Source organism: Pinus tabuliformis, chromosome 2_2 (assembly GCF_031772625.1).
Source record: "Pinus tabuliformis cultivar Carrire ecotype Pingquan chromosome 2_2, CPIR1, whole genome shotgun sequence".
NCBI classification, from domain to species: domain Eukaryota; kingdom Viridiplantae; phylum Streptophyta; class Pinopsida; order Pinales; family Pinaceae; genus Pinus; species Pinus tabuliformis.
The window spans coordinates 680,081,244-680,153,332 of NC_142300.1; the positions used below are offsets into that span (position 1 = coordinate 680,081,244).

The 72,089-nt window shown below is 36.3% G+C and overlaps 2 protein-coding genes and 3 pseudogenes across 6 annotated transcripts; 4 read left to right on the top strand and 1 right to left on the bottom strand.

Annotated features, from left to right (window-relative positions):
• The first annotated feature begins 14,690 nt into the window (after positions 1-14,690).
• Positions 14,691-21,665, top strand: LOC149194485 (NAC domain-containing protein 35-like). Of its 5 annotated transcripts, XM_089407639.1 has the most exons (5): positions 14,691-15,508; positions 15,595-15,696; positions 18,006-18,199; positions 18,289-18,474; positions 21,531-21,665. In XM_089407639.1, the coding sequence occupies exons 3-5, from the start codon at positions 18,136-18,138 to the stop codon at positions 21,536-21,538; spliced, it is 258 nt and encodes an 85-aa protein (XP_089263765.1). In that variant the 5' UTR covers positions 14,691-15,508; positions 15,595-15,696; positions 18,006-18,135; the 3' UTR covers positions 21,539-21,665. The 5 variants fall into 5 exon arrangements, with proteins under 5 accessions (XP_089263765.1, XP_089263761.1, XP_089263763.1 ...); XM_089407635.1 differs by lacking the exon at positions 21,531-21,665 and having other exon boundaries at positions 18,289-18,587; XM_089407637.1 differs by lacking the exon at positions 21,531-21,665 and having other exon boundaries at positions 18,113-18,199; positions 18,289-18,587.
• A 168-nt stretch (positions 21,666-21,833) lies between these two features.
• On the bottom strand, positions 21,834-22,996 carry LOC149194486 (transcription factor MTB1-like; annotated as a pseudogene).
• A 10,372-nt stretch (positions 22,997-33,368) lies between these two features.
• LOC149194487 (beta-xylosidase/alpha-L-arabinofuranosidase 1 pseudogene) lies at positions 33,369-34,139 on the top strand (annotated as a pseudogene).
• Positions 34,140-42,586: 8,447 nt separating this feature from the next.
• On the top strand, positions 42,587-43,790 carry LOC149194488 (uncharacterized). The gene has a single exon (XM_089405099.1). The coding sequence runs from the start codon at positions 42,616-42,618 to the stop codon at positions 43,672-43,674; it is 1,059 nt and encodes a 352-aa protein (XP_089261225.1). The 5' UTR covers positions 42,587-42,615; the 3' UTR covers positions 43,675-43,790.
• Positions 43,791-44,160: 370 nt separating this feature from the next.
• On the top strand, positions 44,161-45,241 carry LOC149194489 (uncharacterized; annotated as a pseudogene).
• The last annotated feature ends 26,848 nt before the right edge of the window (positions 45,242-72,089 follow it).

The following is a 72,089-nucleotide window of genomic DNA, read 5'->3' on the forward strand; positions in this document are numbered from 1 at the left end:
TGGATGCCTAAGTTGTGAGGCTCATTATTATGTGCATGATTAGAATGATGTGATATATTCTCATGAATTTTGAAGTATACCTGGGACATGTTATTCATTATTACATGCATGGTGAATGAGAAATTATGTGTTTGTATTCAGTTTGTGGATTTCTAGACTCATGGGTATACCAAGCTTAACTAGTCCGTATGTTGGTTATTTTATCAAAACCAAGAAATTGGGTATTAGGCCCTTGGGTTGTAAGATGGTTTGAGGTCCTGAGATGTTGGGCATGGAGTGGTCACCCTAACCTAGGATAATTCGGTCATATATTCTTATGTCGTTCGGACTAATAGGCAGTGACAATGCTTAACCTCCTTTCAATGTTGGAGGGTTGACCAAGCAAGAACTAGTGGAACAATGCCCCAGCAAAATCATTCCATGCGAAAATACATCAGTCATTGGGCATTGACTACAATGGTTAAGTTTAAGGAATAGGTTGGGGGGGGGGGTCATGATACAGTTGGATAAACACTAGTTAATATTGAACAAAGGATCTAAAGAATGGGATACGAGTGGATATTGGAATGTCAAATCTCTACCCATTGCTCACTGCTTCTCACTATGATCATTGCACTATATAATGCATGAGATAACCAGTGGAGGTCAGTCCACATAAGTCATGGTTCTGTCATGGATCCTTACCACCTCTTGCCATCCACCACCTCCTCTTTGTTTGACGTTGAGCATCATGGGTAGTGATAGCTTGTAGTGGGGGGGTGGGCGGGGGAGGGTCATGATACAGTTGGATAAACACTAGTTAATTTTGAACAAAGGATCTAAAGAGTGGGATACGAGTGGATATTGGAATGTCGAATCTCTACCCATTGCTCACTACTTCTCACTATGATCATTGCACTATATAATGCATGAGAGAATCAGTGGAGGTCAGTCCACATAAGTCGTGGTTCTGTCATGGATCCTTACCGCCTCTTGCCATCCACCACCTCCTCCTTGTTTGATGTTGAGCATCGTGGGTAGTGATAACCTGTAGTGACATGACATGGTCTAATGATAGGGGCACTAAGATGACCTATCAGAGTTTTGTGGAGGCCACATGATTAACATGTTAACATGGAATATTTTAATAGGTCTAAACCTTAAAGGATTGCAATTTATGATTCAGGGATCAAATCAAGGAAACATCGATATTGGAAGAAATATTTCAACAAGTTGAGCATAACAAAGATATTAGAAGCTAACTATGCATACTAGAAAAAGTGAGGGTTTTTTCTAACCCATTCTCATAATAGACCTTGGGGGTTCAGTTAGAGAAATGAGTAACACCTCCCATAGCTCGAGGTAGTACAAGGTGGTGGGAGGGAGCATTAGAAAATCCATTTCTTCTCATTCTATCCCATGAGTGTGGTCGAAATTTGGCTACCAACCAAAGGAACTGTAAGACTTTTGGTGAGTGCCCCCACAGCCAAATTTTGTGCCAAATAGAGATTTTCAAGAGAGATTTCTTCCCAACCATCAATGAGTAGACATCCTTGATCATAAACATTCCTTTCGTTTGGTATCTCTAACGAAGCTTATCAAGTTGCTTATTATGGGAATTTTTTTTTCTTCTACAATTATTTATTAAGATTGGTCTAATGGTCTAAAGATGGTATGGTTGGTTAATTTTCCCTTGATTTATAGTTTCTCTATTCTGAGGGATTGGTGGACAATTTCTAAAAATCTAAGACAATATGACAATTTTGAGCAAGAGTGAAGTTAGAAATCCCCATGAATTCTTGTTGGGATTTGAGATTTGGAAGTTGTTTGCATGCATCACCCCAAAATAGACCCTCCTATCCATCTTTGATTCCCTAGAATAAATGCTCCTGTATGAGGTTCATATTTTTTTTCTATATTCCAAATTGAATATCTTCGGGAGGAACCTGGAGTGTGTAATTTATTCAATTAAAAAGACTATGGATTTTACTTTTGGTTCCATATCTTTTTCCATAGTTCTTGTCCACCTTGAATCCATCTCCACCATATTTCTTGTCTAGGAGACCCAAACCACCCACTATTTTTAGAATGAAAAGTTTCTCCCATGCGAATAATGACTATTTTCTTTCCCAAGTGGATCCACCCCATAGAAAATTTCTATAGATATTTTTTATATAAGGATGGAATTAGGGGTTTTTGTTATGGAGAGAAGGTATAAAGGAAGATATTTCAAAAATGATTTCAGTAGCACTAACCATACAGCTAGGCTTAACGATTGGAAAACCTAGCTATCTAGATTTTTGAGATATGTTGCAGGGTGCTCTGCTACGAGCTGATGGGGAACCGAGATATTTCTCTAGTAGAGAACTAATTTGGAATCCCATTAGGAAACCAAGTGATGGCACATTCATGTTAGTATTAAAGAAAAATATTTGTGTTTTTTCAAGATTAATGGATGTACTTGATGCTTCCATTAAATTATTGATGATTTATTTCAAAATATTGGCTTCTTTAGCAAGAGGTACACCAAACAACATGATGTCATCGAAAAATTATTGATGTGTTATTGGAAGATCTTCCCTATATGAGTGCAACCCTTTGGGATCTCCTTGGTTCATAGTTGCTTTAAGAGATTCCCTAAGCCCCTCTACTACTTGAATGAGTAGAAACGGGGATAGAGGATCTCCCTATAGAATCCCCCTCGAGGGATTGATAATGGATATAGACAAGCCATTTAGAGTATCAAAAAAGGGGGGTGGAGATTAAGGATCTAATAAATGCAATCCATTGTTCATAGAATCCAAAAGCCCAAAGTACTTGAAGTAGGTAATACTAAATCAATCTATCATACGCCTTTGATAGATCAAGCTTAATCATCATCCCTTCCTTCTTGGTTTTTTTCAGAGAGTGTATTGTTTCATGGGCTACTATGATATTGTCTAGGATCTATCAGCCTTCCACAAATATTGTTTGTTTGAGAGATATAATGGAGCTCAAAAGGGGTTTAAGAGGGTTATCTATGACTGTATTTATGATTTTGTAGATGACTTTGCTAGGGGTGATAAGATGGAGGCCATTAGATGAATTGAATTTATCAAATTTTGGGATCAGAGTGAGGAAGGTAGAATTAAGTCCTAGCCATATTCAATGGGAGCATCGAGATTCTTCAACAAGTGAATGAATTTATGGGCTTAAAAAGGCCAACATTCTTGAAAGAAGTATGTTGTAAATCCATCTAGCTAGAGAGCCTTATTCTTTGGCATAGATATTATGGCTTCCTCACTTCTGTAAATGAGAATTCCCTTGTCAGGACATAATTTTGGGATAGTTGTATAAGGGTAAATATATTTGAAGTTATCTTTTGAATTGCATCTCGATGATTAGGGTATGGATTTGAAAGAAGAGAGTGATAATATGCTACCAATTCCCACTCCAAATTTGCATGGATGACAAGTTAGCCCCCATTCGTAGTTGTTAAAGAGAAGATTCGATTGTTGTGTTATGCTTGATCATTACCTTATGGAAGGTTTGGTGTTCTTTTCCCCTTATCGTAGCCATATTATTATGGAATTTTTCTTCCATAGTATTTCTTCTTTCTTACGACATCCCTTTATTTTGTTAAGTAGTTGTACTTCTTCCCTATCCAAATATTTTGTACATCCCTCCGTGATTATTTTCTATTGATTTTTTTTCATTTGGGATTCTAGAGCTTGCTCCTCTATGAATATATTACTAAAATTAGAGTTATTCCATTCTTTGATATTGGCTTTAAATTCATTTAAATTATTTCAACTGGAAATTGTGCATCATATTCCTCCCATTTCTATCAATTTCCAACCACCATTATTCAACCTTAGTTGAGAAGGATGGCTCTTACAACTAGAAGCTTTTGAATTAGAATGGGATGTTATGAGGGGTGGCTTTAAGGTCTAGTTTGAAGCATATGAACCAATGATCTAAACAAGTACTTGGTAAAATTGATGCTTTGATCTAAGCCCGAGTGTGACAAAGGACCCTTCCAAGACCTTTTAATTTCGTGATGTGTTAGATTGCATTTTTAAAAGAACATTAATGAATACATATGCAAGTTGTAAAGAAGAGGAACATGACAATCATCAGCAACAACATAAAATAACAAGACGTTGATAACAGAGTTCGTCCAGGAGGGACTACGTCTTCGGGCCCCGATGTCAAGATGGTGTAGGCCGCTACATTAAGTGTTGTCAATAGTGATGATGTACATAAGAGGTGATGTCGCTATCATACAAGGAAAATGCCCTCACGTAGGAGTGGCTCCAAGAGATGTTCCGCTATAGGAACTTTCAATCAAAAAGGACTCCTATCAGTATGACATAAACCCATGCATGATGATGATGAACATCCCCCAACATGGCATAAAAGGGATTTCAGTGCAATCATACATGGCGACACATGAGTATCCCATCAACATAACAACAAAGGATCTCACATAAAACATGACGAATCATGACAACAAGTACATCACATAGATGATTTCGTGTCACATCAAGCAGGAATCATGAAAACAAGTAAGAAACAAGATCCCACATCAAACATCAAACAGGGATCTGTGCAGTACATGCATAGCAAAAGAAGTACAAGAACACACTGCATATACCTCACATCCAGGGGCCATCTGAAGAAAAGGATGTCAAGCTGCTGAAGTTGTTCGGACCATCGATCTCACGGTATCGAATCGCATGGAAATGACTGCTCACACATGAATGCTGGCACCTGCACTCCACTTAGAAAAGTGGCCTAGAAATGAAATGAGAAAATGGAAAATCTGAACACATCATTAGATTTGTGGCGTCAAATAGTGCAAAATAGACTGTCAAATTTCTAAATTCTGACAAAGTGAAAATATGGGGCTTAAGGAATCTTTTAGATTCCCCTTAGATTCCTTAAAGTTTCCCTCCTCTAGTTCCTCTTCAAATCTGTTGCTCAGATCAAGAAACTGACTGCGCTATCAGGTTTGTGTTGCCAAGAAGTGTAACATCGATATAAAATTTGTCCAATTTGGACACTGCAAAAATTTCACCCTCTTGGAAATTTCACTCAGTCATGGTTCCCCTGCATTAAAAATTAAATAAAAATTTCCCTCAATTTTTGTGCCCACCCCTGGGTCCTCCATGCTGCCTGGGCGCACTGGTGAAATGAAGGTTTATACAAGTTTGGAGAGCAAATAACCTAAAGGCGCTGTTTGGCACATTGGTTAATTTCTAAATTTAATGGAGGAGGTTAGGTGGTAAAAGCCCGCTTCCTCCATGTTTAACTTTTCTCGTTTTATAAAACTGTAACATATTATTTTGGAGGGGGTCAGGTTCGCATTGGATGACCCGCCCCATAACTTCCGTAACCATATATTACTTGGCGCATTAAATGTTTTTTTTTAACCGTTTGGTTCTTGGTACGATGATACCGATTGGTATGACATGGTGGCCATGGGTACATGCGATGGTGTCATATGGCATAACCATATCTTTAAAAATTCAATCATCATTTCTTTTCTTAAACAATTCGTTGAACTTTAATGCACTAACCCTTTTCCATACTTAATATGATTTTGTTTTTTCAATGGGCTCTTTTGATTTATTTATTTTTGTTTTTTATATAGTTATATTAATAACTATATATTAAATGATTTTCATTATATGGTTATTAATAACCATTTTCCATATTAAAAAATGATTTTTGTCTCTTTTATGATATTTTAATTAATTTTTTGTCTTTTTTGTGCAGGTTAAGAACAAATGCTAGCGTGCCCTGTGTTGATGTTTTAGTGGCCATTAAGTCACCACATAAATTTAGTGTCTCTCACCTGTTGACTGGGATGCCATGTGGCACACTGTGGGCCCTGTTTTTTCCCTTGTCATGTCAAACTTTGAAGAGTTATATCTTTCGCATACGAGCTCGGTTTGACAAACCATTCGCACCACCATGATCACGATGACGAGATCTTCAACATGAACCTAGTTCAAACACAACCCAAACACTTTGAGTTTTAACCCTTTCTGAGTCCTCTGGGACTTCTTCCTATGTTTGGAGCTACCTGGATCAATCCTCCCCACTGAGGAGCTTTTGGTCCTCCAAAAGCATGAAAAATAATCTACAACTTCTCTGTACCTTTCCTGCATCACAAGCGTCCTCAAAAGGTCTCGCTTCCATCTCCTTCACCTTTTTTCTTCGGAGCCTTAAGTGATGAGCCAACACCTGCAACCTCTGCAACCTATAGTACATTATTTTGCAAATTACATGCTTGAATTACATGACCAACTAATGACCCAAGCATCCCATACTTGCCACGAGTTTATAACACATACTCGACGGTCAAGTTTGCACTAAAATGGAAACAACACCCCAACTACGAAAACAAGGCCAACATATCATTGTTGCTTCAACAAGTGATGGAAAACACATCATCACTGCAACACATGATTTACAAGTATAAGGCCAAACACTATTTGCTTTGACAAGTGATGGAAACACAACATCACTTCCACAGTTTATCATGCTACTCAAAATAAGACCAGACATCATTGTTGTTGAACAAGTGATGGAAAACACATCATCACTTTTACATTTTAAAATGCAACAAATGATTTACAAAAGTACGACCATGAAATGCTAACATATCTAGAATCCATTTTTCACTTATCAATGTGAATGGGTCACCTCCTTGTGGCGGTTTTGCTTGCCGAATAACTGCTTCACCTGGTTCATGCATCGACACTTTGTCTTTAAGGCGTTGCTCTGGATGGAGCCTCCAACAAGTGGCTCTTTGATGGCCATTTCTGTTCCAATGACTGCAATACATCTTCTTCCTCCAGATTTGCTTAACCTGTTTCTTTACATGCTGTCAAGAGGGTCTTTCACGCCTCATCCTTTTGTGTTCTGCCATTCTTTTCCAACACTTAGAAAATGTATGATTATGTAATCCACAAAAGGTACATGTTTTTCGATTCCATGTTTTACGTTCATCATTAGCGACATGATTATAATTGAAATGAACATTCGAACATCGAGAGTGGTTATACCTTTCCTTGTTGTCTTTGGTGTAAGTATGGCAATGAGAGCTTGCCTCAACTCTTTCCCTGCAATGGGCACTGCCATGGGATGATGGGGATGTGTTCCCATCATTCTCTTTCCTCGACGATTTCGACGGTGTCTTGGAAGAATCTGACACCTTCGAGCATTCCCCTTTGGTGTATCTCGAGCCTGCAAATTAAGGTCTCTGCATAACCTCCAATGGTTGAGTTATGCCTTGGTTATTAATACCAAGTTCTTCTTCCTTCTTGTGCTTCGTCTTGGTAAGGAGCCTCATGTTTGTACCTGTAATTGGGATCTCCAAATCTCCAACAGAAATCATACTATGTGAAGACGAAAATGAAAGGAAATAAACATCTTTTACCGCCTCTATCAATTTGGAAAGAACTAATGAGGAATTCTCATCATCTATTGTCAGTTCACTAGTTGTCTTGGCACATTCCCGAACTTCCTTTTTGACATACCCAAGTCCTGCCTTACAGGGTAATTCTTCTACTTTGATGGGGTTGACAGGCCTTGGCCATTAATGCCCAAGCCTTTTCCTTCATACCCCATTCTCTTCAACAGTTTGGAGTCAATTCCTGTGGTATGATTTTGAACAACGAAATCATCATCAGGACACATACATGAATTTAGAGAACTACATTTTACCTTACATGGGTCACGTTGTAGCTTTTCCAAGGCCTCATCCTTTGCTTGCAGCTGTCGTAGCAAACTTTGTTTTTCCTCTTTCTCTTCATGTAGATGCATCTTCAATTCAATGTTCTCTATTTGAAGATTATGTTTGTTTTGCTTCAGTTCTTCCATGGCCTCTTCCGTGGCTTGCAACTAAAGCCGCAATCGCTCCTCTTCCTCTGTCTCTTTCTATAAAATTTCATACATTATTTCTACCCTTCTGGAAATTTTGAGCATGGTCTCGTACATTGCTTTTTCATCCTCTGTCGCTACACGTTCCATCGTTCATGCTTCAATTCACCTCCATGTAAAGATCGCTCTAATACCACTTGATCCAGGTCTGGGTGTGACAAAGGACCCTTATAAGACCTTTTACTTTCGTGATGTGTTAGATTGCATTTTTAAAAGAACATTAATGAATACATTTGCATGCTGTAAAGAAGAGGAACATGACAATCATCAACAACATAAAATAACAAGATGTTGATAACGGAGTTCGTCCAAGAGGGATTACGTGTTTGGGCCCTGCTGTCAAGATGGTGTAGGTTGCTGCATTAAGTGTTGTCAATAGTGATGATGTACATAAGAGGTGATGTCGCTATCATACAAAGAAAATGCCCTCATGCAGGAGTGACTCCAAGAGATGTTCCGCTACAGGAACTCTCAGTCAAAAAGGACTCCTATCAGTATGACATAAACCCATGCATGATGATGATGAACATCTCGCCAACATGGCATAAAAGGGATTTCAGTGCAATCATACATTGCGACACATGAGTATCCCATCAACATAACGACAAAGGGATCTCACATAAAACACGACGAATCATGACAACAAGTACATCACATAGATGATTCCGCGTCACATCAAGTAGGAATCATGAAAACAAGTAAGAAACAAGATCCCACATCAAACATCAAACAGGGATCTATGCAGCACAATGCATAGCAAAAGAAGTACAAGAACACACTGCATATACCTCACATCCAAGGGCCATCTGAAGAAAAGGATGTCAAGCTGCTGAAGCTGTTCGGACCATCGATCTCATGGCATCGAATCGCACGGAAATGACTGCTCTCACATGAATGCTGACACCTGCACTCCACTTAGAAAAGTGGCCGAGAAATGAAATGAGAAAATGGAAAATCTGAACACACCAACAGATTTGTGGCGTCAAATAATGCAAAATCAACTGTCAAATTTCTGAATTCTGACAAAGTGAAAATCTAGGGTTGAAGGAATCTTTTAGATTCCTCCTAGATTCCTTAAAGATTCCCTCCTCCGGGTCCTCTGCAAATCTGTTGCTCAGATCAGGAAACTAACTGCGCCATTGGGTTCATATCGTCGAAAGGTGTAAGATCGACATAAAATTTGTCCAATTTGGACACTGCAAAAATTTCACCCTCTTGGAAATTTCACTCAGTCATAGTTCCACCTGCGTTAAAAATGAATTAAAAATTCGCCTCAATTTCCATGCCCACTCCTGGTTTCTCCATGCTCCCTAGGCACACTGTTGAAATGAAGGTTATGTTTTAGTATAATGAGCTAAAAAAGTTGTTTGTCACACTGGTTAAGATTTATGAATTGAGTGGAAGAAGTGAAGTAGTCAAAACCCGCCTCCTCCATGTTTAACTTTTTTCGTTTTATAAAACTGCAACATATTATTTTGGAAGGGGGTCGAGTTCGCATTGGGCGGCACCCCATAACTCCCGTAACCATATGTTAGGTAGCGCATTACATGTTTTTTTGGGAGCCGTTTGATTGTTGGTACGATGGTACCGTTTGGTATGACATGGTAGCCGTTGGTACATGCGGTGGTTATTCAACGACCATTTCTTTTCTTAAACAATTCGTTGAACTTTAATGCACTAACCCTTTTCCATATTTAATATGATTTTGTTTTTTTTTAATGGGCTCTTTTGATTTATTTATTTTTGTTTTTATATAGTTATATTAAAAACTATATATTAAATGATTTTTGTTATATGGTTATTAATAACCATTCTCCCTATTAAAAAATAGCTTTTTTTGATATTTTAAATATTTTTTTTGTCTTTTTGTGCAGGTTAAGAACAAATGCTATTGTGCCATGTGTTGATGTTTTAGTGGCCATTAAGTCGCCACATAAACTTAGTGGGTCCCACATGTTCACTGGGATGCCATGTGGCACACTATGGGCCTTACTTTTTCCCTTGTCATGTCAAACTTTGAAGAGCTCTATCTTTCGCATATGGGCTCGGTTTGATGAACCGTTCACACCACCGTGATCACGACGACGAGATCTTCAACATGAACCTGGTTCAAACACAACCCAAACACTTTGAGTTTTGACTCTTTCTGACTCTTCTGGCACTTCTTCCTGTGTTTGGAGCCACTTCCACTCAAATGTATTTTTGAAAGAGTGATCCTAAGACAATGCATGTATCTATTCCATAGGAAATTTGATCCCTACCTTCATGTCTTTTATTGAAAGTGAATGTACCATTTATGGTATTCAAATCCATCACTTAGAGTTAATAGAATAGGTCCTTAAACTATTGATATTCTATATCCAATCTTCAGATACCACCTTTTTTCATCTCGAGGGATTTTATTAGATTGAAGTCTCCACCCCATATCGAGAGCTCCTCTTGGTGAATGGCTCTAATGGTTATTATATTCTTAAAAAAACTATTTTTTTTCTACCAATATGTAGGGGCCATAGACTATATTAAGATATCCAATATCCTTGGCTCCTATAAATTTATATATCCCTAACATGATGTGAGGCATGGTAATCTAGTCTGTAAATTATACTTCTAGGGGGTTCCATAAGTTTTTTGGGCCATAAGTGCTTCCAACAAAGTCATGTTATTGATCACATCCTTTCCAACATCGGGGGTTATTTATCTAGTTTATCACTAGATATCTTTGTCTTCTATATTATAACAATTTCCAAAAATTCATTCTTGATTATCTCCTTAAGAAGTATTTGATTTCCTTTGCTATTGAGACCACTAATATTCGATGAAATTATTTTCATTGAGAAGAGTGTTTAGAGGAGGAAAACAACTATGATAGAAATGTGACATGTCCTGTGTTAGGTAAATGATCTCCCACCATTTTGATTGAAGCTTTATTGGTCCTTCACTAACTATACTTGAACTTCTTTATTCTATGATGCTTGTTATTTATATGGAAAATTTGGACCACTAATCCCTTGTTGGTTGACCCGATTTATTTCATTGATTCCTGAATATGATCTTTTATCCTAAGCTAGATTTATTGATACTAGAGTTTTTGATGTTATAGAATTGTACTGGGATCATTGGCTTTCAACTCTTTAATATAGTTTAACAAATTCTATTAACCTTTTCTAGAAGATATGTTTCCTCTTTCAGTTCAAAAACTTAAGCATCGAGCAAAATTTCATCATCCTAGGTTGAAGTTTCATGGTTATCTTTTGGGGTTTTCCTTTTCTGTGATGTTACCTTTAGTTGTATGCTCTCTTATCTAGGATCTAGGATTATAATATTTTATAGAATCCCTAGTTCTTCTTCTTGATCATTAATAATTGAGAATTTTTTGTGAATTAAAGATACTACCCCTTTTGTTTAACAAACATATTTTTTGGAGGTTGATTTGTCCTTCTGGTCGCATCTCTTCGAAATCCCTTTAGATTTATTGGTCAGATATATTTCTTAGGCTCCTCTTGAAGGAGTGGATAATCCTAGAAGAAGTGACCATATTCATGACAACGACTGTAGCAAAAGGGCACATGTTTATAATCTAGGGTTTGTTTACAGACTTCATCTTGATACAAGATCTCAATAGATTCTACAAGGGTTATGTTATATTCATGTACACACATATTTTGGCATATGAAATATAATGGCCTCTTCATGTTACTTATGAGATGTTCATTAAAGATGTAGTGGTATTTCTAATTTTGTTAGTGATTTAAAGATCCTAGAATTCTTTGAGTAGTGAAAACATACGGACCAATATTGGGGCTGCCAGGAATTGTTCTTTGTCCCTGCAATATACCTCTTCACAAAAATTCATGAATAGCCTAGAATTGTTAAAAAAATATGGGCCATTTGCAATGACTTTGACTCAGTCCTCGTTCTTGAAAATGACAATCACGAAGCCTTTGGCTCTTAACTCTAGATCCACATGTCATTTAACTTTCCATTTGTATTGTATCCATCTTACTAGTTCCTTTTTAGTGGGCTAAGAAATAGATAAATTTGCATATAAAAGCACGGTATTTCACGGTATTTCATATATTGTATGCAGTTATCAATTTTAGTGGATCTTACCTCATATTTAGAGTCTTTCTCAACCTTTAGAAGCAATTTTCTCTTAATCAAGATTGTCACCGAAAAATGTATTGTCCATATTCTCTATAGTAATACTTTATTCATAAAACCCATTGCATGAATATGGTTTAGAGTTGTCGTTGCCAAAGAAAATGTTTCAATATGAGGGGCTCACACCCAAGGTATAAATCTCTGATGGGCATTCCTACCTATCATGTAATTTTTTTATGATAGATTTATTTTTCAAACTTCCCTTCGCATGACGTTTTATATATATTTATGCCCTTCATTTAAATGTTATTATTATATTATTTATTAAATTTTTAATAAAGCAATTTTTTTTTGTTGATATAGGTTTTTTTTTTTTCTTAGTAATTATAGCTTGGGAGTCTATCGGCTCTCGAGTCAGTGGATGGTTATTTCCCTTCATTTTGTGCAAAGCTCCCTAATTCCGATGGAATTCTCCTAGTTCCTCTGGGGATCGAACTGCCCAGTATATGCAATCCTTTGGTTTTGTCTAACCTTCAGATGCTCGTTCCTAATTGCAATATGCAGGCTCTCTTCCCTAATTTCGATGGAATTCTCCTCGTTCCTCTGGGGATCGAACAACCCAGCATATGCAATCCTTTGGTTCTGTCTAACCTTCAGATGCTCGTTCCTAATTGCAATACGCAGGCTCTCTTGAGAGCCTAGGTCTCCTTGGCGGCCAAGCATGTCCAACTGGTTTCTAATGCCCTAAGTTGCAACCTCTCAAGACTTCACACTTTGTAGAAGCACCTCGACAATTCAAAGGAAAACTCTGATGGCTCGAATTCCTCGCCAAAAGTCAGGGTTTCAGAGCAAGCATGGCTAGCAATGGTGATTGTCTAGTCCTTGAGGCTCCTTATCAACACACTCGTAACTTCATTGCTCATCGGGGCTCAAGGTGGAAAAAAAATAATTAGCCTCTCAGAAGCATCAATGGGCCACAACTCACCACAAATGGCCTCACTTCAGCTCGACTCTACGCCAAGGAAAGTAGCACTTCACGCAAAGGTTGCAATTAGGAGTGAAGCATCTCATGGGTTGCTTAGTCGATTGGGTGCTTTGTTCACGGGGCTCTCAGTTGCTCAAGCGATTCTGGAGTCATCGCATGTTGACATAGTACATGGAGAAGCGTCAGCAAGGGAACCTGGGTTCGAGTTCAAGCATTTTCCACGCTACTTATTGGGAAAAGATCACGATTGGTCTCCACGGCATCGACACTGGGCACTCTGTTCATCCAGGATTTTCGGAACGTGCCCATTCCCAAAAGGCCCGAGCTGAATTCCCTTTCTAATTCCAGGTCTGAATGACACTCTCTCAACTGATTTTTATAATACCAACCCTTCCCATTTGTGTTCAAGGCCAAGGCTGTATGCCTGCTAGCAATCTTATAGTTTTCATGGTACTAGATTTTTTTGTAACTGTGTCTAATGTTCAGATGAGAAGAAAGCGATTTAATATCAAGGTTTTATATATGTTATTGGTACACTATTCCCTCAAGAAGACCAGTGACATTCAGTCAATGCTCATGTAATATATTTCTGAAGTAACGGAAGAATTTTTATACAAAATAAAAGCCCTCAAATAAAATCGTAGATATATACATTAAAGAACAAACCTATGGAATCATGTTAGCTTCTGAAACTAATAATAATTTAGGGAAATTATGTATAGTCATTTCTTATGTAATTTCAGAGCTTTTGTAAATCATGATGAATTATTCTGCAAAAGTTCTCATTAGCCTGTTGAAACTGCACTGTAATGCATTTTGAAGAGGAGCAATTGATCTTTTCTTTAAACATTTTTTTTCAGTAAGAAAAAAAGTTGCATTATATTCATATAAGATGAGAATATACATCATGGGGCAAATAGTATATGGGAGATATACATCATAGGGTAGATAGAATATACATCATGGGCAGATAGTATATGGGAGACCATATATCAAATAGAAACTGATGTTAAGACTACTATCCCTGTGGAAGACAATGAGATCTTTAGCCCCCAATGAGATAGAAAAAGACCAAGTACCGACTCAAAACATAACTTATATTTGAAGATGTCTGCAAAAATCCTCAGATACATAGAAGATGATAGTAGAAGGATGGAAAAACCAAATATTTACAGGATTATCTACCTACGCAATGTAGAGTGTCATATTAATAGGACTAAAAGGGTGCATTCAAAACTTACCAGAATTTGGAGAAAAAAACTGTTAGCTTATACCAGGGAGACTAAACTCCACAATTTCATGCTGAATTTCTCCCACAGAGATTTGTACCTGCCATGATTGTTCTGTAGAGGAGAGACCCTCTTTCAACATATTAAATTGGAAAACATCCTTATAAATAATAAAACAAATTTAAGGTCATTTTTACTTTAAATAAGGATTTAAGAGGATTCTAATATTTCAAACAATAATACTAATATATAAAGTGGATGTTTTGAAGGCATTCATGATTGTTTAAAAAGTAAAGACCCATCTCTCTAACCAGCATCCCATGATATAAAAAGCCAAAACCTAGTCATGTTCAAATTCAATTATGAATTATGAAATGCATAGGTTTCCATTTGAGATTTTCATTTACAACTACTAAATAGATCCATTTTATAAAATTTGAGATCTGTTATGAGCATTCTAACAGTGAACAAACTACATGAAAACTCTCAAAATGAAACAAAAAATTGTTATGTCCCATTTATTATATTTACGTAATTCCCCTTTGACATCAACTCCCCCAATTGTCACAACCGTGTACTTGTTTGAGCAATTCGATCAGATGTTAGAGGATTGAAACGTTCCAGATCGTTGGATATAGTTTAGGTTAGTTTCTTATATTCTTTCCGCACAGTTTTTCTTGCTGCTTCAAATCTCGCTGAGCAGGCTGCGTCTCTGGGCATCCCACTCCAGGAGCTTGATGAGCTTTTATCCCTAATGAGGGTTTTGCAGAGAAAGTTTTTAATGGATCTTTCGGGCTTCAGATTTCATTCAACGCAAAAGGAACTAGTTGGCTTCTATCTGAAGAAAAAGATCCAAGGCAGCCACCCAATGAGCTTCGATATAATCATACCAACATTAGACTTGTACCAATACGATCCCTGCGAGTTACCATGTATGTTTATATTCTCTCAGCTACTTCTCATGTTAGAATTGTTATAAAAATTTGACAGAATAATAATTTATATATTCGCTTGCTTTCAGGTTAGGCTTATGATGTTGGGGAGAGGCAATGGTTCTTCTTCGTTCCTAAGAGACCACAAGAATTCGAGCGCTCGGCCTAACAGATTGACCAAGTCGGGTTCCTGGAAGGCCACGGGTTCAGACAGGGCAATTCGCAACGAGCAGCTTCAATGCATCAGTCAGAAGAAATTTCTCGTGTTTTATGAAGGAAAAGCCCCTTACGGACAGAGGATGGACTAGATTATGAACGAGGATGCCAGATTTAGATCCTCCACAGTCAAGGTCATTAGTTTACTTTGATAATCATTTTATCCAGATCTTCTGTAGACCGTCAAATGAATAATTAGGATGGATCTTCCGGGTTTCAGATTTCATCCAACGGAAGAGGAACTGGTTGGCTTCTATCGGAAGAAAAGGATCCAAGGCGGCCACCCAATGATCCACAGCTTCCTCGTGAAGTCCATGCGCGGGTACAATTAATGAATGAAAAATTATTCTGTATTTACTTCGCTTTCCTTGTTTTATTAATTTCTTGAGCTAGTTTTTGACTCTTGTGATGTCTGGTTTTCTTTTTTCTATCCTCTAACAATTAAACCATTAGGGTTAGGGTTTTGAGGATGGGGATATCACAACTAGGTCGCTTCAATTTATCAGTGATAAATGGAATAAGCTTCTTCTGAAAGTAGTTGGCACAGGGTATTATTGTATTTTTGGAAGATGTGTCATGATTCAATGCTCCGGTGATGATGGAAACTGTGTATGCTTTAGATTAGTCGTTCCAATTACTGAATGCAGAATGTGGAAATGAAGAGACATCTGAGGAGCAAGTTTTCAATCAACTACGGGTTCTATATTAGTGCTGGATCTCTGATGGTATGCATTTGTTTGGGTTATTTTGTTATCATGTTTTCTCTGTCATTGCCTGTTTCCTCTTATTTCTTGGTATTGCCCTTGTAACCAGTTTTGAAAGTTATAGTTATACGTTTTGTATGTTAGAATGTGAAATGTGTATGAATGTTCAATGCCCAAGAATTTTGGAGTGCATCCCTTTAGAATTACCTACCAGCTGGCTAGCTTAGAGTTTTTGCATGGAGAGAAGTGAGATGTCAATGTTTTACAGCTTGGGCACTGAATGAGGATTATGTGTAAACTAAAATACACACTTTTACTCGACCTCGACCCATGCCCTCATTGAACTACCATGATATGAGGTGCAATGCTTGTAGCTTCTAACTCTAATAATTTGTCCTCCCATTTTCTACCAAAGCTGAACAACTTTGCTCTGTACATCCCTCATCCTTTTCCAAAGTTATTCTACGCATTGGTGGGTAACAGGTCTAATACCAAATCTCTATAAATGTGAGTACAACGTTTAACAGGGCCTTATTTCCTTGAATATAATGATTCCTTTGGTATACTAGTTATTATCAATACAATAAAAAATTCACATACTCACTTTCTATTTTTGGATTTATGTCTTCGTTTGTAATTGGAAGTCCTTGTCCCATACATTTGCACAACAACGAGAGCTCTAAACAGAATTCCCTATTACATTTCCAGTCTACACGCTAATTATAAACAAAATCAGCAAATGGTCTATACCAAGTATCTTAAAATGTGAGTATAATACTAAGGGGTATAATTGGGCCTTGTTTCCTTGAATGTAATGATTCAGACTTTGCAAGAAATTATTTAGGGTTATTTTATTTTATTTTATCCAAGGACGGATTCTTTAACTTAAAGAAAAGTATTGCAATTGACCTGAATAGGTCCAGCATCATAAGAAAAGTGGCCCTCAAAGGGTGAAATGCAGAGCATAAGTTGTTTTTTGTGGCTTAGTTATCATGACCGGGATATACTATCATCAACATTATCTAGGATTTTAACATGGCCTCAATCCCTTACTCATGTCTTTAGGGTTATTTTATTTTATTTTATCCAAGGACGGATTCTTTAACTTAAAGAAAAGTATTGCAATTGACCTGAATAGGTCCAGCATCATAAGAAAAGTGGCCCTCAAAGGGTGAAATGCAGAGCATAAGTTGTTTTTTGTGGCTTAGTTATCATGACCGGGATATACTATCATCAAAATTATCTAGGATTTTAACATGGCCTCAATCCCTTACTCATGTCTTAAGGGAAACTAAAAGTTTGTGGGTGTCTGACATTCTGTCATTTTCAATCTTTTAACCCCAATCCCATTGGCAGAACTTTTCATTCTTGACTCCAAATTTTCAAGCAGAAGTTTTATGAAGCTCACTTTCTTCAGTTAGTCTTGAACCTTGATAGCGCTAAATATCTAGACCATGGTGATTGTATCTGCACATAAATACAAGTCCTACCCCTAGAAAATCAAAATCTTAACCTTCCATCAAAACTACTGTAACATAAATACAAATTCTGTAAGTTTGACTTCATTTCAGTAAGGCAGTTTGACTCAAGTTCAAGAGACAGTTCACTTGTGAGACTTGAGTTCAATGAGACAGTTCGACTTGGTTTTAAGGAGTCAGTTTAATGGCGCAGACTTGGAGAGACATATGATTATGCACTATCGAGAATTTGTATGTTTTTGAGCTCAGGAATATAGTTTTAGATCTGTGCCTGAGGTCCAGGAGAGCTAGAGTGCATCACTTTTTTTTTCTATAAAGATTTTTTTTTCTTTTTAATTTTCCAAAAAGAAGAAAACATACACTTTCATTAAAAGAAAAGTAGTTACAATCACTTTGTAACCTCTGTTTTTAATAAGAAAAACATTGACTGTCCCATTCTTTTGGGACAGAGACCTATCAACTATTTGTTCCAGCTTTGACTGTTGTCATTAACAATCTTCACTGAGTGCTTTCTAAACTAAATCATGTATCTCAACTGGTTGGTTTCTATCTGAAGAAAAGGATCAAGGCGGCCACCCAATGAGCTTCGATATAATCATACCAACATTAGACTTGTACCGATACGATTCCTGCGAGTTACCAGGTATGTTTATCTTCTCTCAGCTACTTCTCAGGTTAGAATTGTTATAAAAAATTCAAAGAATAGTAATTTATATATTCGCCTGCTTTCAGCTTTGGCTTATGATGCTGGGGAGAGGCAATGGTTCTTCTTTGTTCCAAGATACCACGAGAATTTGAGTGCTCAGCCTAACAGATTGGCCAAGTCAGGTTACTTGAAGGCCACGGGTTCAGACAGGGTAATTCACAACGAGCAGCTTCAATGCATCGGCCTGAAGAAAATTCTCGTGTTTTATGAAGGTAAAGCCCCTTACGGGCAGAGGACAGACTGGATTATGATCCTGCACAGTCAAGGTCATTAGTTTATTTGATAATCATTTTATCCAGATCTTCTGTACATGGTGTGGAATGAATTTTTTTTAGCAGTGTAACTATGAGAGTATGTCTTAGTGAACTGTTTTGCTGAGAATTTGTTCACTTTAAAAATAAGGAAAAAGGTTAATGGCCCAATATCCATAAGCATTCTCAATGACCCAATATCTATAGGCATTAACAATAACCCAATATCCATAGGTGTTCTGGTGGGAGTGAAACCCTTCTCCCTTATTGACCACCCATTAGTAATTCCAGGTGAAATACGTTTCTTTGAATAACAATGATATTTAGCCTGCTATAGCCAATAGCCTACAGTGATAACTATCTCACTGCTTATTTTACGATTGAGTTAAGATAAGTTTTCATATAGTATAAATAAATACAAAATTATGTAATGATCAGTTTTTTAATCCTTCGGAGTGGGTAATAAGGCCAGAGTTTTCTAGTTGCAGTTCTTATATCCCTCAAGTATGCAGGAGATTTGAACTTTTGAGAATTTATTTATTTTAATTGTGGTTGGAGTTTCGAATTTATTTATTTTTAATTGTGGTTTGAGTTTCAATTTCTTTAATCTATGAGGTTAGAATTTGAAGTTTTACTATACCTCTCATTAGTTAATAGGCCGAAAGGTATGTAGCTGCAGTTATTTTAAACCCTTCCAAGCACAAAACAACATAAAGAGGTTAAAGTTTTGAACTCTATACTTAATGGTACCATATATTTACATCTATAATGCTTTTTAGCTCCCTGAGTGGTTGGAATCAATGTAAAATCAACCATGAAGCAATTGTGTTTGAGTGCCTGGAACCGATCATGCTCTCTGAAGAGACAAGGGTTTTGAGGGGAACACCAAATCCTGCAAGACAGACCAGTTAGTGTTGCCAGACTTGTCGCCGGACAGCCTGCTGATCCAGGCCATAGCAATTTCTTCTGCTCTTCTTTCTACATCACCATCCAGTTTTCCTTACTTTGAATAGCTTTACACGTTCTTTCGAATGTGGGGAGCAGTTTACTTTCAATGCTCACTGAATTCATACTTCTCTGGTTTATGAAAAATTACCGAGATCTGTCATTTCTCAATTCCATGTTTAAAAAAATATATATATACATAGATAGAATCACACATCACCCTTATATTGAATTATAATATAGAATGCACCTCTCTAAACATCAAAACTGACTTCTTACGTTATTTCAATTTCTAAAAATAAAAGTTTGTGTCTATTTCAATTATTATTTAACCTAGCAGAGAGTTTACCAAATATGACAAAATGTTCAGTACCTTTAATTCACATTTGAATATTCCATGTTTGAATTTGTGTTACCAGAACCGAGCTATTGAAAATATTGACAAGAGATTGAGGTCACAATACTTTGAAAATATTGGGCATCATAATCATTGAATCTTTGGATCACACCTTATTGTCAAACCATTCTCTTCATTGTCATCGTTTATCTGAAAAGTTTAAAATCTTAGTGTTCGCTTCTATCAAAAGAGATCCGACGAGTGTCTCCCTTTTGCAAAAGATTATGAGTCTAAATATTCATGGATTGGGAACTACCAACAATGAAAACGTAATGTACATATATCTCTTTCTGCATAATCACAACAAAATATATGAATTTGGCATTTTATAATGATATGTATTATAGATTCAGTGCATTCAATTGATAAGGCCTGCATAGCTGCAACTCTTTCAATCTCCATCTGGCCATATTGTTTCTTATATATGTCTACACTTCCATGTAATTTTCAAAGAGCTTTCAATCAGGACTTTATAAGAATTTGGAATGCGGATAAACTTCTCTGTCATTTTCTTTTTATCCCCTTTGGAGAATGTTGTCTGTAGCCCCTTTCCCCATGATGTCTGAGTACAAAGACTCTGAAGATCTCTATACGATTGTTTCCGCTTATTCCACTTCAACAAACTCGACACCAATGGAAAACCAACAGTCAATAGTGCAATTTAAGACCAGTGGGGGGAAGAGGAGCTGGACTGGTGCAATAAGTCCAAGATTGCAAGAGGATGATAAAGGTCCAACCTCAACAAAGAAGAGTTGCCTTGGTCATAAAGCACATGTATGGACTGAAAGGGTTAGGAGGAGTAAAATGAATTGTATGCTCAATACTCTAGAGTCTCTATTCCCTGAGGGTCTCAATCCAAAGGTAGTACTTGATGATTTCTGTCTGGAATAAAAGTTCAAGACACTAATACAGGCCATGAGCTAAGCAAATGAGTATAAAATAGATTTTTATGTATGTTAGATTTTGATTGCAGAGTTGTGTTTTTCGCTGTTCTTATCAAACCTAATTTTAGCAAATGAGTATAAAATAGATTTTTATGTCTGTACAGACATGTTAGATTTTGATTGCAGAGTTGTGTTTTTTGATGTTCTTATCAAACCTAATTTTCTAGACACTGAATTGTTGAAGTATTTGTTTCTCAGGCGGACAAAGGAAAAATTGTTGATGAGGCCATAGATTACATCAAGACCCAGCCCAACAATTAGAATTGGAAGCACATCATAGTAGAAGGATTGAGGTCACAATACTTTGAAAATATTGGGCATCATAATCATTGAATCTTTGGATCACACCTTATTATCAAACCATTCTATTCATTGTCATAGTTTATCTGAAAAGTTTAAAATCTTAGTGTCAGGATTTTATAATTGTGCCAGGTCATTTATTACCTTAACATATTTTCTGAATTGGTATCCAATTACAAAATAGATGATCCAAAGTAGTGTCCATTAAACTGCTTTACCAGCGATCTGGTTTAAGTCTGTGAAGTATTTTTTTTTATATAATGCTACAATTGTATGTTGTATTTATGTTCAAATCTTCAGTATTTTCTCACCTCAGTGGAAAAGCACACTGGGGTACACAGATAATAGCTCAATACAAAAATTAATGATTCTCATGTAGATTTGCAGTAACTCTTTGCTTATTAGACTAATAGGCATCCGTGCTTTTACAGGGGCTTGAAGTTCCGAACCCGCTAGTTACTTACCACAACGTATTATAAAACTGCATTGGATTTTCAGGAAAACCAATGTCAGAAGTTTGAAGTATGCATCACATCCTTGGAATGGTTATAGTTTATCGGTATGCATCCCAGCCACAAAATGTCATAAAACTGCAACGAATATCAGAAGTAGTTTGAGGTATGCATCCCACCCTGGGAATGGATATATTTTGCAGAGAAATTGCACAAATGAAAGAAAAAAAACAAATCATCGCTCTTAGAGCAGAAATCCACTGGTTGTGATATCCACAGAGATTATCTGTTGCCAGCCTTTTGTAAGGTATGTTCTTTAGGACCAGCTATGGTGGTATTAAGTTCATCTATGGTACAGCTCAAGTCCTTGGCTGTGACTAGCTGGTTATTGTTTTTTGACTAAAAAAATCAAAGAAAGCACACTTCAGGAAGTAGTTCTATATATAACAGAGAAAATCCGATTAGGAATTTCTGGAAAATAACACCATCAGTCTACATAGCTCCTAGAATGTATCAAATATCGTAGCTGGTAAAAGGACAGTAAATTATTTCCACGGTTAAGTTCAGAACTGTTACTTACCTTAGCATAAAGGGTATTCACCATGTTGGATCCAACAGTGTTTATGGTGCAATTTACAATCTCCAGTTGATTGGCATCCATGATAGAAAATAGTTTGGGCAGAAAACCAGTCTTCTCAGGGGCCCATATTGTGATGAAAGCCTGGCCACCCAAAAGTTTGGATCCAAGAATCTATAGACCTGGATGTGATGATGTTACTAGAACTGAAGGAAGGATGTGAATACCAAGAGAATTTTCAGACATTCTGATTGTTGGGCTTGCAAATCTTTCAAGGTAGTTTGGAGGGTCTTGATATAATCAATGGCCTTATCAACAATTCTTCCTTTGTCAACTTAAGAAAGAAATACTTCAGCAATTGAGTGTCTAGAACCTCTAGAACATCAACTTTGATAAGAATCTATCAATTCTGCAATCTGAATCTCATGTCTGTACAGTCATGAAAATCTATTTTAAACTCATTTGCTTAGCTCGTGGCCTATATTAGTATCTTGAACTGTTATTCCAGACAACAATCATCAAGTACTACCTTTGAATTGAGACCCTCAGGTAACAGAGAGTTTAGGGTATCGAGCATACAATTCATTTTACTCCTCCTAGCCCGTTCAGTCCATACATGTATTTTTTTTATCATGGCAACTCTTCAACTCTTCTTTGTTGAGAATGGACCTTGATCATCCTCTTGCAATGATGGAATTTTTGCACCAGCCCAACTCATCTTGCCATTGCTGTTCAAAGATTGCACCATTGATTTCTCTTTTTCTATTGGTCTACAGTTTGTTGAAGTGGAGTAAGCATAAATAATCGTATAGAGATCTTCGGGGTCTCTGTACTCAAACATCATGTGGAAGGGGGTGACAGACAACATTCTACAAATGGGATCCCAAAGAAAATGGCAGAGAATTTTATCAGCATTCCAAATTCCGATAAGGTCCTGATTGAAATGTCTCTGACTGTTACATGCAAGTATAGCCATGTAACAGAAACAATAAGGCCAAATGGAAGGGCTAGCAGGTACGCATGCAAGTATAGCCATATAACGGAAACAATAAGGCCAGATGGAAGGGCTAGCAGGTATGTAGGCTTTCTATTCATATGATATGGTGTTTATTTGAACATGTATTGCATCATGGAAATGAAAGACATATACAAATTTTTTAAACATTTCCGAGTATCTTAGTCATAAATCTTGATATCATTATGATTATATCTATATGTTATTGATTATACATCAGAGTTAATCTCCTGAAATCAATTATGTTATCTGCCTAATTTTTCAGATTGAGTACAAACCTTCACTTATATTCTTTATTGAAAGCTGCACATATTTAGTTTTTATGGGATGGTGATGGAAACAAACACTTCTCATCAATCTGATAGTAATAATTTTCAAACTGCTTTTCATAAATTTCTAGATAATAGGTTGGTTGGATTGTGTTTCAGTCTTTATAGTCTTTATTGGATTTTCAAAGTATTTTTATGATGTTTTAATTCTTTATAATTAAAATTATTGAATTTATGTTGATTGCAAATTTTAATATTTAATTATTTGTTAGAGATTTGTAAATGGTAGTTTTTCATTTTTCATTTTTTCTGGATGTGTTTGGATTTTGAATTTTTAATCTATTTCTTACATCCTAGAAGATTTTGGACATTCAACTTATTGGATTTTGAATTTTTAATCTATTTCTTACATTCAAGAAGATTTTGGACAATCAACTTATTTCTTTACAAAAAACTGCCATTCTAAAACAATTTTAGACCCTACTCCACCCAATTTAGTTGTTATATATGAAATATACAATCAATTATCTATATAAAAAATGACAAATTTATATATTTTGTTTTGATTATACAAAAACGGATATGTACATTTTGTTTTGACTGTTGGTACTCCCCGTCCATAAATAGTTAGAATCATAATATTTTGCAAATGGAGATATTTGTTAGATCTCTTTTGATAAAAGCAAACAATGTTCTTTTAAATCTGTGGGTTAAACGATTGCAATGATGGAATGGTTTGACAATAAGGTACGATCCAAAGATGCAATATTATGATGCCCAATCTTTTCAAAGTATTATGACCTCATTTTCTTGTCACCATCCAGTTCAATAGCCGCACTTAGTAAGCCTTTTGGTGACTCCATATCTGCAGCTCAATTGTTTACTTGGCCTCTGAAAAGTTCTCGTAACTCAAATTCAAACATGGTTAGATGCCTGCACTAATTCAAAAGTTATTTAAAGGTATTGCAGATTTTTGTCAGATTCTCTAACTCCTGCTAGGATTAAATAATAATGGAATTACAACTGAGAGCCATTCGAGATATTGTTCTAATCTACCTATTTAAATTCTTAACAAATCTTGTGTACTAACCTACCTATTTAAATTCTTAACAAATCTTGTGGGACATTGTTGGGCAATTGCCATTTTTATTACTCTAGAAAATATAAAAATAATCTAATAATAAATTAGAAGTTAAATTTTAAAAATATATTAGTAAAATCATATTAAAAATATTAATGCGGTTATATAACTGAAGGCTTCATAAATATAATAAAAAAATTATTGCAACAAAAAAAAGGTTTGCAATACAAAGAAATGCACACAATTTCTTGATTAACCATGTATAAAAAGGTTATGGGTCAACTTTAACTTGAGAATAAAAAGGTATTACAGATCTTATTGTAAAATTGACCATTCTGCTAAATAAAATTTGCTTATATATTAATTTCCAAGTCTAATTAGAATATGAATTCATTAGAATTGGAATGATCTTAAATCCTTAGGAAATTGGTGGGCAAGGAGCCACCTGGCATGAATCTAATTAACTTGAAAAAAAAACTGGCATGAATCTAATTTAACTTGAAAAAAAACATTACACATCTTATTTTAAAATGGACCATTTTGCTGAATTGGATCCTAAGATTTCCCCTGAGCTCTGAGCTGCTGCGCGCGCTCCCTCGGCCCTGCAACTCGCGAGATCCGCACCCTGCGGATCTAGATCTCTGCGCGCTTGCCCGCTCCTGCTCTCTCCGATCCCTGCGGGGTGTCCGCTGAGGGCTCTGCCTTCAGAGTGCGGTCGGCTAGGGTTTGTCTATTGAAAGCTTTAGCCTTTGGCTGCGGTCGGCTAGGGTTTGTTCTACTGCTCGCCATGGAGGAGTCAGATCCCCCCCAGGGGCCCTCCTCCCCTTCTCCGTTTTCTGTTGTTGAGGCCTTCAGATCCTTGCTGGCCTCTACCTAAGAAGAAAGTTGTGGAAGCCGCCAAATTTGTGAAAAGACTTGAAGACATCCCCGAGATCGCTCTTCCCTCTGAAGGTCTGATTCAAGTAGCTTTATCTTTGGCGGATCGTGCTTTGGTTGGTCAGTTTATAGGTCTCTGACCCTCTCAGAAATCAACAGAGAACGGGGTTGCTAGAAATTGGGCTTCACTGATCAAGAACAAGGTAACATCTTACTTCCTCGGAAGAGGATACTTCCTATTTGAATTTTCAGAAAAAGAAAACAAGGATCTCATTTTCAGAAATGGCTCCTACTTCATGGGGCCACAAGGGCTGTACCTAAATAAATAGACGCCAGATTTCGATCTGGCGATGGATGTGCATTTGCGGTCCCGGTATGGGTAAGGCTTCCCAATCTCCTGGTTCACTGTTGGAATTGGGACTCTCTGAAACACATTGGAAACACTCTTGGGAAATTCATAGATAAGGCCAACAACAAGGATCAGTATGACTGCCAGAATTTGTGTGGAGGTGGATCTGGAGGTCGGACTACCAGAAGCCATCAAAATAAGGGTAGGTCCTTGGATGCATGTCCAGAAGCTGGACTATGAACAACTGCCATTCAAATGCCGGAAGTGCCAAGTCTACGAAAACTTCGCTAGAGATTGCCCGTCCAAAGGGGTAGAGGAAAAAGGAAAGGAAGAAGGATGGAATCAGGCAAAAAGACCCAAAACTTCTTTCAGGAAGACTGCAAATACTAACGCCAGAGCCCCCCAAACGGGCCCTGCACAACATCCTTCCATGGAGAGCCAAGGGAATAAATTTGAGATCCTTGGATCTGAAATAATGAATACCCAGGAGACAGAAACTCCGAAAGAAGTCTCTCTGCCTAAATCTAAAAGCGGACCAGAGAGATCCAAAGGGAAGATATTAAAAGAGGAGGAGGAAACCCAAGAGTCCGAGGAATCGGAGGAAGAAGGGGAAATAGGGGATTCGCAGTCTACCCCCAGAAGATCTACAAGAGGCCGAATGTCAACAAAGGAAAAAAGGGATCAAGAAACATACAAAGACAAGCTCCAGGGCAGCCAGCCAACGCTAGAGAAACTCCTAGCAAAAACCCCGAAAACGAAGAGGATCCAAACCCAGAGCTCCAAAGGAGCTCACCACAGCAAAAATAAATGATGAAGATAGTCTCCTCGAATTGTAGGGGAATGGGCTCCAAAGCAAAAGAAGAAGCAATGAAGAGTCTAACAAGACTGGAAGCCCCGAACATTCTTCTCATCCAGGAGACTAAACTGGAGGATTTAACCTTCCTCCAAGCAAGCAAAAAGTTTTGGAAAAAAGACGGAGCGCATGCAACCTCTGCCCGTGGAGCTTCAGGAGGACTTGGGTTGCTCTGGAATCCAAATAAGTTTTCCCTTATCTTCGAGTCCCTGAACACTCATTGGATTTTGTTAAAATTGCAGCACTTAGAATCTAAATAAATTATCAGTCTGGTCAATGTATATGCTCCTAACAATGCAGGTGAAAAGAAAATTTGCTGGGACTCCATCAAAAACTTGGCAGATCTGGAAAATTTGGAAAACATTATTATAGCGGAGATCTCAATCTCACCCTCCTTTCGTCAGAAAAAAGAAGAGGCAGTGTTGTCAGAGATCCGGTAAGAGAATCAGTGGATCATCTCATGCAGGATTGGGATCTGATAGATATTAAGCCGACCGCCGACAAGTACACGTGGTCAAACAAGAGGGTTGGCCTGGGACACATAGCTGCAACACTGGACAGATTTTTGGTGCAAAGTTCCTTCCTGCTTCTAGGATTAGAAGCTAGATCGCACATCCTTCATAGCAGCATATCAGATCACAAGCCTATTAGCTTGGAACTACTGACCCCTAAGGACCTCGGGCCCATTCCATTCAGGTTCAGCTCTCTTTGGATCAAAGAGGCAGACTTTATGGACAAGGTCAGAGACTGTTGGACCCAAGACCCTGCCCAACCCAGCTGCGGAAAGGAAAAAATCTCAAACATAATTATAAAATCAACATCTCCATCTTGAAACAACTGAAATCACAAAAGAGGAATTGGAAAAGCAGGGCAAATTTCAGCAAAACTTCCATAAGGCATGCCTGGCAGAAGAGGAGTACTAGAGGCTCAAGTCTAGAAGCCTTTGGCTCAAATCCGGCGACAGAAACTCCTCTTGCTTTCATAAACAAGCTCAAGCTAGGAAAGGACGGAACTCCATCATTGAAATAAAAGAAGAAAACAAAGTTCTGAAGGACTTTGCAAGCATAAAAAAGGTAGCTTCAGATCATTTTGAGAAACTATACAGGGAAGAAATAGGAGCTGAGCAAAATGATTCCCTGCTGGACGCTGTCCCTAACCTCATCACCCCCAAGATGAACCAGATCTTAGAAAGAAAAATCATGCAAAAGGAAGCCAAGGAGGCCCTATTCGCCATGGATCCGGACAAAGCCCCAGGACCGGACGGTTTCACACTGAGATTTTTACAAACCTGTTGGCAGATAATTGAGAAGGAATTCCTCAAAATGATTCAGAAATCCCAGAACTATCAGAAGATTGGAGGCTGCACAAATTCGGCATTTCTCGCCCTCATCCCTAAGGAAAAAGGGGCAAACTCCTTCAATAGATTTCGTCCAATTTCACTATGTAATATTGGGTACAAAGTGATCACCAAAGTGATAGCAAACAGGGTGAAAAGATTTCTCCCTAAAATCATTCCGGAAAATCAAGGGGTATTCATCCAGGGCACGCCGCTGGTGGACAACTTCGTGCTGGTGCAAGAGGCAATCCACTCCACCCAACATCGAAAGGAAAAAGGTATGGTTATTAAATTAGATCTAGCTAATGCCTTTGACTGTGTTAGACATAGGTTTTTGTTTGATGTAATGCATAAATTGGGATTTGGGCAAAGGCTCATAAAGTGGATAAAAGCTTGCATATCGGAGCCTTGGATTGCCCCTTTGGTGAATGGAAGGGCTGCTGATTTTTTCAAAGCCTCAAGAGGGTTGAGACATGGGTGCCCTCTCTCACCTCTCCTATTCGTCATTCAAGCTTCGGTTCTCAGTTTCTATTTGAATAAAAAGCAGCAAGAACAAGACATTGTTGGACTGTGTATTGCAAGAGGGGTGAAATGCATCAATCATGCCCTCTTTGCTGATGATACTCTACTGTTGGGAGCTGCTACACCGCACTCGGCTATCAAATTCAAAGCAGTTCTGGACGACTTCTGTAAGATCTCAGGCAGCGTGTTAAATAAGGGTAAATGTCAAATATACTGTTGGAACATCCCTGCTTCTACTGCAAATTCCATAGCTAGATGCCTTGGATTTGCAGCCTCCACTTCTTGGTCCTCATTCAAATATTTGGGGCAGCCTCCACTTCTTGGTCCTCTTTCAAATATCTGGGTCTACCAATCTTCAATAAGAAGGCATCTAGAAAAGATTGGGTTCCCCAACTAGACAAATTTAAAGCTAAGATGCAAGCTTGGGGATCCTCTTGGCTCAACATCGCCGGCAAATTAGTGCTCATTAAGGCAGTTCTCTGCAGTCTTCCGATTTTCAAATTTTCAGTCCTCCTGGCACCTGTGGGAATCATCAAAAAAATGGAGGAATTAATCAGGCCCTTCTTCTGGAAAGGTGGCAAACAAAATGACAAGAGATTTTCCCTAATCAACTGGGAAACAGTCACTAAACCATTTTTTGAAGGGGGATTGAATTTTAAAGATCTCAAAGCGCAAAATCTAGCTATGGGAGCCAAAATAATTTGGAAAATCATTGCTCCTAATCCAAATTGGGCACATATTGCCTATGGAGGAAATATTCCAGAGGAAGGAGGCTCAGATGTTTGGATCAGCCTAAAAACACATTTAGAACTCACTTCAACACTTTCATTAATAGAATTGCTCCGATGATCAAAAACTACTCGCACTGGATTCCTGGAAATGGCAAGCAAATCCAGTGATGGAGTGATAAAATTCTGGATCGACCTCCATTGGAAGAGCTAGGAGATTTCACAGAGTTGGAGAATTGGCTTGCTATAGAAAACGTCCACACCCTGTGGGACATATCACGATGGACAGAGGATACCTGGGCGGGCTGGAAGCATCTACCTGTGCCCAACGCATTGCAACCTAATTGGGCAGCGCTCAGATCTCATCTACATGGGCTGGCACCTATCCATGCAGGCAGAAAGGACGTGAGAGGCTGGGGGAGAAATCGGACAGGCTATACAATCATGCAGGGATACACCAAATGTCTTGAGCGCCCTCATGTGCCTCCCAACCCTGCCCCTTGGGTGGGCATATGGAATTTCCCCTCTATTCCCAAAATAGATCATTTCTGTTGGATCCTCTATCACCAAAAAATTCTCACTGAGGATAGACTCCAGAAAAGAGGATTCAATGGACCTTCCAGATGCATTCTTTGCAAGGCAAACTCAGAAACTGCCCTTCATCTTATGATTGAATGCAACTTTATAATCTCTATTTGGCAGGAGTTGCTAGATACTTGGAACTATGACTTCATTCTCCCTACTTCTGTCCAGGGTTTGTTCGCGGGTTGGATGGCCAGATATCCAGGCGCTCAACCAAAAAACAAAAAGATCAGGACAACTTGGAGTGCACTGCCAAAAGTTGGCAGGTTTGGCTGGAAAGGAACAGGAGGATATTCCGGAGCAAAGAACAAGACCACAAGTTAGTAGCCAACTAAGTGAAATGCCAACTAAACGAGTGGCTGGAAGGCATAGGAGACGACTCAAATCTCAGCGAGCAAAACAGAGATCTGGGATCTGTCCTTAATTTTAATTTTCACAAGCCAAGAAGCTCCCCTCCAATTTTCGAAGATTGGCAAATTAGGAAAAATGAGAAAGATTTTTAGGATTGGCTGTCCAATCAACCAATTCCTTCCCTATTCTTTGATGGGGCAGCAAAAGGGAATCCAGGGAAGGTCGATGCTGGAGGACACATTAATATGCCAGACAACACTTCTCCTCACAATTTCACCTGGGGTCTAGGCCATACATCTAGCATAAAAGCCGAGGCGTTGGCCCTCTTACAAGGTGTAAACTTCGTCAAAGAGCTGGGAATTTGGGAAGCAAATGTCTTTGGAGACCCCCAAGTAATCATAAGAGCAATGGTGGCCAACTCCAACCCAGCAGATCTGCAACTAGCAAGGTTAATTACAAGGATTAAAAGCATGTCAAAGTCTCTACATTTGAATTATTTTCACATTCTAAGAACAAATAATAAAGCAGCAAACATTCAGGCAAACAAGGTAGTTCACTTAGACGCTGGAACTATTCTCAAAAATAAGGAAATCCTGTGGGCGCCCATCCCGTAAAGAGTCATGTTTTACTGCCTTCTTTTACAGCAGTTCATTTGTATCTTTCTGCTTGGACAATTAGCAGCCAAAGTGCACTTTATCAATTGTAAAAAGAGGACGCTGATAAGAGCAAGAGCCAATTCCCATTTGGTAGAAAGGTAGGCTGAAATTTGCTCCTCTCTTTGTAATCGATTGTGTGGCCATTAGCCAAGCAGTTAATGAAATCCTATAACCGTTCTTGTAAAAAAAAAATGGACCATTTTGCTAAATAAAATTTGCTTATATATTAATTTCCCCATCTAATTAGAATATGAACATATTAGAATATGAATAATCTCAAATCCCTAGTAAATTGGTGCACAGGGAGCCACATGGCACATTTTTTTTTTTTTTTAATTTATTAAAAGTCAATGCAACCTAACGAACTCTATAACCCACTACAACCATTGATAGGCACTTAGATGAAGCATATGCTGAGCATATTTCCTTGAGAAGCAATTTTAGGCACTAAATTAAAAAAATAATAAAAGTCAACCAATCCTTATCCACCCTAAGTTGAAATAGGAAGTCTTAAGCCATTATGATATAACCAGAAACTCACTACAACCATTGATAAGCACTTAGACAAAGCATATGCTGAGCATATTCCCTTGAGAAGCAATCTAGACACTCAATTAAAAGTCAACCGATCCTCATCCACAGTAAGTTGAAATACGAAGTCTTCCGCAATTATGATATAACAAGAAATAGGAAGCCTTACTAATGTTAAAATAACTTAAAGCTCAAGTTGAGTAGTGACACAGGGAATCAAGGGAATTAATAGTGTGATTACTTTAATATGAAAGACAAAATTGAAACCTATAGTTTTGGAAATCTAATATAAGTGCAATTACCTCAAATGCTCCGACTATGAATTTAGTTGTCATTGTTTTTAATAAAGCAACATATTTTGGGGAAAACTTCTGAGCATTTCCCCTCATTCTAAATATTGGCACCCAAGGTGAACTCTACATCCTTCAGGGCACAAGGCTCTAGCGCTACTACACAATATGGGTAGTTAAGACAATCCAAACAAAGTCTAACATGTTTAAAGATGAATGCAATTTCTTTTGTTCTTTCAATTTTTTAAATGTCTCTGCAACAACTTGATACATTGTCATCAAACTCAACAATAATACCCTAATTCTCTCAAATTTCACAAGCTTCATAAATAATTTATTCAAGCCCTAAATTGATAACTCGCATAGTGTTGTTGATGATCTATTTACTTGGGCAATTCTCTGCCACTTGTACGTTTGTCCACATCTAGCAATTGGTTATTTTATTTTTGATCTTTTAACAAGTTTTCCATTACAAGTATAGAACTGTCTTCTTTCTCAATTATGCGAATTGGATTCTGTTGCGATTGTGAGTTTATCATTTTTGCAAAAAGAAGAGCTTTGTGTCAAATGTGATATTTTTTTTAAGCTCAGACATTTATTTTTGTGCCAGAGAAATTAAAAAACTGTTTTTGAATCTTTAATAGAATTTCTTGGGAATAAAAGCTGGAGAAATTCAATAGACAGGTATTACATCTAAGACATTTTTTTATCACAAGAAGGAAACCTTATTTTGAAAATTTAAATTTATTGATGGCACTAGAAGGATACAAAGGTCCAAAGAGAATACATAATACCATTATTTTATAGTTTGGACATATTACATGGCTAAAATAAGGATAAGACGCAGCAAGTAGCTAAATTAACAACATTATATAACAAATGATGAGGGAGTTTATTAATGTTCCCCTTACTACTAAAGTCTTTCTATTAAGCTTTCCTCATAAAATTAGACCAATTTCTAATGAACAAAAACTATTATCCATTGCATTGTGAATTAAGGTGATATGAGATTACTTTGCTATGAAATGTTTGATTTAAAACATTTACTTATAAAGATTCCATAATTTTAATGAAGAGAATTTTCATAAATCTTTTGGAGTGAAGTGTTGTGCATTAATTTCACTTTGAACATATCTTGGTTGGAATTTCCTTAAAACATAACATATGATAAAAAAGAAACAAAATCACTAATGTTTCTTATGCCATTGCCTTGTGGCGTTTCTTTTGCAACATATAGTGCAAACGCTAGTTACGCAGGGTTTTCCCTATGGGGAGAACTCCCCTATGCGTCACTATGTTATGTCTTGTGCCATTGATTTAATGCATTAGACGATTAAAAAAATTTCCATTGTTGGATCATTATAGGCCGTGGAGGACACTACGTTGAAAGTTGGTTACACTAAACACTGAGGTGGAAATGCGTTGGAAGTTAGTTACAGTAAAATAATGCGTTAGAAATTCGTTACGGTAACCTAGGTGCCCATTGTAACTAATTCTCTATTCTTAATAAATATGAAACCTTAGCTTCTACATTAACCTAAAAAATCAGGGTTCATGCCTCTTAGGAATCCATATTTTCTTCACAGAAGCCAGGCAGGAATCCACATTGAATCTTATCTAATAGAAAATGTCATTTGATTATGGTTGTTGTTTACTGAAATTTATTCTTGAATTGGTCTGGACATCGTAGGATTAGATCTGAATTGTGGGGAATTTCTTGGTTTGCACACAGAAGTAGCAGTGAAAGAGGGAAGCTGCCAAAATATGTTGTTGATGCAGATCTTTTTAGATTCACAATGCGATGCGCCTTGGCTGGTTCTACGGGGATCCAGCCAAGCAACCATATGGCAACCTTGGACCAAAGGATGTGTGCACAGCCAAACATCAGCAGCTGGCGCTAGAGGCTGCGAGGCAGGGGATAGTGTTGCTAAAGAACGATGGTTCGTTGCCATTGGCTGCTAACAAAGTCCACTCCTTGGCTGTTATTGGCCCCAACGCAAATGTCACCGAAACAATGATAGGAAACTATACTGGTATGGATTCATTAGATGGTGATTCATTTTTTCTGAAACTTGAAAACATTAGATTTTAGTATTTACCGAATATCCCCTGGATTACATAATCCATTTTTTTTATATTGTTGGCCGACACTCCATGCAAGTACACGACCCCCGTCTAGGGCCTTTCAGCGTAAACTAAAACTCTTTACGCCGCTGGGTGTGCAAATGTTTTATGCAGTGGAAACAATTTGTTAGGTTGGGAAGTCTAGACAGCAGGAAATGCAGATGCAAGAGTGTTGATAGTAGGTGGAGACGAAACATTAGAGAAAGAAAGTTTAGACAGAACGACTTTGCTATTACCTGGCCAGCAACAACAACTCATATCCCAAGTTTCTGCTGCATCCAAGGGACCTATAGTTCTTGTGATCATGTCTGGGGTCCTTTTGATATATCCTTTGCAAAAGGATAATAACAAGATCTCAGGTATTCTTTATGTGGGCTATCCTGGTCAAGCTGGGGGAGCAACCATTGCAATTGTGAGATATGGAGCATATAATCCAGGGATATTTTGAAATACCCACTTTAAATTTTCCATTTCGACAGCTTATATTCTTTTCAAATGGTGTTCATCTGAAGGAGGGCTTTTTAAATTTCATTTTGGGGCATAAATGCATCTCCATGCTTATCAAGTACCCATGTTGCCATTGTTTCGTGAGGTTTGGGAAGTATATATAGAAACTCCCAAGCTATAAAATGCTCTCTAAAGGAAATTTTGAAAATAGCCTCAGAAAGAGCATCATTTTTTTGGCTGAAATTTAATTTAGATTTGTGGTTATGGTAAAACAATTCAATTATAAATTTTCTTCATCGATTTTCTTTTTATCTGGGATTTTCTAGTTGATTTTAACATTTTGAAGCTTGCATTGGTCTATACTCTTATGAATTTCTTAATTTTAGTTGTTGTAGAATTTTCCAATTTTGTTAATGTCTTTAAATTTTGCCTCATTTTCTTTTTTTTTATTATTTTTTTTTTTTAACAGAAACGGTTATGGATTGGTTATATTCCTCTTGGCGTGAATGCCGTAATAGCTGTTACAATTGATAGCTCCATGTTTTGTTGCTGCTTTCCGCAGAGATAGAGAATACAGTTAAAGCTTGCCGATTTCCTAATTGTTGAAGATATCAAGAATTCCAAGTCTGAGATTTTCCCCCACTTGAAGGTGCAGACAAATTGGTTTAATAGCCAGCAATAAAACATGGCGAAAATCTGGTTATGGGATTGGTTCCCAAGTTTCTTCTCCGTCCTTCATCTTAGTTCCTTCAGGGAGGAGGACTGCTTTATTAGCTTCGCTGTCCGCCGCTTTGTTGTGCATTCGCAGCACATGATAATATCTTAGCTTCTGAAAGTGCCTTTCCAATCCTTTAATTCGGGTTATCATTCTTGCTAACTTGAGATCCTTGACAGGGGAGTTGGAAATCATGGAGTTGATGATGATCTGGGAATCTCCAATTATATTGGCTTCTTTTATATTTAATTCTTTTAGACATTGGAGACCTTGGAAGAGGGCTAAAGCCTCCGCTTGGATGCTGGAGGCATAGCCAAGGCCCCAGGCAAAGGACTGGACTTTTTCTCCTTTTGGAGTTAGCACGATTCCTCCTGCTCCTGCTTTGCCCGGGTTGTTCTTTGCTGCCCCATCAAAAAAGAGGGAGTGATTTTCTTGCATTTTAATCCAGCTTTGCATATCACTTTCAGATTTCCTTAGCTGCCAGTATTTATTTATAGGGCTCTTTTTTTCTGCTGGCCTGATTTGAAGGCCGAGAGACAGTGCCCAGGCCATGTCTTGCTGACTCAAATTGGTATCATCTCTGGTATCCCCCAGGCATTCCTTGATTTGGCTTTTGATTTTGTTTTCCAGAGTCCTGTAGTTGTGCTTTGTGTCCCTGAAAATCCTTCTATTACGCTCCAACCATATCTGCCAGCTTGTGATCTTGGGTAGAATTGCCCACGCCTTTCTTATGATCAGATTTTTAGGGGCAGGCCCTGGATAGTTATGGGCCCAAGTAGCAAAGAGGTCTGCCGTGGAGCTGGGGAGATTAAGATCTGGCTGAGGGCTAAGAGCGGTCCATATAAGCTTTGAGAATGGGCACTTGAGGAACAGATGGGCCGCTGTCTCCTCGCTTTCTCTGCATAACTGGCAGATGGAGGGACCGTTCATACCTCTTTTCTGCAATATGTCAAATGTGAGGATTTTGGAATGACATACCTGCCATGCAAAGATGTCGATTTTTGGCAGCGAAGGAGAACTCCACACGCCGCGCCATGGAGCAGGGTCCGGAGGAGCGTAGGGGATCTCGCTAAGCTTTGCATATCCTTGGTTAACTGTATAGCCTTTAAGGCTCGTGCCCCATCCCTTCCTGTCTCTTGATCTTCTGCTGATGGGTGCGTTTCCCTGAAGACAGTTAATTAACGTGGCCCATTCCTTCCCCAGCTGCGCCGGACCGTTGAAATGGATCCAGCCTGCCCAGGAGCCTTCATGCCAAATAGAAATGTCCCAGAGCGTGCGCAGGGAATTGCTGTCCATCCAGCGACGCAGTTCATTCAAGCTGACTCTGCTTTCAATCGGCTGCTGGTTCATAATGCGATCACTCCATATCTTGATTTTTTTGCCACTGCCAGGTATCCAGAACGCATTTGATTCTGGTTTTTGTTTACTGAAATTTATACTTGAATTGGCCTGGACATCGCAAGGATTGGATCTGAACTGTGTGGATTTTCTTGGTCTGCACACAGAAGCAGCAGTGAAAGCAGGAAATCTGCCAGTTGAACAGGCAACAGCTCGCAAGGCTTTCACCATTGTTATTGGCACATCCGGGTGTTTTGTTACATGGTAAACTGCTTAGTATCACTGCTTTCCGTTTGATTTTTAACTATGTAAAGCTTTGAAAGATGCAAATTTTTCCCCTTACTTTTCACTGAATGCTTCATATTTGAGGTTCTCGTTCTTGAAAACTTCCAGTGAGGCCAACTTATTGCCTCAAACATTTTATTTCAGGCAATAAAGGAATCGGTCAAACTATCTTGTACAAAATTCTCCGGCAGGATATGAAGCAGATGCAAAGCAGTCGTCTTCGGAAGGCAGTAGTAATTTTTTAGTCTAATCTCAAGTGTAGATAGAGAACACAATGAACCCTCTTTTTATATTGAACATGGTGTTTATATAGCTTGGGGACATCATAGATATCAAAAATGTCACTAGCTAGGCCATGAAAATCTAAGTGTTTATTTGTTCAGGACTAAATAAGATAGATAGTAACTCATCTATCCTCACAGATATCAAAACACTAGGAGATATGTGTGAAAATCCAGTAGCTATGGCCACCTACCTCTATCTACTAACTGGAGCATTAATACTCCTGATCGTTAATTCCAAAGTTACCTTTAAAAGATTTTATGTTTACAAGCAATTAAAAATGTTAGGTCGCGATATGCTCTCCCTTGTACATGGTTATCGTCTCTTATGATTGTCATGTGCTAAAAATGTTTGTCCGAGATATGCTCTGCCCTATACAGGGTCCTTGTCTCTTTAAAAATAGTTTATGAGATTACTATCTCATCAAAAGACTTTGTCCTCCAACAAGCCAACTATCAAACATATAATAGGATGGATTCCTCCCAAAGAACAACATAAATTGAGTTGAATATTTAAGGCCCTGTATGGTAAGATTGGGGTTGGAGATTTAGGAAGCAACTCTAGCAATATAACACGAAGAAACTTGATTTGCTCTTGCGCTAAAAGCATACTTTATCTCAAGTGCTAAATGCGAGATGTATTGCTTCTTAATCCAAAGGACATTTGCCAATTACATAGTGTTTGGTCACTTCACCTAAGCAAAAGACTGTAAAAATTGCAGCGTATTGTTATTATTTTTGTTGATTATCATGGGTATACATGTTTTTTTTTTTTTTTTTTCTACTACTGACTCTGTAATTTGATTATAAGTTTATACAAAGCAAAACAAATGCTAGATTTGCCTTCTTTTCTTTTCCTGTGGTTTGTTTTATGTTCTCTTTTGGTGTGTCCTAGTTATGGAATGTGAGGGAATGGGATGGGAGACGAAACGTATTCAAATGTGGAGATAAAATTAAAAAACAGAAAATTTTGTTGGCCATCCAATTGCGTTAATGGTTATCGAGAACTGTAAAAAGATTACTCGTTATCACAATCACGAACAACATGTTTGGCATTGGGTCCTTTATGCTGGTGCTAAATCAAACTCTGCAAATTTAACAGACCCCACAAATAGTTTCTTTACTGTCTTAGTCATATAATCCACAAACATATAATCCACATGTCAGATGTGGAGCAACCTTGGCAGTGGGTCTATTGGGTCTATTGTACAACCACAACATTAAGTGAGGCCATTTTGCTTTTGGAACCATTTGTTGAGATTTTCTGTTTTGAATAAAATAGGAAAAATCTCAGTAGTTGACAACAATAGGAATTAGTTCCTAGATTAGCTCCAGTTTGTTGGGAGGGAGTTAATGCATCCTAAATTTGAGTTGAGAGGATTTATGAGGCAGTTAGATCCTCCTTGCTATAAAACAGGTATTCATACGGATTGTTTTTTGGTAGGAGGGTGTGAGAGTTTGTGAGAATTTAATTTAAGTTTGTAATCTCCTGTTTGATTAATAAAATTGCCGATGCCTATGTTTGGTGGACGTAGCCCAGATTGGTTGGGTGAACCACGTTAAAAGCTGTGTCTCTTGTGCTTGATTTTATTTGCTGAGTATTTGATTTAATTAGCTGTGCATCTGATCTCCAACACCATTAACATCAAATGTGGTAGATTTTGTTCGTCAAGGTGCCCTTATAGCCATGGCTATGGTTCTTTGCAAACAAATGAAGCACGTGAACCTCGTGGTAGGTACCTTCAAGTGTGCTATTATACATTGTTGTAAGCTTTTATTTAGCAAACAAATGTTCATTGTTGCCATTGTCGTTGCACTTCTATTGTTAATTTTTAATTCAAAGTTTCCAATTGAAATAATAACTTCCAAATGCAGCCATTTAAAGATAGAATTATATCTTATAGATATTAATAGTGCTATTATATTGCATTCGAACTCCATGTTTTTTTTTGCAATAGATCATTTTATTTATGAACTAAAGGTCCCAAAATTTGAGTTTATTTCACCTCATTATTTCGTTTCGCTGTAATTATTTAGTAAGAGCCAATTGCCCAAAGGTCATGGCAAAATTACATATAGTAATTATATAGTAAGAGCTAATTTCCCAAAGGTCATGGCAAGATGACATATAGTTCTACCATTACCACATAAGTTATACATTGACTGTGTAAAAAGGTAATACTACAAAAGACTGCATTTTATTTATAATACATCTAGAATGATACATGTCAAACAAGTAATTATTAGTATTAGTCTCTAGATATTTTTGGAGTTACAATTGCTTAGACTTAGCTTGACAATTTCAAGGTAATATTACAAAGGCTGCGTTTTATTTATAATACATCTAGAATGATATATGATATCCAACAAGTAATTTTTAGTATTAATCTCTAGATATTTTTGGAGTTACAATTGCTTAGACTTAGCTTGACGATTTCAATTTGTTCTAGTATTGTAATTGTGATGTTGATTTTGATTACAAGAATTGCAACTAGTTTCCAATATTGAGTTTTATACATCTAGAATGATACATGATATCAAACAAGTAATTTTTAGTATTAGTCTCTAGATATTTTTGGAGTTACAATTGCTTAGACTTAGCTTGACGATTTCAATTTGTTCTAGTATTGTAATTGTGATGTAGATTTTGATTAGAAGAATTGCAACTAGTTTCCAATATTGATTTTTATACAATAACTATAATATGTTTATTGTAGAAATTATCCAGCACCATGGAAGCACTTCAAATGTTATGTCCAAGGAAAGTACCTTTATATTGTTCTTTGTCGTGGTAATAAATGTTGATTGAATGATCTTAGACATTGTAAATATATCATTTTGAAACATTATAATGTTGTGCATATATTGCATCGATTTTAGATCGATTTTACGACTTTTTTTCTTTGCAACCTCTGGTGCAAATGCTAGTTATTGAACAACTAAAAGATCCTTCAATCTAATTATGCTATCCACATATGTTTTTTTATATAGCATAGAGATGGCCCATAGTTGAGCACATGAGTTTGAACCTTTTGCATGGTGTGGGTTTGAATAGTGTTAATTAGGTCAAAGACAAACTTTTTTTACCATGCTCAAAGACCCATAGTCTCTTTAGTGAATGCATATCTTGTGTTTATCTTAAAGTATATAGCCACCATGCAATATGTGTTTATCTTGGAGTTTCATCTTATGCCTAACTCCTTTTATTTTCTCTAGTTCAGTTTGGAATTGCTTATATATTAGATATGGAATTATAAATATATATCTAATATATATCCCTCTCTATCATGTGCACATACATATTTACATGGATTTCCTTCTTATATATATACACACACACTTGAACTAATAAACATAGATGTGAATAATTCACTATTATTGAGCTACGACTTTCCTTCCCAATATGGAAAAGATGTTGTAATGGCCTATTATATTATGTTATTTAAACATTTTGACTTAACCAAATTATATATATATATATATATATATATATATATGAGTAAAAATTATAATTAACTAAACTAGCTTAGATCCATGTTAATTTCCTATCTATCAAGTGTTGAGAAGGATCAAATCTCTTGAAAAAAAAAGTTTTCACCTTGAAAGATTTTATCATATAGATCTAAATTAATTAAATTCAATATAAAAATCATATGGAGAACATTCAATAATTCCATACATATTGTAACATACTTTTTATTATTATTAAAAATAATCTCTTATAAAAAAATCAAAATATAATGTTAATTTAAGAATATCGATACAATCCCAAACAAAAATTTAAAAATATAAGTATTTAAAACCTCCCACAACAATTATTTTCCCCTGATCATAAAAAAAGACCATTTTTTTCTTAAACAAAAATGAAGCTTGAGCAATCTTTCCTCACGCTTTTGCTTTTATGCATCCTAAACATAGACAATAGAATGTGAATGCAATGATGAATCCTAGCTTCAAAAATACATAGGTTGAATTTCTGATAACGGGGAATCAAAACTATATTGACTCAATTTTGGTTCATGATGTCTCCGACTATTTCTTCAATTTTGACCGGGCATACAGAAAGATACAACAAACAAAAGTAAGCAACATAGGTATAAATGGAATAAACCCAAGTAGCAAGAAGACCCAATAGACCCTAATTGAAATATTTTCTGCATGGTAAAGAATAAGAATATTCAATGCGACCAAAATATTTGATTAATACAAAATCCAAATCACTAAGATGTAAAACAAATACATAATACATGTATGATCTCCATCGCAATAGAATTTTATGATACATGTAAGAGGAGTAATAACTCTCTATTTTAATTATCACCAATTAACATGTAGCCAATACTTCCACGTTGGTGCGGCCGAGCTTACAACCAGCCCTCAGATCCAAATGCAAAGCACTTCACCGCAAATGGATTTTAGTTATCAATCAAAATGCGGATGAAAATGTCAGCCACTGGCCACACTCCTCCAGCATGTGTCTGTCAGAATCTTAAGAGATAAAATTATTTAGTAGTGCGACGCGGCGATAGAACTTGAATTAAATTTTTACCTTGTCCATCAAATTGAAGGTTCTAAAAATTAAGTAGACGTCGGTGATGATGTGCACATTTTAAAATGAGTTTAAATTAATTGGATTGTTTTTTTGAAATTATGGAAATTTTAGTAGATTTCGATAAATTTTGATAGATTTTGATAAAAATTTATATAGATTTTTGTAAATTTTAATTATAATATATTTGATAGATTTTGATAAAAATTTATATAGATTTTTGTAAATTTTAATTATAATATTTTTGATGATATTTTTATTATAAAAACATAATTCAAACACTACTACTATAAAATTTATAAAATTTAATTTTCTAGACAATTGATCGAACTATATACACACTTACCAAATTTTTTTTCATTGGCATAGCTTTCCTGAATGAATTGACATATACGTTAGAAATTGAAGCTCCAGAGGCAATTGAACAGCGATTACGGAAAAGTCAGTGTATTGACTTGACTTAGAGTGTGGCAGAGGCGGCCGGGTGTTTACACATAATAAAGCAGATTGGCCTGACTCCACTCCACTGGGGCATGGTGGCAAAATTTTCTTCCTTCTCATTTAATTTTTGAAACCTAAACATTTTCAGCGTTATTGCCTTGCAATTTCGAGCTCACACGAGGGCCTTCCTATGAGAGATGTATATGAACACACAGCTCACAACTTTTGAAGGAGAGTAGAGTCAAAGGCGGCTAACCGACCTCTTCTGTCCAGTCAATTCGGCCATTTCTACGTTATTGCATTACAATTTCTTATTCACACGCCAAGGACTTCATATGAGAGATATATGTGAACACAACTTTTTGGAGACAGCAACATGAAGGCTGCCACCGGCCCTCTTGTGTCCACTCAATTAGGCCATTTAATTTCCACGTGATTGCCCTGCACGTTCTCAAAGACGACTATCATTTTCTTACTCACACGCCAAGGACTTCATATGAGAGATATATATGAACACAAGTCTTTAGAGACAGCAACATCAAGGCTGCCACCGGCCCTCTTGTGTCCACTCAATTAGGCCATTTAATTTCCATGTTATTGCCCTGCACTTACTGTCATTTAATTAGCTTTTATGTCGCTGTCAATGCCCATCAATTCGACCCTTCGTTTTTTCAACAAATACATTTTCTACGTTATTGCGTTGCAAATTCCAACTCACACGCAAATGACTTCATATCATATGAGAGCCGCTGAATCTATCTATATATATGAATACACAGGTAATAGCAAAACTCACAGGATTTCAAGGATACGCTTCAGTAGAGAGGGAAAAATGGGTTTCATTCTCAAACTTTTGTGCTTAGTTATTATGGCGGTGGTATCCATGAGTGCAGCAACTATTGATTATTCAAATGGCCTCTCATCTGTGAATGCGTTCCACGAAAAAAGAGACTTAAACGCTCTTCTTTCGTTCAAACAAGCCATCACAAGTGATCCATCTAGATCGTTATCCAACTGGACGGTCCAGAACTCCCACAATATATGTTCGTGGTATGGTGTTCGCTGCAGACGACGCACAAGACGAGTAGTGCACATAGATCTTCATGGATCTGAGTTGGAAGGTACTCTGTCTTTTTCTCTGGGTAGCCTCTCTTTGTGGAAGGTTTTGAATCTGTCTCATAATAATTTGACCGGAGGAATTCCGCCCGAATTTGGGCAACTCAAAGCACTGAGTATACTTGATCTTAGCAATAATTGGATTCTCGGAGGATCTGTTCCCAAGTCATTGTTTAATTGCAGCCGCCTCAAATGGATCGGACTTAGCTCAATCAACTTGACAGGAACCATACCTGCAGAGTTTGGTCGTCTAGTCGAGTTGGAACATCTAGACTTGAGTGAAAATTCACATCTGAGTGGGAGTATTCCAGCTACTTTGGGCAACTGCACCTCTCTATCTTATCTTGACCTCAGTGATAACTGGATGCTCGGAGGAATTCCACCGGAATTTGGGCAGCTTAAAGCACTGAGAATGCTTGATCTTAACAATAATTGGAAGCTCGGGGGATCAGTTCCAAAGTCATTGTTTAATTGCAGGCACCTCAAATGGATCGGACTTGCAGAAATCAACTTGACAGGGACCATCCCGACAGAGTTTGGTCGTTTGGCAGAGTTGGAATATCTGGACTTGTCATCAAATAGGTTGAGTGGCAGTATTCCAACTTCTTTGGGCAACTGCACCTCTCTATCATATCTTGACTTGTCGTCGAACTTAATAAGTGGTCACATTCCTCTCACACTAGGCAAGTGCATCTTTCTGTCGAATCTTAACTTGGCGTGGAATTCACTAAGTGGTCACATGCCTTGGACACTCGGCAATTTGAGTCAGGTAACCTCCATTGACTTTCATTCCAATAACTTGTCTGCTTGAGTTGGGATTGTTGCAAAAGCTAGAGACCTTAGGTCTATCCTATAACAAATTGGGGGGCACCATTCCTCCATCGCTAGCAAACTGCTCTTCCCTCACTTCTTTATCTTTGGACAGCAATGCATTAGTGGGGAGTATACCACATCAGTTGAGCAACTTGAAAAACCTTAGTACATTGTCCATTGAGGATAATAATATTTCGGGTTCGCTATTCGAAAGCATTACAAATTTCAGTAACCTTCAATATCTATTTGCCCGTAACAACAATTTCATAGGTCCAATTCCAAATTCGATAGGAAAACTAAGTGCTTTAAAAAATTTGTATTTGGATTTAAACAATTTAAGTGGACCTATCCCCCATAGCATAGGCGAATTAAAAGCTCTCGAAGTCTTGTCAATATCTAATAACAAACTTTTTGGAAGTATTCCCAATAGTATTGGCGACTTAGTTTCATTAACAAATTTAGATTTATCGAGTAACAATTTAATTGGGGTATTCCAAATAGTATTAGTGGTTTGGTTTCACTTAGCTCTTTAATTTTATCAGAAAACAATTTGGTAGGACCAATTCCAAAGGATATTGGCAATTGTACTTCTCTACTGCATCAACATTCAATACATAGATTTAAGTGCAAATGGTTTCACGGGCAAACTCCCCGAGTCCCTCTCATTTCTTCAACAACTATGTGTTTTAATTCTTTCTTATAATAATTTTAGTGGTCATATTCCTATAGGGTTCACAAATCTCACAATGTTATATGCTTTAGATTTATCTAACAATAAACTTAGTGGAAAAATACCTTCTGATCTTCATAGACTCCAAAGTTTCATAACTAGAGTACCTTACCTAAATGATGGGCCTTATGTACAAGAAGGTGGTACACTTGTGAGGTTGCCAAGCAATTCTATGATAGAGGGAGCAACAATTGACATTAAAAGGCATATGTATAGCTTGCCATATTCTAGTTCTACAAACACCATATTTTATTTGTCTAGCAATAATTTGACTGGAGAAATCCCTGCAAGTATAGGAAGTTTAAGCATCTTGCGATTGCTGAATTTATCTGGGAACCAGTTGGAAGGGGTAATCCCTGCATCCATTGGAAACATATCTAAGTTGGAGGTGTTGGATTTGTCAAAAAATAATTTGAAAGGCCAAATTCCTGAAGAGCTATCAGTACTACATGCATTGAGTATTCTAGATGTTTCATCTAATCACTTATGTGGGCCAATCCCAAGAGGAACACAATTTTTCACTTTCAATGTATCTTCATTTCAAGAGAATAAATGCCTATGTGGTTTTCCTTTACATCCTTGTGGTGAAAGAGAAATACCAATGATAAAAGGCAATGACAGTAGTAAGAATCATATTGTAAAAGTGGGGTGGTTTCATCGTGTTGATGAAAAGATTTCAGTTGTAGCATTGGGAATTGGACTAGGGATTGGATTTGGTGGAACTATTGCTATGTTAAACATGTGGGAAAAAGGCAAATTTTGGATGTCTAGTATGTGGCCCATTAAACCACAACCATATTATGGAGTGTATAGATTCCCTACATAATCAATAAAGATTGCCCCATTAAACCACAACCATATTATGGAGTGTATGGAATCTCTACATAATCAATAAAAACTCAAAAAAATGTATGACTATTCTCTTATACTTTATATATATAATTTTTTATAATATTTTTAAATTTTAATAATGCATGTATTTTTTAAAATGTCAAAATGATACATATTTGACTATACATATGTTTGCAAATTCATAAAGTATATATAATACTTTGATTAATTGCACATCACCTTATGCAATAGACCATAGTGTTGTTATATATATATGAAATAATTAAAACTCTTAATTTGTTATATAAGTTGAGCTTTAGGGTTTCTTTATTACTAAAATTAAGTTGTATGATTTTTGGAATGAGAAACATTTAAAATATGGATAAAGTGAGAAAGGGTTAGAAATTTTCTAATTTAACGAGTCAAATTGGAAGTATAAAAAATTAACATCAAATAATTAATATATATAGATATAACTTTAAATAATAATATAATTTAAAAATATAAAAAAAATATTTTTAATTATAATATATTTCAAATATCATTTTAGACATCGTCCACAATTTTGATTTTAAAATATTATTTTAAACATAATAGACATAATAGAAATCCATCCACAACTTTTATGTTGCTATATAATATTCGATGTTATTTCAAATATAATGGAAACCAATCCAACATTGTTATAAATAGTTACATTATAGTATTAGATTTTATTATTAGGTTAATATAATAATTATATTTATAAAATTAATAAAATTGTATTAAATTTTTATTAGCAGTAACAAAATAGTTTAGACATATATATATTAAATATTATTTAAATAGATAGTTATAAAGTTTTATATTTAAATAATTATTAAATAAAATTTATATATAATTTTTTTTAATATTATAATTATAATTATATTTAAATATAATAAAATAATTTAGATTTATTTTAATTTTGGATCTATTAAGTATTCAAAGGGATTAATTTTTTTTTCACTTTAAAATAGATTTGAGGTTTGTATATCAAGAGATTTGATTTTTTTTGGGTTTTTGATAAATCATGAGTTAAGATAGATCTAGGAAGGTTTAATTTCTCCCTTAAATAGATTACATTTCACATAAATACTATGAATTAATCAAAAAATTAAACATTAGATTACAATATTATTACTATAGTGTGTTAGAGAGCGCACAAAAATATTTACTTTTAATTTAATAATTAATAAAAAAATTAAATTTTAATTCAATTTGTTTTAGGTACTACAAACTATTTTAAGAAGTTGAAATTTTCTAAAATTTCTAAAATTTAGGAGTGGCTAATATTTAGTTTCCATTCTTTAACTCTCAAAACCTTGAAAATAGAGGAAATATTTTTTAAAATTTTCAGAAGTGGTTAATTAAATTAAATAATTATATATATATATATATATATATATATATATATATAATTAATTAATTAACATTTTAATTAGGAGGATGTGAATTGTAATACATTATAATACATTTTTCGATGCTTTTTGAAATAACGAGTGAAGAATCCTAACAACTATAATTGACTACGAAACAACTATATTATTGGATTGGACAACTAGACTAGACCAACGGCTATATTTGACTGGAAAACGACTGGGCTAGACCAAGGGATAGGGAGAGGAAAAAATATTTTCCTCTTCCTATCCCTTGGTCCAGTCCAGTTAGCCGTTTTCTAGTCAAATATAGCCGTTGGTCTAGTCTAGTTGCCTAATCCAATATAGTCATTTCCTAGTCAATTATAGTTGTTGGATGATGTGCTCTCTCTATTTAACATGGATCTTGTTCTTCAACTTGTCGTGACGATGAGAAATTTATGCCGAAAAATCTTCTAAGAACTTGAGATGGATCACAGAAGCCTAAATTCAACAAAATATTTTAATTTCAAATAAGTATATATTATAAAAAAACATGTGAAAAAAATCTTATAGTTAGAACATTTAATTAGTGTCTTAATCAAAATTATGATAGATCCATCTTAAAATAGAATTTACTAAGAGCCAAGAGAAATCAAATCTCTTGAGGTTTAAACCATTTGCTCAAAAAAAGTTTACATATTGAAAGATTTGACACCTCTTAAACCTCGATAGAGAATTAAAATGGATCTTCCCCTATATATATATATATATATATATATATATATATATATATATATATATGCCTACGGGGCTTTGGGGTTGACGGTGAATGGGTGCGCTATTAAGGCACTCCTTGGGATAGGTCACCGGTTCAATTCCCCCATGGGTACTTAGGTTAGTTTGAACCAGAAATATATATATATATATAAATATAATTTTTTACAATTAATTATAATAATATTGAAATTTCATGGAATTTTCATAATAATGGAATACTAAATAAAAATAGCATAATTTTGAGTTTAATAAAATAATTTAAAAAATTGTTATCATTTTCTCACATTTTTTGAGTATTTTAACTTATTCATTTTTAAGTTGAGTCTTAGTAACATAACTAGTTGAGAAAAAGTTTACTTAATAAAATGACCTATGTTTAAACCTCATTGAGTTATCAAGATAAAAAATTATTTCTTATGTTTATTAAAATTAATTAATAAATAAAATTATATATATAATATTAAAATTACTAAAAATATTAATTTAAAAAATATTTTTATTTTTAATTATTTTAATATTTTTTAAAATTTAACAAAAATACATTTTATCATGCTTAATAAATCATTCCACTTAAGGGAAAAATTAAACTAATATCTTCACTTATAGTTTTTAATTATTAGGTAGGGTAACTTTTACCTTAATTTATTTATTTTTAGGAATTAAAATATTATAATAATTTTGACCCTTGTCCTTAAGTCAAACTAGCTATGCTAGCTGTTGGAGGCTACTATTTAGCATGATGAGCTAGATCTGTTTCTTCAACTTGCCCTGACTATGAACCACACTAGTTGGTTGGAAATGCGTCGACAAATGAGATTCCATGTGATTTTCGCCGAAATCTTTCTCTAACTTGATATGGATCACAGAAGCCTAAACTCAATTAATATCTTCACATCAAAAAGTGTTAAGTGTCTTCCCAAAACACTAATTACTGTATATCGAAAACTCTGTAAATTCTATTTATTTAAATTATTCTAATTATATTATAAATAGTATATTCATTTTAATTGTTATATATATTTTCCTTCTTTATACTTTCTTTTTTAATTTCTTATATTTCAGATGACTAAATCGGTGTATTATAACCTTTTTGTTTTCTAAATCTACTTTTCCGTCCTGCATACTCTATATTTTTCATAAATACATAATTACGTTATTTTTATTTGAGACCTTTTATCGTCATTGTGAGTTTAATAATGTTGCAAATTTTATTTATTCATAAATAATGAAATTTAATATGCTATTAAAAATTTATTTATTTTATACAAATAATTAAGTTTACATATAATAAATTTTTCGTTTATCAATGAGTATTTTAATATGAAATATATTATTATTAATATTTTAATAAGGAGTAGTTTACGGATGTGGAGGAATTGTTTGGGTAACTAAAAAATTGAAATCTGGGTAAAAAAATGTTTAAAAATCTTATAGATGCATTGTTTGAATCATGTTTTTGATGGTGGAAATGGATTCAGCCCCATAAAAAATGTTTAGGATACCTAATATTATGAATTTTGACAACCTTACTAAGATATACAAAAATCTTTGCCAAATTTTTTCAAAATATGATCTGAATTTCCAAAACTTTCAAGACAAAAAAAACATAATTTTTAGATTATAGCTCTTAATACTACATTTATTGTAATTTATTTTTTGAAATTAAAATTAATATATATAACTTTGAATATCACTATTATAAAATATATCCTACCCAAATTCAAAATATATATCGAAAATATTGACAAACATCCCCACATAAAATTACAATATTATATCTATTAAAAAAAAAGTATTAAGCATCGTCTAAAAAATTGTAATTTAGATAATACAAATTAATAATTACCTTTATTTATGATGTTTTTCATCGATGTCAACTTTATATTTATTTTCCTTTATTTTGAAAAAGGAAATTTCAATAGAACTTACCACATGGTGAACCGTTGAGATTATATTGGGTATTGTTTTTCATTAACAACTCTAAATAGTGGAGTTCTTTTTCGCACATATAATTCGTTTTAATGCTTCACTGTCCTCTCCTCCTCGTTTATTTGTGTGATGTACTTTAGATCAATTTTTTGTGTGGTGTACTTTAGATTTTTTTTTTGTTAGCACATAGGTTTACAGGGTAAATTGTTCTGGTGAAGATGTGCCACACGTATGTGAACTAAGCCATGTAAAATGAAGTTAGACAATTATTTATTGTGATTTTGGGATATATAAGTTGGTCAAGAAATCTACCCATAAACAACCCACTATTATAAAATATGTAATGTAATTCTCCATTGTTCATTTATAGGTGTGGTGCTTCTTCCAATAAACATTAAATAAAATAGAAAAGAAATGATGACATTCAAATTTAACTGCCATTATTACAATCTACTTAAAAAATTTCAATACAATTTAATGTAAAGGAATTTGGAGGAAATGAATGCAACATTATCATCAATTGAGTAACAAAGAAAATTAGGTTCTTGGGTTATACATTAAGAGATGTATTTTTGTGTAAAAATATTAAAATATATAAATCAATTTATTAGATAGAAATTCAAAAGAAGTAATATATAATTTAAATATGTCATGACAAAATGGAACCTTTGTTGACATATGGCTTAGGCTTATATTTCATGATTTTAAAAATTAAATATGAACTGTGAAGTTAATTTATCTATGGAAATAATATCCCATTTTATTGTCAAGAAATTTAGGCCATTAGGATTAGGAGATTTCTCTCTGATGATAATTGTTTGTAAATGTTTTTTACTTCTTTAGATTAGGACTTTTTTTTACTTAGATTTATTATAGAAATCTTTTTCATCAAACAACCACTTAACCATAACTAATAAAGAGACAAGTGACATAGACTGTAGGTGATCAGCTAGGGCCAAAACATCTCCAACTTAAGATTAAAACCAAAACAAATTCTTCTTCTTATAGAATCTTCAAGTGACGAATTCCAAGACCACGACCCTTGACCTATTAACCTCTCCAAGACCAAGTCACAAGTCTCCTTTCTTCTTCCTTGAGTCAATGATGGTCAAATCAGTTGATTCACTTTATATCTTGATTGCCCTTTAGAATTCAACTTCTTAGGTCATACCTGCAACCCTCGACCTCTACAGAAACCCTAGTTGCAACACGTGTGAGAGATAGATGGTGATTTTATCCCTTGATCTTCTTCGCTTGGACAAAATTAATTTTTCCTTTAACTCGGCTTGATGAAAGACTTTTTCTTCTTTTTTGATTCAATCTTGTAAGAAAAGTGTAACAACTCGACTTCCTTTAGCAACAAACAATACTTCTTTTCTTCGTACGTGTAAGAGGAATTCACCAAAACAGACCCAAGGTATCTCGACTATTATTTCTCCTTTCTTCACTAGATTATAGGCTACTTCTTCACACTTCTTGATGTATTTCAGATCCTTGATTGATGTCATACAAGTGAGGCCAAGTTTTGTATTTACAGTATTTTGTCCATGAATAGTAGGTCAACTTGCTCTTCATGAGTAGGCCGACATGCTTGACAATAATGATATTCATATCTTTGAAGGCCAACATGAGGTAGGACTTGTGACAAGGTCTTGGAGGTTTTGTAACACAATTTACTTCACTAATATGCCCAAATGGGTCTTCAATCTTTGACATTGACTCATTAGACTTTATTACATGATGACCAACCTAATAGCTCACAATGGGAGCTTCAACTAAAAATAAAATTCCTTTAGCATGAAACCCATGACTCAAGCATTACAAAATAATTTTTATTTTTCTTATTTACATCAATTACATAAAATCATAATTGCATGTCATTATGAAGACCAAACCTAGTTACACTTTTCAACACTCCCTCTTAACAAGGGCGGTATTCATAATCTACACAAGGTACTTGGACATTCTCAATCTAAATAATTATCATAATAAGAGTCATATTGGTAACCCATATATATAGCATCATATCAACCAACATTGTCACATAGCAAGGCCTTGAATAACAACTCTATCTCTCCATGAGATTAGAGCACAATACTAGTGAGATCAATGATTTATAGACACCCTAATTATTGTCTCTCTCAGAACATACCTCGCCCAGGTTCTATCATAGTATGTTCCATCAAGATTATTCTTATCTTGGATTCCTAGGCCTCAAATAATATTGTTCCTCTACGGCTACTCTTATCTTGGATTCCATATCAAATCCTCGAAGAGCATCAGATGTTAAATGCTTACCCAATCCTCCATTTTATCTTCCTAAGTGAAGACAAGAATGATGTGTTTATCACTCCCTCTCAACTTAGGGAGGACATACCTATTCCACTGAAGGAATGTATCCAAGCTCCCTCTTAATCAGTGACTTGATCAAGCTCCATATTGACCAAGGACTTGCTTCCAACAACTCTAATGTGGAGACTATGGGACGAACAACTGCTTGTAGCAATACTTCTTTCGATGTCTTGAATTTCTTCTTCTTCTTTATTAAGGAATCTTCATCCTTTGGGATTTCTTTGTAGGGCACATACCATCCATCACTTTCATTTATGTCAATCATTTCATCGTTTTTTTCAACATAAAGTGATCCATTTGTCCATACTCGGGATTCCTTCATGCTTTTCTACCTTCTTCATGTCATGTTTCCTTAAGGAAATTTCATCCTACCACATTAACATAAGTTATTCCTTTGGTAGCCTTGCAGCAAACCATCAAGATATTGCTAAAAAATTAGAAAATGAATCATTAAAACAAGATTACCTTTGTGATGGTCTTTCAGCATGACATCTTCCTATTTGCATCAACATCCTTCATACACATTGACACATCTCCAACAAGATAACAAGATATATAATGTCAATGGTATCTTTATTTTTGAGACTTCATCAAGCTCTTCATATCTTTCCCATGGAGATATCATAGTCAAATCTTCCATTCCTTGGATGTTGATTTCCTTCTCCATAGTTGAATTATACGATCTCTTCCTTCCTTTCTTCACACATTTCTTCCAGGAAATTCTAATCATATTTCTTCCAATTTTGTCAACCATCTCATATCTCATATGAGGAACTATTATATAGTCAATGCGTGACCCATTCCTTCCTACATCCTTTTAAAGGTGGAGATCCTTTCTTTTGATCATGCTCTCAAGATGGAGCAGTTATCCCTGCAACGATATGACATGACTTGAATGTTACCCAAACATATGCATACACACCTCATCTCTTCTTTTGGATAATCTAGACTTCCTTTAAAAACTTCCTTGATTGAACAAATTTCAATCCCCTTGCTTTACCCTTACGATATCATACCTTTACTTCATGAATCCAATACAAGGTGGAATTCTCAGTGAAACACTTGCTCCTATAAGAAGGTGAACCTTCCATTGAAGATTCCAAAGGAGGATCATGATAATCCTCATCCGACAAATTCTTCTCTTGAGTTATGTAAAATGAGTTTTTATACTATATCGCTTTCTTCCTCCCATGAGAACTAATCATGCTTCGAATGATATTACCAAGAGCTACATCCTTCCATAGGCAGCTGCCATAGCTATCTTTCATGCTTCTTCTAAGATAATGTCATGAGCTCCTGCCTTCAATAGTATGATTCTATGATGCCATGTGGCATCCTATCATGCTTCTAAGTGATTCCTACCATGGTGGTTATATAACAGAAAAAATTGAAAATAGAGACTAAAAGAAACTGGATGAGGAAGACTATCTCAATCATAGTAGAGATATTTTACTTCCTCCTTCATGGATTTATTCTTTTCGGCTTCCTTTACTTCTTCAGTAATATGGGCTTATTCACTTCCTCTTTTTTTATTTCCCTTCTTAAGCTTAGGACAATATCTTTTATAGTGCCCATATTCTTGACATTCATAGCATTAAACCTTTGCCATATTCTTCCTTTGTTTCTGAGGACCAAAGTTTCCAAAATTCCCTTTTCTCTTTCCCATAGCAGCATATGCTTCATTTTATTCATCTGATCCTACATTATATTTTTCCTTCAACCTAGATTGCATAGTGACCATAGTTCATTTAATGGAGTGGCTTTCTTTTCCCCATATATACTTGATGAGAAGTTGCCCCATTCTTTTGGTAGTGCATTGTGCAATATTGTAGTTATTTCTCTGTCAGATATTATCTCTCCCAATTCTTGTAATTGATCCCTTATTTCAGATATCCTCATAAAATATGAGGTTATTCCTTCTTCTTTTGATATATTCATTTTGTAGAGTTTTTCCTTAGCGAGATCACTTCACCTACAGTACTTATGGAGAACAACTCTACGAGCTTGTCATATATTTCTTTTGATGTTTCTAATTTTGACACATAGGGAATGATGGGATCCTTGATGGACTCTGTGAGAATCCTCTCAGCCCTTACTTCTCCTTTCATATGTCTTGCAAGGGCTTGAGCATCTCCCTTTGGTGGTTTGGTGAATGAGCCCTTAATGTGTTCCATGACCTCATTTGTAATGAGATTAAGATCTGCCCTCTTCTTACATGCAAGAAAGTTTGAAGCCCCAACAACTTGCTGCTTTCTTTGTAGAAAGACATTTTGAAAAATTCAGATGTAGACATAAATATACTTACTTGAGAAGATGATTCTTCCACTTGCTTCCTATTTTAGTTTGATGATGATTATTGACAATAGAAATTTTGTTCTTAAGATTCATCCTAAGCTCAAAAGAGAGGGATATTACCTTAGACCTTTTGAATAATATAACACTTATTCACAGAGATTATCCTGATTATACACTATTTGCGGAATGCATGCATAATACATAACCTCCTCTACTATTGATCATCAATTTTGCAGTATTCAAAAACAATCACATGCGCACATTGAAGCATCAATCACACATATTAACACAATATATCACGGGGAAAGAATACAGCTGAAAACCCCCAACTATCTGTATATTATATTGATTGAGAACATGTAACAATACATGTAACAATACTCCTCGCAAGTACTCAGTACTATCTCCACCTGTTACACACAAACTAGCTCAGATCTGAATCAATCACAGGTTCAAATCTCCTCCGCTGCTTGCCTGCCTCCACTACGCAATCCTGCATGAGAATGAATGAGAATGGCTGATCCAAACTCATATTTACCTTGGCTGAACCACGCAATCCTCATTGGCAATACTCAATCCATTGATTGTGCAAATCTCATACACAACTATAGTCACAACTGACAGCTGTCTTGCCCTTTCACTCACCTCTAACACTTGTCTCCACTGAATTGTCCATGCACTGAGTTAACTGATGTATTCTTTAGTTGATTTATGAGTTAATAATTAGTGAATTAATTAATAACTAATTCACACCACTCATCACTAGTGTATTCTGCAGTTAGACTAAATACAACTAGTTCAACTAAGTCAAACTGAACATAACTCCATCAACTCCTCAATCCACTCCACCAAACTCAATCACTTGAGTTCTAACTGAAGTCCATCATGCAATAGCTCAACTGACCCATAAGAAAAGCGTATTTCCTTCTGGTAGTTGCATGTGCCACATCCGTAGCTCGAACTGAAGTGCTCCAAGAGGATAAGATAATGTTTATAGTCCAAATATTATTAAGAGCTAATAATATTCGACTATTCTATTTTTAGACTGGTATTCTAAAAATAGACTCCGCCCATATGTCTAAAAATAGAAGTCCATCTCTTTTTACCAACATGACCAATCATCCAAAAATAGCATCCTGCAACTCATAGACCATGATCCATATGTCTAAAAATAGACTTTGCGCCAAAAATAGCCTGTGGGCCCACTTAGTGAAGGCAACTCCTTTCCACTAAGCTCCATCATCTTGTTGCATTTTCAACACTCCCTCTCAACAACATATGGATTATCTGCAACCCCTATCCTGCAACTCTGGAATGTTCTGCATGCAACACATTTGCCCAGTCCACTTGTTCCAACAACACTTGGAACAAAAACACTCCCAACTGACCACTCTGTTGGGTTGGAAACATACTCTGATGTTGAAGCTCTACCTGTTGTTGGAAAGTGCTCCCTCTCTGACATCTGCGCTACTGCAACATCTCCATGCATCTCGCACCATTACACACTTCTCTGTGCCACCTAGCACTGTGCAAAACACTTGTGCCTCTCGCATTGCTGCAGCCTGCTAGCTATGCGCTGTCTTGGTATTCCCTACATTATCGCTCTCTCTGTTGCTCCATCCGCATCTATCTCTACCCAATCAGTCAGTTCCTGCTACTCCACATCGGGGCTCCTGTAGCAAGGTCTCATCCAAGAGGTTGGGTACCTCAAGGATCCTGCCCCTCCCCCTTGGGATGATCACTCTATATCGCCCCACCTCCTACCTAGAGGTATGGCTGCATGTGACCTCTCAGCCCACCTGGCTCGAAGTTTCCCCCTATTGGAGGTCTCTGCATGAGTAGATGTCTCTACTCGATCTCCTCTCAGCTTCCCTTGTTGTGGCTGCTCCACAACCTCCTGAAGCTGCTGCACCAATCGTGGCTCCTCCACAATCGTCTGAGACTTCTTCTGGCTCTGCATGTTAAGAGGTAATATACGCTCCCTATCAACCACCAAGTCTCCATCAGTTGCCTCACTGCTCAAGGCTTTGCATGCATCTTTAACCACAAGAGCATACAGGTTCTTGACCCGTGAACCAATCTGCTTCACCTGTCTAGTGATGATGTTTCTAAGGAAAACATTTCCCTTACTGAAGACTACATCATAGCCTCTGTCTTCTAGCATCGCGATCGACACCAAGTTTCTCTTCAGTCCTGGTACATACTTGACATTGGTTAAGGTAAGGCGAGCTCCATGCTCCCTCTGAAAAATAACCGTGCCTACACCTGAGACACTATACTTCTCATCATTACACATCCCTATGAGTATCTGGAGATCTTTCTCCTCCAAAGTACTGAACAAACTCTTATCACCGGTCATGTGGAAAGAAGCTCCACTGTCAAGAAACCAACCACTTCCCACCATGGATGAAACCATGCATGTGAAGAGTGTGAAATCTAACTCAAACTGTGAAGCAAGTGCCTCACCTTCAGATCCTTCCCCGGATCCCTTCTTGGATTTCCTCTGTGGACAATTTGCAGCATAATGGCCCACCTCATGACAACGAAAGCATCGCACTTTCAATTTGTCAACCTTATTCCCATCATTGGAAGAACTAGATTCCGAAAGAGAAACATTCTCCTTCCCCTTCTTTTCTTTGCTAGCCAAAGCACAATTTTCTTCATTAGATGCCTTTGATGAAGATCCGTCCCTGGTATTCTGCCTGATCTCCTCTTTCACAAGATCCGACCAAAGTCTCTCCCATCCTGGCAATTTCTCCCGACCATTGACAGAGTCCTGATAGGAATGCCAACTCTTCGAAAGACCAAGGAGAGCCAAGCTCACCAAGTCCTCATCATCAACAGTCACCCCCACACTTCCCAGCTCATCCCGGCATTGGGTGAACTTCGTGAGATACTCAGGCATATTGTCTCCATTCTCACACTTAATGTTTCTGAGTTTATCCTTGAGTGCCAACTTCCTCTGGTTTCTCTTGCTTTGGAATAAATCTGTCAACGCTTTCCACATCAAGTATGGAGAAGCCTTTCCATGCAGGCTGGATACAATGTGATCCTTCACGCCCTCCAACAGAATCCTTCGACACTTTGCTGTCTTCTTTTGCCAAGCCACAGCTTCAACAGCATCAGTAGGTTTTGGGACTTCAACATCTATGAAATCCTTCAACCCATTGTCATCTAACACCACCTCCATCCTGTCTTTCCATGCAATATAATTCGAGCTGCCTTCAAGAGCATACTCCAATCGCAATCCGTTGAAAGACATTTCAACTTTGACACCAAGAAAACACTGCTGTAAATTCGAATTCCACCAGCTCAAAACTCAATCGCTTCTGATCTAAAATTCGTGAGAACAAAGTATTTCTCGTACAGAGATTGACTATATGGGCTTTTACCGGATATCTCACCTTCCAAAGGAAGGATGAATCCAGAGGCTACCTGACCCGATTACAGACTCTGCCTGAAGAAATAAAATGTAAACACTTGTTGAATTGAGGCTTCTGTGATCCATAATATTAATACGTAGAGCTTCAGCGTAAATCACACTGGTTGGTTCGAAACGCATCGACAAATGTAAACACTTTCTGAATAATAGATCTGATGATCAACTCTGCTCCGATACCATGTAGAAACTTTTTCTACAAATTATCTAGCTCTAATACCATGTAGAAATTTTGAATAATATAACACTTATTCACAAAGATTATCCTGATTATACACTATTTGCGGAATGCATGCATAATACATAACCTCCTCTACTATTGATCATCAATTTTGCAGTATTCAGAAACAATTGCATGCGCACATTGAAGCATCAATCACACATATTAACACAGTATATCATGGGGAAAGCATACAGCTGAAAACCACCAACTATCTATATATTATATTGATTGAGAACATGTAACAATACATAGTACAATACTCCTCGCAAGTACTCAGTACTATCTCCACCTGTTACACACAAACTAGCTCAGATCTGAATCAATCACAGGTTCAAATCTCCTCCGCTGCTTGCCTGCCTCCACTGTGCAATCCTGCATGAGAATGAATGAGAATGGCTGATCCAAACTCGTATTTACCTTAGCTGAACCACGCAATCCTCATTGGCAATACTCAATCCATTGATTGTGCAAATCTCATGCACAACTATAGTCACAACTGACAGCTGTCTTGCCCTTTCACTCACCTCTAACACTTGTCTCCACTGAACTGTCCATGCACTTAGTTAACTGATGTATTCTTTAGTTGATTTATGAGTTAATAATTAGTGAATTAATTAATAATTAATTCACACTACTCATCACTAGTGTATTCTGCAGTTAGACTAAATACAACTAGTTCAACTAAGTCAAACTGAACATAACTCCATCAACTCCTCAATCAACTCCACCAAACTCAATCACTTGAGTTCTAACTGAAGTCCATCATGCAATAGCTCAACTGACCCATAAGAAAAGTTTATTTCCTTCTGGCAGTTGCATGTGCCACATCCGTAGCTCGAACTGAAGTGCTCCAAGAGGATAAGATAATGTTTATAGTCCAAATATTATTAAGAGCTAATAATATTCGACTGTTCTATTTTTAGCCTGGCAGTCTAAAAATAGACTCCACCCATATGTCTAAAAATAGAAGTCCATCTATTTTTACCAACATGACCAATCATCCAAAAATAGCATCCTGCAACTCATAGACCATGATCCATATGTCTAAAAATAGACATAGCCTAAAAATAGACTTTGCGCCAAAAATATTCTGCGGGCCCACTTAGTGAAGGCAACTCCTTTCCACTAAGCTCCATCATCTTGTTGCATTTTCAACATCTTCCACTTGCTTCCTCTTTTAGTTTGATGATGATTATTGACAATAGAAATTTTGTTCTTAAGATTCATCCTAAGCTCAAAAGAGAGGGATATTACCTTAGACCTTTTGATGATTATGAAAATGTCCTCGTTGATGATGATGCCATTGTCCTTGTTAATGATGATGACGACATCCTTGATATTGCTTCTCTTCGATGAGTTTACTTAAGGTTACTTTGTATATATCTTCAACTTGAGTAGAGGTAGGTTTTGTGGTCTCTTCCCTTGATGATGAAGAGGATCCCAAGAAAGCTTCTAGCGTATAATTCTCTGATCGATCTAGGGTTTTGACACTTCCTTCAAGAAGATGATGTACACCGTGACTTCAAAATTCCTTAAGAATGAGATGATCTTCTAGATCTGCTTTGTTTCCCTTCTAAAGTTTCTATCCTTGAATGCTTGAGTGTCCCTTGCTGAGTTTTCCTTCTTTGATTTGTCACCTTATCTCTGATACCATGTTGAGAAATCTAGGGCATTAGTATTAGGAGATTTCTCTTTGAAGATATTTTTTTGTGAATGTTTTTAACTTCTTTAAATTAATATCTTCTATTTACCTAGATTTATTAGAGTGATCTTGTTAATCAAATAACTACCTAAGAATAAACAATATATAGACAAGAGACACAAAATGTAGGCGATCAATCAGGGCCAAAACCTCTCCAACTTTAGAGGAAAACCCAAAAAATTCTTCTTCTTATAGAATCTTCAAGTGATGAATTCCAAGACCAAGACCCTTGACCAATTAACCTCTCCAAGACCAAGTCACAAGTCTCCTTTCTTATTCCTTGAGAAAATGATGGTAAAATCACTTGATTCACTTTATATCTTGAATTCCCTTCATACTTTGGATTCTTAGTTCAGACCTACAACCCTCGGCCTCTACATAAACCCTAGATGCAACACGTGTGAGATATAGATGGTTATTTGATCCCTTGAGATTATTTTCTTGGACATAATGACTTTCTCCTTTAACTCAGCTTGATGAAATAATTTTTCTTCTTCCTTGATTCAATATTGTAAGAAAATTGTAACAGCTCAGCTTCCTTTAGCAACAGGCAATACTTCTTTTCTTCGCATGTGTAGGAGGAATTCACCAAAATAGACCCAGGATATCTTAGCTACTCATTCTCCTTTCTTCACTAGATTATAGGCTACTTCTTCCCACTTCTTGATGCATTTCAGATCCTTGATTGATGCCATACAAGTGATGTCGAGTCTTCTATTTTCCATGAATAGTAGGTCGACTTACCCTTCGTGACTAGGCTGCCATGCTTAAGAAGAATGATCTTCGTCTCTTTTAAGGAAGCCATGAGGTAGAACTTTCGAAAAGGTCTTGGAGGGTTTGTAACACAATTTACTTCACTAATATGCCCAAATGGGTCTTCAATCTTTGACATTGACTCATTCGACTTTATTACATGATGACCAACCTAATAACTCACAATGGGAGATTCAACTAAAAATAAAATTCCTTGAACATGAAACCCATGAATCAATCATTGCAAAATAAATTTTATTTTTCTACTTTACATCAATTACATAAAATCATGGTTACACATATCATTATGAAGACCAAAACTAGTTACACTTTTCAACACTCATGTACTCAAACACCCATTGTAAAATAGATAACACTAGATAGAATAAGCATAAAAAAAATACGCAACCTAATCGAAAGGGTTGTCTCTGACAAAATATAACATAAATGGGGATTATAGTTTGAATATTCTATCTCTCACATGCTCTATATACATCTATAAATTATGAAAATGAAAGGAAATAAACTTGTCATAACCTATGTGGAAGCATGAAAATAAAAAATATTTAAGATGAGAATGGAATGTAAGTATAGTAAAAAGTAAAGATAAATTCACACACAAATATCAATGAATCGAGATCTAAACCTTTTCATCCTCAACCTTACTTCTTTATATACAAAAGTTCAAAAAGTTATTCTTGATGGAATCATTTTCCCATGGCTAACTATTGAGTTTATAAAATTGAATTATATTTTCCATCTTAAAATCCATATCTCAAAAATAAAACATATAAAGTTATAAGAATACAAAACTATATTTTACCGAAAGTAGGAGTTGTAGGGCCTTTTGTTGTCTTAGAGGTTGTTGTGGTGAATGAGACTTTGTAGGTGATGTTATGAAGATTTTTCTTGGCTCATTTACATCTTTTATGATTTGTTATCTTAATAGATTCACAATGATCACATTTCTAACTTAATAATCATGTAAAAGTATTTAATGTTTGTTTTCCCCATCACGTTCCTTAGGAGATCAGATCAACTTTGAATGCTAGGTTTGTATTGGAACATGGCCATTCTATGGATTGTATCTATTCCCTATATAGTCAATAAAGTCTCAAGGAGGTGTATGAATGATCTTTGACACTTTTATATATGTATGTATTTTTGTAATATTGCCATTTTTCTTTGACTTGTGTGATCATTTTTATCCTTCACAAGTAGCTTCCATGAACTCCGCATAACCAATTAATCTACACTTCATAGATATATAACATTGTTTCTCTCTCTCTCTCTCTCTCTCTCTCTCTCTCTCTCTCTCTCTCTCTATATATATATATATATATATATATATATATTGAAAACCAATGTATAAGACGTAAATATACATAAGATCTAAATATAATATATGTTTCATTATAGTTATCTTTTAAAATTCATAGAGTATAAGTAATACTTTGATAAATTGTAAGTATGTGTTGAGCCTTGATGTTTATTTACCCAAAAAAAAGAAGAAAAGAGTTAAAGCTAATTATATAAAGTGGATATTTATTGTTCATTTAATTTAATTTAATTTTCATACCATATTAATTTAATTTTAATACGATCTCAATTTATTTTAGAAAATGAGATTAAAAAAACAAGTTAAATGAATTTTATAAAATATATAAAATGAAATTTTATTTAAAAAAGTGTTTTTTTGTTGGTCAACATTTTCTATTAATTCATCAAAATTATGTACATGATATATTTGGGCATCACATTCTTCCTTGCTTCACTCCTACCGGATTTATTGGCCATGGGGGATGTACAAAAATATTGTATTTAAGACCAAAATTTAACAGCTTTACACATGACACCATAAAAAAGGGACAAAAAAGATAGAAAAATACAAATGTAAGCCGACATCAAATAGTTTAGAGGAAGTTGATCATGTTGATTACCTGGCTAGTCCAGAGGACGAGCACCCCATGTGCATGATATTCCATATGTCCAAGGCATCCCTCGATATAGTGAAACCTCTCATGGAGTTGCCTTTGGCTACACTAGACCAAGGCCACGTGATCTATTAAGTCCCATTGATTCCGTTGAATGTCATTCAAAAAAATGATGACCTCATTCTTATCATCATGGTGATGATTAGCAAGGTCTGTAATCCGTGTCAAGAGGAATTGAAGCTACCTAGCAATGGAAGATATCGACGGGAATCCTCCAAGCCTGCCCCTTGCCAACCATACCTCTTGGGCCAATTTCCCTTCATTCTTGCCTGCTTCAGATTCCTCTCCAACATGGCGACCTCCCAGAAAATCTTCATCATCCTTAGAAATATCACCTCTAGATTAAGAAAAATTGGTCAGATCATCATCTATTATAATACATTTACAACATGGAATCTTTGTTGAGGGAGGCATACCCATGCTCAACACATAAGGTAACATTACATGTACAATGATTAAGAATAGATGTCCTCTAATGACAAAATGTGGACCCATGTTTGGATGAATTTCTATATGATCATAGCCATAATACATCGTGATCTTGTATTAATATTGAAATTGCAGCTTAGATGGATGGAACTAGATCCGGGGTCTTCTATCTCGTTCACTCAATCATCCAATGAATGAGTATAACCATGTGAATAAAGGAGTTGAAGTCAAACATGGAAGACACCATTTGATTACCAGACAATGATGTAAGATGTTAACATATGTGAGAGAAACCATCGATGATGTTAATGACTCTCAAGGTACTGCAGTACAATCTGTATGGTGTGAATGAATGAGTTGAAGTCGAACACCACACAGAATATGTTGTTCGAAGGCCAATTATGTAAACCTGTCACCGAGAGCAAGGAAACTTGTCATTAATGTATGCAATCCCCAAGGTACTGAAATAAGAGATTCCAAGTCAACTTCTTGAATAATGAGCTGATTTTGACACGAAGAGACCCATCACAGGAGGGCCTTGATGTATCCCCCATCAACAACATGAAATAGGTATCATGATTCAAGACATAAAGACTTTGATATGGAACTGGTTCAGGAATGGCATACATGGAATGAAGGCTTAAGAGTATTGTAACAAATATTAACTGAATGAATTCTCTTGAACACATCGGGGACACTAAATGGAGTTGGAAATTTTGACCCAAAACCAAAAATAGAGGCTCTAAAATGCTATCATGAACCAAGGACAAGAAAATTTCCCAACCCAATAGCCACGAAGATGAAGTGAAAGATTGTCGTGTTCAAAAGTGACTCATTTCCATGATAGGTAGAGTATCCCATTTTTCCAATTTCCTCAACCATTATTGGTCGATACCTCTTTATTTTTTAGCAAGATTGAGAAGGATAACAAATGCTTGATCTGTAAGTTCATCCTTCGAATGAATCCCTCCAAGTATGTTTAACAAACCCTAAGGAGCGGTTAAGTCCCGTTATGTTTGACAACTCCATTGTTGTTTGATGTTTTAACGAGTACAATGAAGGTATAACTGGACATCTTTTTCATGTTTATAGATTTTAAAAAAGAGGCGAAAAAGAAAACTCCAAAGATTCCTTTTCATAGATAGTCTCTTGAGTCCAAAAAGGTAGAAAAAAATACTCATGAGAACCTCTTAGCCATCTTTGACTAAGGTATTCCTTTTTCATAGTTTGTCTATCTCAGTACAAAAAAAGGTTAAGATTATACTGAGTAGAAATCTTTAATTTACTTTAACGATTTTGAAAATACAAGTGCTCAGTAATATTTTCATGATTTGGGAGTCTGAAAAGAGCTGAAAGAGGACTCCTCTTGGAGGAACGAGTGGTATAAAGTGTATCATCTGGTTCCGATCATAATGGAACTGCTCAAAACATGTAGAGGTCAAGATGTTTTCTAATAAGACCACTCACCGTAGCAGTTCCTCATGAAAGGTTACAAATCGAGTGAAAATGTATGATCGTCCAAGTAGATGGTGACGATGGAAAGAGAAAACCAAGGTTCATCTATCATAAAAAAGCTGATAGAAATAGAAATCACGAGAGATAGGATGAGAATGGTTTCGTTTTTACACAAGCTTGAAACATGTGGAAAATATGCTTGAGAATACTTGAAGATAGTTTCATTTTTTCAAAAGCTTGAAACATGAGAAAAACTATGCTTGAGAGTGGTTTCATTTTTACACAATCTTGAAATAGAGAAAAACTATGCTTGAAATAATTTTTCATGCCCCGAGCACAATGACTCAATTCAAGGTACATGTCCCACAAGCTTCATTTCATTCACCTAAGTAGGCAACTGGTTACAAACATGTGGATGGAATGAATATTAATTTACAATATCAAGTGAAATATGTGATTGGGAATTTATGAGATCTAATCAAATACTCGAATTAGGAGGGATTCTATTTCATTGTTTAACGAGCTTGACACAAGAGAAGAAATCTACTCATGGGGCCTTGTTTCATTTTTTAAGGAGCTTGACACAAGACAAGGAAATCTACTCCAGGACCTTGTTTCATGACCTACAGAGGGCCATGGATTCCAAGAATTTCTCATCAAATGGGAGAACAACACTTTGGAAGGTATCAAAGGATCCAATGGAAATATCGGACTCCAATTCCCCCACTAAATGGCACACTACATCGCCCACTAGATCATCTGTAGACGCGGGCATGGAACAGGTTGCCACATAATTAATTTGTGGTGGGGAAGATACCTCTTACATATTAGGACCATTTAGGGGAGGTTGTTGATTGGGATTCATATTAGGACTAATGGATGAAAGTTGGTCAATGGTGACGATTCTTCCTTCATGTGGGAAACACATCACACGAAAGAGTGAAAAGACAAGAGATACCATGTTGTAAATATAGCCACACACAAGGAGTAAATTAAAATACAAAGGGCCTTGGACTACCATCACATATTTATAGACAATATTTCGTCCCAAAGTAATAAGCAATTGAGGAAGGACCACTAATAGTTGGTTGGTTCCTCTGTTAAAATCCAACAGGTTCTAGGTAACGGGCACAAGCTATGGAGAACCGAAATCTTGCAAATTAGTTGAAGACAAAATACTAACATATGTGCCTTCGTCTAAGAAAGTGCCAGGTAAGACAATATTATAATCGTGTACCATGGTCGGGAAGGGCGCGTAAGGAGGAAGAAGATATTCTACTAGTTAAATCTAATCAAAGGAAGTGACTATACCACTTAGAGGGGGTGTTGTGGGAGCGAGATAACTACCCTCTTATGTTATGGGAATGAGAGAACTGCTCCCTTGTGCTGTGGGAATGAAAGGATTGTCCCAGTGTGCCATTGGAATGGGAGGATTACCCCCCAGTTCATTTGAATATGAAGAAATGATAAGAACCTGAGTTGTATGAGACTCACTCTCTACGGGAAAATTATGATCGGTTGAAGGTGGAATCGGGTCAACCATTTTCTCAACCAATGATTGGTTATGAGTGAACTCATGGGATTCACGTTCAGAGAGAGTGGGATTGATTGGATTCACATTCTTATCAATCACTTCATCAACTATGTTAGGTCCCTATAATACTAGTGATTCCCCCATTACTATTGTCGTTGTATCCTTTATTATTATTGTTGTGCCCCTATTGTCCCCATATTTTTATTATTGTGCCCCATAGAATCCCTCTACAGTTATTTTTGTGGCTTTATATTATTATTGTTAGGTCGGCTTGGTTATATTGTGACCCCCTAGACTCCTATACATAGAAAGGAGGTTTTTTCATTTGAATCATCCAATAATTATTCATTTGTGTAATGTAAAGGAGGTTGCCCCCTCGAAGAGGTTGAATGCTAAGGCGTTGATCTATCTTTTCTATCTTTTTGTGAGTTGGTTTCATAACATTTGGTATCGGAGCTTTGGATTCTAGGGTTTCACTACTCCAAACAGGTTATCTTAGCATTTGCGCTATAATTTTTTTCTGCGATGTTTCAGATGCTAAAAAAAAAACCCATTTGGGTTGATATTGTTCGGAACCTCGGGTCCAAATTTCAAAGCTTTGCACGCTATATCTGCGGAGATATGATCTGAGCAAGTTGTCCTTTTTGCAGCCTCCCGAATTACATTCCAAACAGGTGACGTGGGGAAAATCATCATAACGTTTGTTTTGAGCATCAAATTGAAATTTCGTAAGAAGTTACAGAAAGAAGATGGATTGTATCTTCTTTTTTATATTTTTCAAATACTAAGGTCAAAACAGTGACACGTGGCACTTCATACAATTTCGCTCTTCTGAAAAGGTATATAATAAGGTCATCTTGGGAGATTGTGCATAACTCTTTCTTGGAGAATCTAAATTTGATCAGACTGGTGCAATTGGAAAGAGGACATAGTGAGCTACTATAGGTCGCAATTTTAGAACTGGAAGATCTGAAATTGCAGAGATACATCAGATGCAATATCGAGCTCCTACAAAGTGAAAAAAGGTGTGTAGATTTTTTTTAATTTTTGCATAAGCTTGGTTTGAAAAATTAGTTTGAAGGAATTCAAAGGGAATAGTGAAGAATTATTAGCATTAATTAATTCCCCAAAGAAATAAAATGGAAACACCTAGTAAGCAACCTGAAAGATCTAGCATGACTCGTGAAGAAGAGGAAGAAATGCAACATGATATATCAAAATTACAAGACCAAGTACAACAAATTTCACTCTCACTAAAGGTAAATGAAGCCAAGATGAATGGCGTGGAAGCTAATATGAATGGCATGCAAGTTAATATGAATGGTGTGGAAGCTAAGATGGATGGCATGGAAGCTAAGATGAATGGCATGGATGATAAGATGGAAGAATTGAAGATAAATTTGAATAAGTTGCTACAAGAAATGGTCACTAATGGTGAAAGGGTAGTAGAAAATCATGATGAGAACAAAAGAAATGTTAGTCGTGATTTCATAGACTCTAATGTTGGATTGAAGACCCACCATATTTCAAAAATCGATATGAGGAAGTTTGATGGCAAGGATCCCGCAACATGGATACTACATATAAAGCAATTTTTTGATCTCCAGAATGTGCAAAACAAACAAAAGGTACATATTGCAACTTAATATTTGGAACTAAATCAGTTTGTATGGTATCGATGGCTTTACTCTTGTAAACAAATTGTCACTTGGGCAATTTTTACGGAAGAAATTGTTGGACACCTAATCCTCTAAGGGTTAGTGTGGAAGCCAAGTAGATTAAGGAAGTCCAAGAGATGTTGGGATGTGGAACCCAATGGTCACACCATGTACTATAAATGTATATCATTTGTTAATAATAAATGTACTCTCATGTTTTATCTTTCATATTTTGTTGCTTCCATGTGTGCATTTAACATGGTATTAGAGCAACAGGCGTATTCCTGCCTTGCATAATTACTGTGAGCCAAGTTTAGGCCTGGGCATTTTCAGATTTTCCAGAATTTGTCTGTCATTTCTCTATTTGGTCAGTCATCCAACTATAGAAATGATGTTAATATGCTCCACTTGGCCACTCCTTTGGTTTGAAACCAGACCCATCTGCCCTCTTGTCAGCCTGTGCGTTACATACCATTTCTACCCACTATCTATAATGCTCCATTAATTTATTGTCTGTTAGAAATTTGCTCTCCTCTGTGTACCTTTTTTCTGGTAACCCTACTCCTAACAGTTGCTCCAGGTTGAATGCTGCTCCATGGTAACACTACTCCTGAAAGCCATACCATTATCTGTGTACTCATTAATACGGTCATTTCCTACGCATTCTATAACACCCTCGACACCATTTACTCCATTGCCCGGTGACCCTATTGAAGATGTGAATGCCGCTGATGGCTGAGGTTGAGTAACTGCCATTCCTAACCATTGAACACTGTCATATAACACTCACTCCAAACTGCCACACCACCAATTTTCATTTTGACTGTGTTTTTGTTTTTTAATACAACACTCCCGTTCTTCCGACTTCCTCCTAGCATAACCGTTTCCTTTAGTGTTTTGAGTTCCTCGACGTGGTGATTCCAATTCCTGGTGTAGTTGTTGAGTTTGGTTCAAAACTGTGTATGTTGATCCCCACTTTAAGTTAAACCATTTCAACTATGTATGTATGCTGAATAGACTGCCCATGTTTGGTTGAACAAATACACGCCTCCTCCTATTAACAGCACCATCTATAATAGCGACAACCATTTGTGTTTGTACCAGACTAAACTTGTTGAGAGGCATAAATTTTAATATCCTACTCACATCGGAGGTGTTAGCTCACTAGCCTCCAACTTAAAATGAATCCTCAACCTTCGAATGCTCAATCCAACGTAAATGATAATAGCTTTTGTACCATGGAGTTTTCTTAGATTTTATGCTGATAAGGGGTAGAAGAATTGTGTTGCAGTGTGCCTCCCTTTGATTCGAACCTTGGACCGTTGGGCTAAGTGAGAATGACTATAGGCCGTCGAAATACTATCCAACGGCCTCGACCAGATGTGATGTGCAGTTAACACAATTGCTCCGAAGGCCACTGACCATTTCTTGGAAATATTTCTCTTCTTTGCTTCTTTTTTATCTTCAGGAGAGGCAAGGCTAATTTGCACTACAAAATGCATTAAGATGAGGTGAGGAAGGTCGGTGATGTAGCTCGCTGCAAAATGCATGAAGGCAAGGAATGTGAGAGATAAAAAATTCCATTACATCTTAGAGAAGAGGAGATCCAAACCACTGGATGAGAAATCCGCGTCGGACAAACATCAAGACTGCACCTCGCTTTGTGGATATCTTAGACTTTTATCTTTCATTGCATGCAAATATAACCATAGATATCTTTGATACTGCGAAATAATATTTAATGTGGTTGGTATTTGCGATCTCCTCCACGCTTATGTTCTATTCATATAAGGATTTATGATGGCTTGAAATGTATTCGTATATCCTTCTAAAAAAAACAATATTCACATCCTACATAAACCAGCCAGTAATAAACCTACACCAACATGAGAAACCTACAATGTTGCCTCTGAGATGTAAGAATGCAAATCAATGAACGCCTACCAAGGAAGCTATCAAATCGCCTGATGGATCCAGATAGGTTTTCATAGTCGGTGATTGTGTCTATCTTCAATCCCAACAGATGTCAAGGCCAAAGGAAAAGATCTATGCGTTGCTTTCATAGTTGTTGTTTTGATATATATATATATATATATATATATATATATATATATATATATATATATATATATATATGCGTTGCTTTTAAATATTGTTTTAGCATATATATGTTGTGTCTACGCTGTTTGACCTCTTAGATCTCGAGCAAGCTAATTCATTGCTCACTGCTGAACTGAAGATCAATAGTTTCACTTTGTGGAGAAAAGATGATTATTTCATGTAAGGGATGACAGAGACACCACAAGAGGCACTTATCAGTGATGGCCTCCTGAATGTGCTAAGTTTTGTACTCAGGATGCGTGTTTTTTGAGTGCTGCCATTCACTACAGTCTTGCTTATTTTATATGAAGAAATTGATGATATTGTAAGCACTTGTTTTGGAAAAACTTGTAAAAAAGTTTCACCCCCAGGGTTTCGGGGATGAGCACTTCATCATCTGCCATTTCAAAATAGGCAAATGTAAGGCGCTTCTTATGTGCTTTCAGCTTTGCAGTTTATGAGATTATGTACAAGTTTGTAAGCCAGCTTTTATGTAAAAAAAAATTGCGCTAGATTGGGAAAGGACTGGTGCAGCCAATATCTAGTGTAGTGAAATTCTTATTTATGGACACCATGTTTAGTTTAGCAGAAGAGTTATAGCACGTGGGGTTTTCAATATTTGAACTAATTTGGAGAGTGGAGACTACTGAAAGCTTCTTTGTCTTAGCATTGTATTAGATTTTGGAGTGCGTTGAGATCCTCATTGTTTTACTATTTTTTGAGGTTAAAAAAAATGACTCCAATTGGTGCAATATTAGAGTCACTGGACAATCTAATACTCTCTACTATGGATAATACAATCAAAATTAGCAAGGATTTTCTCACCAATATTCACAGTTGTTTACAAGATGTAAACGACAAGATTGAATTTTTAGAGCTTGAATCTCAGCTTCAGCAAGAAGAATTAAAACAAAGGAGTCATCATTATGAACCTGTTTCTGTTCAGAACATTGAAACATACTCCCATAAGCAGGAAGTTCATTTAGATCCAGTGCCCAATAAAGCAAAAGTTGTACATGCTGATGCAAAAATTCAATCTGCACTTCCCAAGTCGGTCATCAGACCTTGGGAAGAACTTGTCCACAACAAGCACAAAACTGGTATTGGATATGACAAGGACGTGTCCTTTCATATTCTAGACTACTCCAAACCAATCCAATTTCAAAGTGATGGATTTCTTCAGGACAGTTCTTCTTCACCTGCTCCTCATGACAGTTCACCTCCAACTGTTCCAAATTCTGCCCCTCTTCCACAACAACAGATTGTGAAATGCTAACACTGTGACTGAGTTGGCTATATAAAAGATCATTGTTTTGATCTTCATCCATGTAAGCATTGTCATAAAACAAGTCATTCTTCAAATAGATGCTTGAAAAACAAACCTCCTTCAAGAACAAAGATTCATCTTGGATGGATAGCTTCTTGGCAATGGGCATCAACAACCAAGAATATATTCCAGTCATATGTCAGAACGTGTTCTAGAGTATTAAAAAATCTTGTAGTTGAGTTTTCTCCATAATTTCACCTTGTATCTGACAGGGGGGAAATGATGGTTATCTACAAGCTTCAAAGCCACATCAAGCAAGCCTGAGCCAAAAATTCCCACACCAGTTTCAGAGTTGTAGCTAGAGATAAAGATTCCCCTGAGCATGCCTTGAGTTGGTAATTTGGGACACTTCCTCTAGCAGAAGACTTCAGCTTCTTGCCAGTTTCGGAAGAGTTCCAGGAATAGAATTGGGGACACTTCTTCTAGCAGAAGACTTCATCTTCTTGCCAGTTTTGGAAGAGTTCTAGGAATTGCATTAAGCATTCCAGAGTTGGTGGTAATCCTAAAACCATCACAAGTTGAGACCTCCCTTTTCAGGTTGAAGTTCTCCCTTTTATGTGGGGTGAGACCTCCCTTTCATGGTTGAAGGTTTCCCTCTTCAAAACAATAGGAGCACTTCCTCTAGCAAAAGACTTCAGCTTCTTGCCAGTTTTGGAAGAGTTCTAGGAATTGCACTAAGCATTCTAGTGTTGGTGGTCATCCTTAAACCACCGCCCTTTATACCAACATTTCAGAGAGTAAATTTAGCCTAGTGTTGCCATGCATTTTTTGCACATTTTGTAGTACAACTCTCTTCTTGGACTCATACATAACCCTTCAAATTAAGGGGGGGAATGTTGGACACCTAATCCTCTATGGGTTAGTGTGGAAGCCAAATAGACTAAGGAAGTCCAAGAGACGTTGGTATGTGGAACCCAACGGTCACACCATGTACTATAAATGTATATCATTTGTTAATAATAAATGTACTCTCATGTTTTATCTTTCATATTCTGTTGCTACCATGTGTGTGTTTAACAGAAATGACAACACTTTATGAGGATACAAAAAGCAACACCTTTTTTAGCCAATTGACAGGTCTCCAACATGAGGTTCGCCTTTGGGAACCTGATTCACTGGAGAAAGCATTCAGGTTAGAAAGAAAAATGGAAAGCAAAATTATGGCAACCAAAAAGCCTACCACTCACAACTATAAAGATGGAAGTGTTCTTGCCCCTAGCCTTCCACAACCTATAAGGTTGACACCACAACAATTGGAAGAAAAAAGAGAAAAAGAGCTTTGTTACAGTTGTGATAGCAAATACACTAAAGGTCATAAGTGTGCTGAGAAGAAATTATTCTACATAGATTGTGAAGAGGAGGAAGAAAAGGAACAAGAAATGTCAAAAGAAGAGGATATACTCCAGGAAAAAACCCTAGATAAAGAAGAAATGAATCCAACCATATCTTGTAATGCATTGGCTGGAATTACCACTCCTCAAACTATCAAGATAGAAGGACATATCA

Coding starts and splice junctions, on each gene's coding strand:
- LOC149194485 (XM_089407636.1), top strand. CDS start 18,136: ATGAGCTTCGATATAATCATACCAACATTAGACTTGTACCGATACGAT. Junction 18,200..18,288: donor CGATTCCTGCGAGTTACCAG/GTATGTTTATCT, acceptor GCCTGCTTTCAG/CTTTGGCTTATGATGCTGGG.
- LOC149194488 (XM_089405099.1), top strand. CDS start 42,616: ATGGCGGTGGTATCCATGAGTGCAGCAACTATTGATTATTCAAATGGC.